This window comes from Arvicola amphibius, chromosome 3, assembly GCF_903992535.2.
Source record: "Arvicola amphibius chromosome 3, mArvAmp1.2, whole genome shotgun sequence".
Lineage (NCBI taxonomy): Eukaryota > Metazoa > Chordata > Mammalia > Rodentia > Cricetidae > Arvicola > Arvicola amphibius.
The window spans coordinates 105710481-105782569 of NC_052049.1; the positions used below are offsets into that span (position 1 = coordinate 105710481).

Sequence of the window (72089 nt, forward strand, 5' to 3'; positions counted from 1 at the left end):
TATTTTTGTTATGAAATTGATCTCTCTTGTTTATGTAATTTTTTTGTAACCTCAATTGAGAAATGATAGATTTCTTCTGTCATATTATTTCAACAACTGAGGTTTTCACTGTCTAACTTAAAGTTCATCCAGAGAATACATATTTGGAGCTGAATTTGGATTTCTAAATAATTGCCACATAGTGTCATCTCAGTAGTATCAGTGCATGTATGTTTCATAAATGGTTAACATAATCTCTACCTACTGTGAAACACTGTGTTCTACTGTGAAGCCGTTAATGTAATTCAGTGATCCCAATGCCTGTGGCTTTTTAAAGAGTAGTTGGAAGTAGACATACTGATATACTAGCTCTTCTCTTTTGACCTTCTGATATTAATTAATACATTTGGAGAGTTGTGATCTATGATCTTCAAAATAAATTCCATGTTGTAATGGTCTTCCTGTACAGAATTCTTTTGAAAGATCTTTTGTAGCTGGACGGTGGTGGCGCACGCCTTTAATCCCAGCACTCGGGAGGCAGAGGCAGGCGGATCTCTGTGAGTTCGAGGTCTACAAGAGCTAGTTCCAGGACAGGCTCTAAAAAAAAGCTACAGAGAAACCCTGTCTCGAAAAACCAAAAAAAAAAAAAAAAAAAGATCTTTTGTTTTCTAAATTTAAATTAGCTTTAATATTTGAGCAAAATTTCATATGTAAACAAGCAAACAAAAGAAACACAAACAAAAAACACCAGTGTTATATTACTTAAGACATCATGTCTATGGAAATGTGCAATAATGGGTTACTTTGTCTTTTAAAGCTATCTTTCTTCAACTTTATATATTGCAGCATGGAACTGAGTAGTACATAAAGTCCCCTAATTTATCTCAAGCTTATTTATTTATTTAGATGATATTTAAACTATTTTAGTGTCTTTTCTGTTTTTCTAGTTGGTCTTTATAAAAGGGTAGGTTATAAAACTATCTGCTGTGGGAACACATTCTGTTCCTTCAGCCAATAACCTTTAAGATAAAAGCCCACTTGGGCATGGTCTTTTGCTTTAAAAAGCAGCAGTAGCCCTGCACTTGCTCTCTTGCTTCCGGCTGCTAGACTCTGCTCTTCATCGCGCCAAGTGCTGTTGTTTAAGACAGTGATCTGTAAGTTTTTCCCTTTAAATAAATAACCCTTTTAATAATCATAATTCCAAACTGGTGTGGGATTGTTTTGTGACTTATGCCTTCATCTGACACCCAACGTTTTGTTTTAGAACCCCTTAGCTCCACTGCCTGCTACCTGCTAGGAGTGCATCTGGCTTGGCACAAGCACTCCCTCAGTCAGCTGTGGCCTGTATATAGAGCAAGCAGTTCAGTATAAAATGTCGAGCAGTGGCTTTTCTTGGTATGGATCAGCTGCAATTCTTTATATTTTCTCTTTATACACCTTGGATTGGCTTCAAGTCCCCAAGAACCCTACCGTTTGCCTCCTACCAGAGCACACTGCAGAAATCTGGGTGAGATGTGGGCTTTCCTGTTCTGAGCCAGCTGTTCCATGGCTTTCTAATGATTTGTTTGCATTTGCCTATTCCGCTGTTATAAAGACATCTGCAGAGCACACAGTCCATGATTTATCTTTCAGCATTTCTCTCTAAAATCAGATTTCAGACCAGCCATGTGAATTCACGTGCACCTACAAAACTGTGCCCCACTGGGTTAGTTTTGTAGGTAGCCGACAATACCTACTGGCAGGTAATGGTTACTGCACCTAATCCAGCTAATTAAACCTAAACATATATCATAAGTTTCTAATTTAAAAGGGCAATATGTTAGACAGCATAACCATCCAAGGTTTCAATAGCCTCTTTACTTATACCATATGAGAGGTTTTACAAGACTTCTATGATGTTCCTTCTACATCACTATTTCTGATTCTGGGTATTAGTCTTGTCCTCAATATTATTTATTAAAAATATGGTTTGACAATAGGGCTAAGAATGAGGCATTTTTAGAAATGGCATAGTCTTTTCAGACTGAAACCACACTTCTCAGGAAAGAGAGGTTTTCAATGGGCAACTGCTTTGAGCTCAGAAAAAGGCTGATTCAGTAATAACACATTTATTAAAAGTTAGGGCCATCATGAGTATACCTGGACAAATAACGACAGACAATTGTCCAGCATATGTATCTAAGAAAATGAAATGGTTTTATGCTTATTATAATATAAAGCACGTTGCAGGTATACCAAATTATCCTACAGGTCAGGCAGTTATAGAAAAGTCAAATCGTACTATAAAGGATATGCTGAACAAACAGAAAGAGATGGAAAATACCTCCAGAAATAAACTACATAATGCTTTATTAACCTTGAATTTTCTTAATGATAATGAGAAAAGAACAACAGCAGCAGAGAGGCATTGGATAATGGAAAAAACTTCTGAATTGAATCAACCAGTATATTTCTAGAATGTGTTGACCTCACAGTGAAAACCAGTAGATGGTACTATGTTGGGGAAGGTGTTTTGCTCTTGTTTCCACAAGAGAAGAAAAATTATGGATACCATCAAAATTAATAAAGATTAGCTTTGAAAAGGAGAAACTATTGAAAAAGAGAAATGATACTTATTCACGATGGTGACAATCATACAGGTGGTAAGTAAAGCTCATAAGGGTTATGGCAGGGTTCTGCTCTTATCTTTGCAGGAAAATACATATCATAAAACATTCAAGAATCCTTGGATGTTTGAATGCTTACAGAAGAAAAAAATAACTATCCACTAAGGAGCATCTAGAAAACAGAATATGGTTTATGAATCCAGGTACTGTTTAGACTTACATTTACACACACACACACACACACACACACACACACACACACACACACACACACACAGCTGGTTTTGGAGTTGGACAATGGCTCTTCTCTAAATCCAAGCTTGTTGTTAAAAGGAACATTCAGAGTTTCTGTCTCATATCAGGAGCCATCTGATGTGGGACAGAAGAAAGACTTTAGGAAAAATTTTACTATCTCCATGCCTTTTTTGTCTATATCATAATTTTTCATTGAATGTATGTTTATATAAATGGTGTTTAAGTTTTTTATGATGAAAATAGATTTTCCTACAAATCCTTTTCCTGCAGTAATCTTTGAAGTTTCCAGGAAGAATATGGGGACCCACAGCAACAACTCTACCTAGATTAGATGACATTGTGATGCAGACAGCGCTACTGTAAGACCACCTTTTTTTGGGGGGGGAACCAGCTGCTGAAATGGTGCACCTTCTCATATTCTGGCCAGAACTCCAAATGAGAACTTTGAAAAAAAAGAAAACAAAACAAAAACCTATTGACTGTTTATAAATTGTTTGCAACCATACTAGAGAGTAATTTTAGAACTTAACCACCACTTAATTTTTGCAGGATCCCATTAAGAGAACATTGCTCCCATGACAGTGAATAGCAATTCTAGAAGACAACACTCCCTATTCCAAAAAGGTTTGTCCATAGGTTTGGGAACACTGTTTAGGGGTTGTTGATTATTACTTGTACTAGATAGAGGTTTGGGGTGAAAACTATGTTTGTTTAAAAAGAAAGGGGGAGATAGTAATAATGGGTAATAGAGTGAATACTTGTGAGCTATTATTTATGGATCATTTACATTGGTATATATATATGTTCAAATTGTATCTGTTACTTTTGTGTACATTTGTATACTGAAGCAAACTTATTTTGTCACATTGTATATATGCATGTTTCTACCTGTGTTTAGGACATTTTGTACATTGCTACAACTTTTAGTATATATTTTATTTAATATTGCATTATATATTACTCCTACCTCTGATCAAAACACTTATCAATTATTTACATTTTGAGGCCACTGTCCTCATTTATTGCACATTTATTTGCAGATTATTTAATATTCTAATATGAAGTTTTAGTCTTTAAGTTATACAGGTATTGATTATTATAGGTTAATAGTTGTTCATGTTTGGTATACATATATTAAGATCAATTAGGTTCTTTAGATGTATAGAGATTGTATTTTGTCTAGATTGGGGATCTTCAACCACTTCAAGGATCTGTAGAACATGGCATTTAAATAACTTAGGTTTTTTTGTTTTTTTGGACATGAGACTTGATTGCTCTGACAGCCCAAATCTATTTCCAAGAGAATGTTGAGCAATGAAGACACTCCACTTGGAGCTTGTTTTCTTTTTAGCAAAACCGGCCTTTGGGCAAGTAACTGACAATACCTCAACCATTGACAAGTTACATGATAACCAGAAATGGATAAGTAGGACTATAAAATCTTGCCAAGATAGGATAAGACAGTTTTGAAAATTTTTCTGCCTCTGAAAATGGTCTGTCAATTACTCTAGGCCATAGCCAAAGTTGGTTGCTTCAACATTGCAAAATGAGATTTTGGGCAATTGCTCAGATAGCTAATTGTCTCTGTCATATATTGCTTGTGTTGGAAGCTACTTGATTGTACTTCCTACCTGCTCAAGTAACATTATCTCCCTTCTCAGGCCTTTGATAGCATTGAAGATTAGATAGTCATAGTTACCATCCTCTTATAACCTAGCCAAGCCATTTAGAATATAAGACTTAGACTCCTTAGGATAGAATTTTTATTAAAAAAATTTAGCATATGTTCCTTGCTTAGTATTGTTTATGCTGATTGTAATTCTAATCTTATACTTAGTATCTGTTCCTAGTGTATATTGTTTTACATTGGGTTTGGAACTCTCTTACTTAAACAAAAGGGGGAGGTGCTACAGGAGCTCCTTCTGCTCATTTAGCCAATACTATTTAAGATAGCAGCCCACTTGGACATAGTCTCTTTTTGTTTAAAAAGCAGCAGAGGCTGTGTGCTCACTCTCATGTATCCAGCTCATTCTTCCGGCTGTTAGACTCTGTTCCTGTTCATGCAGAGGGCTGTTGTCTAGGACAGTGATCTACAAGTTTTCCCCTTAAATAAATAATCCTTTTACTAATCATAATTCCAAACTGGTGTGAAATTGTTTTATGACATACATCTTCACTTTCTTATCTATCATTGAATAAATCTCTTCGAATAAGACAGATTTCAGTGATTAAAGGCATCCCTCCTTGGAGGAATTGGCCTATTAGGATCCTTCAAACCCTTGAATATACAACAGAAGCTTAAGGGGTTAATTTAATTTTTGAATTTTAAACATATTTTTTAGACATGAAGTACTAATGATTTATTTTTGCAGTTTATATAAAGGAAATGTTTAAAAAGTTAATAAAATGGATACATATTTTTGGCTAATTTTCAAAACAATTTTATTTTATTAAGCAGATAAACATAAATTATTCAGAATTTAAATTTAGAATTTAAAAAATAGTGACATCAATAATAGAAACATCTTAATTAATAAGCTATGTATGATATATATATATATGCATATATATCATTTTAATGGTCAAAATATACATTTATCAAATTTAATTTTACTGCTGAATAATCTCTTTTCTGACAGTTCATTATAATTCATGGGATCAAAATTGATATACAGAGGCTATTGAAAAAGGACCCTAGTGAATAAAGGATGAGTTATTGGAATTAAAAATATCCTCATTCATAGAATCAGCAAGGTATGGTTGTAGCTAGTGTCCAGAAATGACCATTACAGCTCAGCACTAATATAAGTTAATTTGTTCATTGGCAATGTAAACATACAGTTTTACGGAAGGAAAGTACTGGTAAATTGAGCCTTGTAGGTGTGCTCTGAAGTTGTAAAACCTGCCAGTAGTTTATCTGTGGGTCCTGATGCCTCCATAAACTGTGAAGCTATGTTAGTAACACTATGTATGATTAGCTTTGAAGGGGACTAGAGAGATGAGGAAATTTTTGGTATCTCACTCTCCCAGGGCCTTTCTCTGAATGTTTGGCAAGTCTGTGTGCAAAGTTTAACAGGAGAAAACGAAACCAAAACAGAGGATACAGATAGAGTAAAGACAGACATGTCAATCTTGTGACCTGTTTTATCAACCTAGAAAAAGCTGCAGGCTCAACTGAAAAGTTTGTGTTTTTGGGTGAAGTCTATGAACAATTACTCAAAAATCTCCATCATTGTAACTCACAAATCATGACAGTATTTACAGCAAAGCAATGTGAGGGAATATATCTTATGATGTTCACCTGCACAATAACAAAGTTTAGCAATTTCCAAGTTAAATAAAGCAAAAAAGTTAAAATCTTAATCAGAGATTTTTATAAAATGTAAAGATTTGATTCATTAAAACATTAGGAAGTCCTGAATTGTTCACATCTGTCCACGTGGAGGTATTCTGAGCTTTTTTTTCCAAAACAAACAAACAAAAACAACCCAACCCCCAGCAATTTAGATTGTAGAAAAAGTCTTAGAAGTTAAATTATGACTGTTCTCCATGCAAAAACACATTTTCACTTCAAAGAGATTGCTTATTCTGCATTGACTGCACCTCAGAGACATGTTTTCAGGTTACATGAAATACCATGCGTGCAATATTGTAATAATTTTATGGAGTCTTTTATGGTAAAAAAAAATCACAAATCAATGCACCTTTAATACTAGCAAGGTCATTAGGTAGGATTTTAGAGCAAAGTGGAAACATCTTTATTATAGTCCTCAGATGCTGTCTGCTGACATTTTTAGTAATTGAATTTGTGGAAACTAGTGGTTCGTTAGTATTTTCTAAAACTATTTTGCCTGATGGCCACAGGGATTGAAGAGTACGATGAAGGAGGGGAGATTGAAGGATAATGATCACCAAACCTTAAATGAATCATCTACATCACTCTCCCTCAACCCAATGTGCACACATCTTCTTGGAACATAGGGCAGAAGAATTGTAAGAGCAAAGGGAGTAGATATTGCCAGGGAAACAGCATTTTTTTTGCTAAGACAATGAAATCAAGCAGGCACTCTACTAATGGCATTTATCTCATTGCATATATTTGATTTTTATCTGTTAAATGCAAAGAATTTTTTTCCATGGTTTATTTTTTTATATTTAAAAATTTCCATCTCCTCCCCTCCTCCTCCCCCTTCCCTCCCCTCACTCCACCCATATCCCCCCTCGCTCCCTCTCCAGGCCAAGGAGCTATCAGGGTTCCCTACTCTATGTTAAGACCAAGGTCCTCCCAACTCCCCCCAGGTCCAGGAAGGTGATCAACCAAGCTGAGAAGGCTCCCAGAAAGCCCGTCCATGCAGAAGAATCAGAGCCCAGCGCCATTGTCCTTTGCTCCTCAGTCAGCCCCCACTGTCGGCCACATTCAGAGAGTCTGGTTTGGTCGCATGTTCCATCAGTCCCATTCCAACTGGAGTTGGTGATCTCCCATTAGTTCTGTCCCACCGTCTCCATGGGTGAACGCACCCCTCACGGTCCTGCCTTTCTTTCTCATGTTCTCTCTCCTTCTGCTCCTCACCAGGACCTTGGGAGCTCAGTTCAGTGCTCCAATGTAGGGCTCAGTCATTTTCTTCATCTCTCGCCAGGTGGAGGTTCTATGGTGATATGCAAGAAATTCAGCAGTATGGCTATAGGAACTGGCCTTTTCAGGCTCCCTCTCCTCAGTTGCCCATGGAACTAACTGGGGGCGTCTCCCTAGAACCCTGGGAACCCCTCTAGGGTCAAGTCTCTTGACAACCCTCAGATGGCTCCCTAAATTAAGATATATGCTTCCCTTCTCCCATATCCACCCTCCCTGTATCCCAAGCATCCCATTCCTCCGAGCTTCCCCCATTCTCCCCTTCATGCTTTTCTCTCCGCATCTTACCTTGGCCGCATCTCGCCCCAACCTCAAGTTCCCAATTCTTGCCTGGCGATCGTGTCTACTTCCAATATCCAGGAGGATTACTATATCTTTTTTGGGGGGGGGGGCTCACCTTCTTATTATCTTCTCAAGGATCCCAAATTATAGGCTCGATGTCCTTTAATTATGGCTAGAAAACGATTATGAACGAGTACATCCCATGTTCATCTTTTTGGGTCTGGGTTACCTCACTCAGAATAGTGTTTTCTATTTCCATCCATTTGCATGCAAAATTCAAGAAGTCATTGTTTTTTACCGCTGAGTAGTATTCTAGCATGTATATATTCACAGTTTCTTCATCCATTCTTCCACTGAAGGGCATCTAGGTTGTTTCCGGGATCTGGCTATTACAAATAATACTACTATGAACATAGTTGAGCAAATGCTTTTGTAGTATGATTGGGCATCTCTTGGGTAGATTCCCAATAGTGGAATTGCTGGGTTCTGGGTAGGTTAATCCCGAATTTCCTGAGAAAGCACCACACTGCTTTCCAAAGTGGTTGCACAAGTGTGCATTCCCACCTGCAATGGATAAGTGTACCCCTTACCCCACAACCTCTCCGGCAAAGGTTATCGTTGGTGTTTTGGATTTTAGCCAATCTGACAGGTGTAAGATGATATCTCAATGTTGTTTTGATATGCATTTCGCTGATAGCTAGGGAGGTTGAGCATGACCTTAAGTGTCTTTTTGCCATTTGAACTTCTTCTGTTGAAAATTCTCTGTTTAGTTCAGCGCCCCATTTTTTAATTGGGTTAATTAGCATTTTAAAGTCTAGTCTCTTGAGTTCCTTATATATTTTAGAGATCAGACCTTGTCAGTTGCAGGGTTGGTAAAGATCTTTTCCCAGTCAGTAGGCTGCCTTTGTGTCTTAGTGACAATGTCCTTTGCTTTACAGAAGCTGCTCAGCTTCAGGAAGTCCCATTTATTCAATGTTGCCCTTAATGTCTGTGCAGCTGGGGTTATGTGTAGGAAACGGTCTCCTGTGCCCATTTGTTGTAGAGTACTTCCCACTTTCTCCTCTATCAGGCTCAGTGTGTTCAGATTAACATTGAGGTCTTTAATCCATTTGGACTTGAGTTTTGTGCATGGTGATAGATATGGGTCTACTTTCATTCTTCTACAGGTTGACATCCAGTTATGCCAGCACCATTTGTTGAAGATGCCCTCTTTCTTCCATTGTGTACTTTTGGCTCCTTTATCAAAAATCAGGTGTTCGTAGGTTTGTGGTTTAAGACCGGGTCTTCTATACGAATCCATTGGTCAACTTCTCTGTTTTTATGCCAATACCAAGCTGTTTTCAATACTGTAGCTATGTAATAGAGTTTGAAGTCAGGGATGGTAATGCCTCCAGAAGTACTTTTATTGTATAAGACTTTTTTGGCTATCCTGGGTTTCTTGTTTTTCCATATAAAGTTGATTATTGTCTTCTCAATATCTATGAAGAATTTTGATGGGATCCTGATGGGGCTGCATTGAATCTATAGATTGCTTTTGGCAGAATTGCCATTTTTACTATGTTGATCCTCCCAATCCATGAGCAGGGGAGATCCTTCCATTTTCTGGTATCCTCTTCAATTTCTTTCTTCAAAGACTTAAAGTTCTTGTCAAATAAATCCTTCCCTTCCTTGGTTAGAGTTACTCCCAGATATCTTATGCTATTTGTGGCTATTATGAAAGGTGATACTTCTCTGATTTCCCTCTCTGCTTCCTTATCTTTTGTGTAAACGAGGGCGACTCATTTTTTGGAGTTGATCTTGTAGCCTGCCGCGTTACTAAAGGAGTTTATCAGCTTTAGGAGTTCTTTGGTGGAGTTTTTGGGGTCGCTTATGTACACTATCATATCATCTGCAAATAACGAAAGTTTAACTTCTTCCTTTCCAAATCGAATCCCCTTGATTCCCTTATGTTGTCTTATTGCTATTGCTAGAACTTCAAGCACTATATTGAAGAGATAGGGAGAGAGTGGACAACTTTGTCGTGTTCCTGAATTTAGTTGGATAGCCTTGAGTTTCTCTCCATTTAATTTGATGTTAGCTGTTGGCTAGCTGTAAATAGCTCTTATTATATTTAGGAATGACCCTTGTATCCCTAATCTCTAACAAGACCTTTATCATAAAAGGATGCTGAATTTTGTCAAATGCTTTTTCAGCATCTAATGAGATGATCATATGTTTTTTTTCCTTCAGTTTATTTATCTGATGGATTACATTGATAGATTTTTGTATGTTGAACCAGCCCTGCATCTCTGGCATGAAGTCTATTTGATTGTAGTGGATAATTTTTCTAATGTGTTCTTGGATTCGGTTTGCCAGTATTTTGTTGAGAATTTTTGCATCAATGTTCATGAGTGAGATTGGCCTGTAATTCTCTTTCTTGGTTGAGTCTTTGTGTGGTTTAGGTATCAGGGTAACTGTAGCTTCATAGAAGGAATTTGGCAGTGCCTCTTGTGTTTTTATATTATGAAATACCTTAAGGAGTATAGGTATTTGGTCTTCTTGGAAGTTCTGGTGGAATTCTGCATTGAAATTATTTGGTCTGGGCTCTTTTTGGTAGGGAGGTTTTTGATAACAGTTTCTAATTCTTTGCTACTAACAGGACTATTTAGAGCGTTTACCTGGTCCTGGTTTAACTTTGGTATATGGTACTTATCTAAAAAATGTCCATTTCTTTTACATTTTCCAATTTTGTGGCATACAGGCTTTTGTAGTAAGATCTAATGATTCTCTGAATTTCCTCTGTGTCTGAATGTCCCCCTTTTCATTTCTGACCTTATTAATTTGTGTCTTCTCTCTCTGCTGTTTGATTAGTTTGGCTAGGGGTTTGTCAATCTTGTGCATTTTCTCTAAGAACCAGCTTTTGTTTCATTGATTCTTTGGATTGTTTTCTGTGTTTCTATTTTGTTGATTTCTGCCCTCATTTTGATTATTTCCAGTATTCTACTTCTCCTAGGTGAATCTGTTTCCTTTTTTTCTAGAGCTTTCAGGTGAGCTGTTAAGTCTCCAGTGAGTGCTTTCTCCATTTTCTTTAAGTAGGCACTTAGTGCTATGAACTTTCCTCTTAGCACTGCTTTCATTGTTTCCCATAGGTTTGAGTATGTTGTATCTTTGTTTTCATTAAATTCAAGAAAGACTTTAATTTCTTTCTTTATTTCTTCCTTGACCCATGTGTGGTTCAGTAGTTGACTTCAGTTTCCATGAGTTTGTAGGCTTTCTGGGGGTAGCATTGTTGCTGAATTCTAATTTTAATCCATGGTGATCCTATAAGACACAGGTGGTTACTAATATTTTTTTGTAACTGTGGAAGTTTGCTTTGTTACCGAGTATATGGTCAATTTCAAAAAGGTCCCATGAGCCACAGAGAAGAAGGTATATTCTTTCCTATTTGGGTGGAATGTTATATAGATATCTGTTAAGTCCATTTGGTTCATTACCACCATTAAGTCTTTTAATTCTCTGTTAGGTTTCTGTCTGATTGACCTGTCCATTGGTGAGAGAGGAGTGTTGAAGTCTCCTACTATTATTGTGTCTGGTTTGACGGCTGCCTTGATTTCTAGTAATGTTTCTTTTACATAAGTGGGTGCTTTTATATTAGGGGCATAGATATTCAGGATTGAGACTTCATTCTGAAGGATTTTTCCTGTTATGAGTATAAAACGACCCTTTCTATCTCTTCTGATTGATTTTAGTTTGAAGTCAACTTTGTTAGAAATTAGTATGGCCACACCCGCTTGTTTCTTTCTTTCTTTTTTTTTTTTTTTTTTTTTTGGTTTTTCGAGACAAGGTTTCCTTGTAGTTTCTAGAGCCTGTCCTGGAACTAGCTCTTGTAGACCAGGCTGGCCTCGAACTCAGAGATCCGCCTGCCTCTGCCTCCCAAGTGCTGGGATTAAAGGCGTGCGCCACCACCGCCCGGCACACCCGCTTGTTTCTTAGGTCCGTTTGCTTGATAAATCTTTTCCCAACCCTTTACTCTAAATAGATGTCTGTCTTTGTGGTTGAGGTGTGTTTCTTGTAAACAGCAGAATGTTGGATCTTGTTTTCATATCCAATCTCTTAGCCTGTGTCTTTTTATAGGTGTATTGAGTCCGTTGATATTAAGTGATATTAATGACCAGTGGTTGTTAACTCCGATCATTTTTTTTTTTGTAGTAGAGTTTGTGTGTTTCCCTTGTTCTTGTTGTGCTGGTGAAGGGTCGCTAGATGTCTGAGTTATTGTGGGCATTGTTGGACTCCTTAGTTTGTGATTTTCCTGCTGTTACTTTCTGCAAGGCTGGATTTGTGGTTACGTATTGTTTAAATCTGTTTTTGTTTGGAATATCTTGTTTTCTCCATCGATGGTGAATGCAAGCTTTGCTGGGTATAGTAGTCTGGGCTTGCATCCATGTTCTCTTCATGCCTGTAGCACATCTATCCAAGACCTTCTGGTTTTCATGGTTTCTAGTGAGAAGTCAGGTGTAATTCTGATATGTTTCCCTTTATATGTTACTTGACCTTTCTCCTTTGCAGCTCTTAATATCTGTTCTTTATTCTGTATGTTTTGTGTTTTGATTATTATATGTCATGGGGATGTTTTCTTTTGATCCAGTCTATTTGGTGTTATTGTACCTTCATAGGAATATCCTTCTCTAGGTTGGGAAATTTTCTTCTATAATTTTGTTGAAAATATTTTCTGGGCCTTTGAGTTGTAATTCTTCTCCTTCTTCTACCCCAATTATTCTTAGGTTTGGTCTTTTCATGGTGTCCCAGATTTCCTGGATGTTTTGTGTTAAGAATTTGTTAGATTTGTTTAGTTCTTTAATCTGTGAATTTATTTCCTCTATAGTATCTTCAGAGTCCGAGATTCTTTCTTCCATCTCTTGTATTCTGTTAGTAATACTTGTATCTGAAGTTTCTGTTCATTTACTTAGAATTTCCATTTCCAGTCTTCCCTCAGATTGTATTTTCTTCATTACCTCCATTTCATTTATCAGGTCTTGTACTGTTTCCCTTACCTGTTTGATTGCTTTTTCTTGTTTTTCTTGGGTATCTTTGAGAGATTTATTTATTTCGTCTACCTTTTTGTTTGTCATCTCCATTTCTTTATGGCAGTTTTTTACCTCCTGTTTAAGGTCCTCTATTATTTTCATAAAGTACTGTTTAAGGTCGATTTCTTCTATTTCTTCTGGAGTAGGGTGTTCAATTCTTGTTGTTTCGGGATGACTGGATTCTGGTGATGTCATGTTGCCTTTCGGTTTGTTGGAGGAGTTCTTTCATTGGTGCCTGCCCATCTCTTCCTTCAAATGGAGCTAGGATAGACTTCGTGACTTGATCCAATCCTTGCTCTGACTGAATCTGGGTGGATCTCCTCAGTGCCAGAGCAGGAGCTATTCCTTGCAGCACAATCTGAAGGAGCCAGCACTCCCTTGCCTGGCTCCTCAGACTTACCTGGAGGGCAGCCTCTCACCCATCTGGGTAGGTAGCCTTGGTACAGGGTCAGGACACATGAATACAGTAGGAAAGGCCGTCCATATGGGACTCCACAGCACTGAATCAGGGATTCCTGGTAGCTGAGGGAGGCCTCTCAGATGTGTTTTCTGGTATTAAGATCCATGGTCTTTGCTCCCAGATGTGTCTTCTGGTACTAATATCCGGTGTCTTTGATCCCAGATGAGTCTTCTGGTCCTAATATCTGGTGTCTTTGCTCCCAGATGTGTCTTCTGGTCCTCCAAGATGTGTCTTCTGGTCCTAATATCCAGTGTCTTTGCTGGCCAGGGACTACTGGAGAGGGCCTACCTTGCTGCAGGCAGGCTATTGAAACAAAGAAACTCCTGCCTGCCGGTTGTACTCCCTATGCAGTCCCAGTGCCCTGATTGGGCTGAGCTGGAGATGTTATGAACCCGAAGAGGGGAGGAAGAAGGGATGGTTTTTCTGGGTGCAAGCTGGGTGGGGTCAGAAGATGGAGGCAGTAGCCAGGGTCCACAGGTCTTTGAAGAGTTGAAAATTATATATCTAATTGAAATATATCTTGTATATTTAGAAGGCCTAACTAACATGAATAAAAGTTTTATTATTATAGATGATTATTTATTCAACTTTATTTCCTAGTTATGAATTACATTTTTAAAAGAGCTGTATAAATATAATACCATAAACAAGTATAGAAATGTACATATTAAAAAATTGATATCTAATCTGTATCAATAAACCAAAGTTTATAACAATGTAAAGAATTCATTTCTATACAATATCATCTTTTAAATGAAAAAACATGTATAACCAAACACTTTGCTAAGTTAAGCATAGTTTTCTTCAAACTGCATTCTGCTGTATTTTGGGTGAACTATTTTTAGGGTTCATGAAGACCTTTCAGGACTTCTTGTTCCATCAAATCTCATTATTCTGGAAGGAACCCACAGGTCCCATCATCTGTGGAAACAAAAGCAATACCTCTTTCCAAAGTAGTATATCCTTAGACTCAAATTTTGAAGTCAAGATAACTTTAAAATAATATGTTGATTTATGTTAGTGGTCCCCAGAATCAAATATTTTCAGCAGTTAACTCATTAACAGTCAAACATCCAAAGAAAACAAAATAATACATATAACCCACACTTTCTATGCATATTCCATCTTTATGTGGCTTTTATTTCTCTCTATTACTTTTTAATATTTATTTATCTTTAATCCTTTAATATATAACTGTCTGTACTCACTTTTATAACTTTTACTGTTTCTTTAAAGATATATTATTTTTTAAAACTATCTTTCTGTAACTGCCTATACCCATTTTCTTTTTGTCTTAAGCCTACATAAATTTGAAAATATATTTTAACTCATCTAGAGGTTTGTTGTCTGAATCTGCCTTTTTTGCATATTGTAATCCTTTTTTAATCACTCCTTTAAACTGTAACACAGGCATGGTTAGGAACAGAGCAGCCATATTGGCTGTTGGTTCCACCCTACTTTGTTTCCAACATGGCAGATGTCCACTTACTGCCATCTCTGGGAGCCATGTTTACAACCCCAACTCTGGGAAGCAGTTTGTTCACACAACTACAAAGTAACTTGCAGAACACTGTCCAGAAACACCATTCAAGTGCTCAGTAGCATGAACGCTCAAAAGAACCCTCCATGTTGCAAGCTAAACTAGGAAATTATTTCTTAGAGAAGCCATGCTTATGCTCATTTCTAGAACACAGAGCCTCTCTGAAAAAATGTGGCCACAAGAATTTGTGATATGCTCCCATTTCTGTGGGTCTAGAAGTGTTTTTAGTAAACCTTTCTTAGGCTTTATGAGGATATATATTGCCCCACTTGGGTGCCAAAATGTAGGCATATCAAAGAGTTTCACAATAGCCTGGAATGGAGTATAACAAATGTGTATCTATTTGGAGGTATACTTATAGTAAGGATAGCTATCTGGAGTTCCCTGTATGCACTGGAAAATGGGAACTGACTGCAGTAGAAAAGAGGATCTTGCATGTCTTCTATCTGCTCTTCCAGTACCTGAGACCATGCCTAAAGTGGGCCGATATCTAAAAGGCTATTTCCTGAAGCATTTCCCACAACATTCTTAAATAAGTTGGCTTTGTCACAGTGTCTCCTCACCACAATAAATATAACTAAGACACTGACCTCCTTGAATAATGTATATAGAATCAAGTATCTGGATTTTCAAACTCTTTCCGTTACTTCTCCATTAGATTACCTCATCCAACTAATCTCTGCTTTCTTGTATGTGTGTCTGTGTGTCTTTCCTTTATTTAGTAACTCACTACCCCAGTCATGTTTTCAGGACACAGACATGTGGACTGTAACAGTACACTTAGACTAGTGACTCACTTGGACAATTTTGACATTGTAAACATTCATAGAGGTGATCCTTTATCCCCTGCCACTGCCATTATGAGGGGGCATGAAACACTTTTATCCTTTTCCACTCTGTTCTATTCTTAATTCAGTCTGCTGTTCTCCTTCTTGTTTTTTTTAAATAAAGAAAAACATAAACAGAACAGTTTTTCACTATATAGCCTGGATTTTCAAGCCTTCAGCTCTGCTTCTTAAATGCTAAGATGAAGGCAATGTACCTGTGGTCCTAGTCTAACATTCTTAAAACAAAGGACAGATTAGTTAAAGAGAAAAAGAAAATTTTGTCCAAGGTTTTGCATGGAAGAGGAGGTTCTGAGTACAAAAATTCAGAGTTCAAGGGAAACAGTCCAGTGTTATTGATAGCAGTGAGAGACACTGAAAAGTTTCATCTATAAATTTTATTGGACAAAAATTTAAGGTCTAATTACATAGTAAAGACCTTATGTGTCATACTCGTTCTGCCTAAGTACATGCCAGGACCCCTTCTGAACTGGAGGTCTGTTGATTCACCTTAAGATATGGAAAGTAAGACAATTTCTTCATGATCAGCTGACTCACTCATAGAGGCACAGGCTTGGGAAGAAGAGTATTTCTGTTTTATGGTTGACTTTGTGCAAAGTGATTCTATAGTCTCCAGCTTTCCTTAGGGAGGATCTTTGTTCTAATAGTCTATCTTCATAAATACAAGGCTCAGAGCAAATTATTGACAGCTGTATTAGAGAAAGGACAAGTTACCCATAAGGCCTGTTCTATTAAAATAAGATCAGGTTACTCGGCAGAAAGCTTCAAAGCCAGAAAGTTTCCAACACCTTAACTTCTGAGCCTGAACAGTACCTATGGAATATATTACACTGAATACAGAAATTTTATTGGCCATGAGCAGTGTGTAGGTTGTAAGAATGTGGTTTATAATACCAACATGCATTACTGAGCATGGCTATGAGATAATGTTTATTTTATGTTATGCAGGAGAGCAATGCAGCATATAATTACTTCCTCTGAAAGACTATTGAGGATGAGAGATCCTGGTTTACCTGTTTAAAGTTATGAAACAGGGTATGGGGATTATACATTTTTACATGTCTAGGAAAGGTTTTTTTTGCTACATTATGTGGATCATTGAATTTAATTAATACAATTATATAGTAATTGCTTTTTATTTCATAGTACTATTATTATCACTATGAGAGTGCTTAGATCAGACCAAGAGGCTTGTGAATGAAAATAAGTTTCTACCACCGAGTCATATCCAGACCCTTCTTTGAGACATATTTTATAGGTAGACACAGAAATATCAATTTGTTAATATAAATACACAAGCCCTGAAAGATTACAATTTTGGTATATAGATTCATTAGTAAGAAACAGAAAAATGTGGATTTAAATTCAAACTGTTGGAGTGCTAGAGTGCATATTACTTTTTTCTAAATGATTTGCTCAAAACTATTTTATTCGTTGTAGGTGTTTATCTACTAGTTACTGATGCAATTGCAATGCTCATAGATAATTACTCAAAATGACAATTGAGTATGTTCCTGATTTTTTTCTCTTGCTGATTTCTGCATGTCATAATGAGTAGAAATCTGAGGGGAATGACCCAATACCCTGATCGGGGAATTGGGTGTTTCTGTTGGGGAATTACCAACTAAGTAGGACTTAGAGTCTCAAAAGGGAGAGTGTTTGTATCTATGCTACATGATATAAACACAGGCTCTGTTATTTCTACCCTTAATTTAGAAACTCAGTCAACCTGGTAGATGTCATCAGGAGAGAATAACAGAGAATACTTCTCTGATGGCCATTCTTGGTTATCAGCTTGAGTATAACTGGAATTGGGTATAATCCAGAAACTGAGGATACACTTATGATCCAGATCTTGAGGCAGGAAGATGCCTTTAATCTAGATATTGAGGCTGGAAGGCATATCTTCAATCTGGGTGACAACATTTACTAGAAGCTTATATTAAGACACTTTTTTTCTCTTTTTTTGGTTTTTCGAGACAGGGTTTCTCTGCAGCTTTTTTAGAGCCTGTCCTGGAACTAGCTCTTGTAGACCAGGCTGGTCTCGAACTCACAGAGATCCGCCTGCCTCTGCCTCCTGAGTGCTGGGATTAAAGGCGTGCGCCACCACCGCCCGGCTAGGACACTTTTAAGAAGGAAGGGTTTGTTCTTCCCCTGCTTGTCCTCACCTCATCAGTACATCCATTCCTTCTTTAGGATTCTGCAGACTAGCTGAGACAAATAGCCTTGTCTGATTGAGCAGCTACTAGATTATTGTACTTTGTGCAGTCACTAAAACCTGTAAGTCATTCTAATAAATTGTTTAAATTTCACATAAATATTTATATGTTACATATAGTTTTGTAGTCATAATTTATTACATATATAATAGATAATATATGTTTATTCTGTAATTGCCTAAGTGTTGTGACAATAAAGAACACTAACTAATACAATTTGTAATATATTAACCTACAATACTAGATTATAAGAGTCTAAATTGAGAGAAATGATATATTGGATGCAAATAAGATTATTTTCTTTTGAGAAAATAAAGAGAACTTTTAAGAGAAATTCTTAAACTGAAATCGTCATATTCCTGGGTTATATATTTTTGGAGTTCTAAATCAGGTTTTTGTTGATAACTAACATCTCTTTATTATCAGAAACTTAAATTACTTAGGATATTGGAGTGAGAGGGCCTGTGTGGTATGACAGCCATGACATATTTGGGCAAAAAAAGGTTAAATCATGTTAGTTTTCATATCATTCGCTAAAACTCAAAGGTATATAAATCAAGGGTTTAGCAGACAGTGGGGTTATATTTCTCTTTTTTGTCCCTAATCTTTAGAAAAGCTTAAAGAGACAGGAGAAAGTGGTTATTTATAGATGTTAGGAGTTGTGCCAGTGTTTAATCAGAGTAAACACTCATCATGAAGAGGAAAAGGATAAACAGGGATTTCTCAGTAATGAGTAGCAATGTTCTCCTAATTCTTTTCTCAGTGTAGTCAAACAACCTTGAACTTGCAAAACTGGGTCTGGTTGTCCTTTTGTAGTCAGTGACAGAGTTTCTCATTTAATGTGACCCTTACTATTATTTCTCTAGACATGACAAAACGGTTATGAAGAATGACTCTTCAGTGACCGAATTCATTCTCGCAGGACTGACAGACCAACCTGAGCTCCAGCTACCCCTGTTCATCCTGTTTCTGGTGTACCACACAGTCACTGTGGTGGGAAACTTGAGTTTAATGAGTCTCATTTTACTAAATTCAAACCTGCAGACTCCCATGTACTTTTTTCTCTTTAACTTGTCCTTCATTGACTTATGTTATTCCTTTGTCTTTACTCCCAAAACATTAATGAGTTTTGTTTCAGAGAAAAACACCATCTCCTTTAGTGGATGCATGACTCAGCTGTTTTTCTATTGCTTTTTTGCCCACTCTGAGTGTTATGTGTTGACAGCCATGGCCTATGATCGCTATGTAGCCATCTGTCAACCCCTCTTGTACATGGTCATCATGTCTTCTAGGACATGTTCCCTGATGATGTTTGGTTCATACCTCACAGGATTTGCTGCTGCCATTGTCCACATAGTGTTTATGATCAGACTGAACTTTTGTGGTTCTAACATCATCAACCACTACCTATGTGATATCTTCCCCCTTCTCCAGCTCTCTTGCAGCAATATCTATGCCACTGAGCTTGTGAGTTCTGTTGTTGCCAGCATGGTAGTCATTGTATCTAGTGTCATCATCTTAATGTCCTATGCTTTGATTCTTTTTAATGTCACCCAGTTGTCATCAGGTAAGGGTTTGTACAAAGCCATGAGCACCTGTAGTTCTCACATAATAACTGTGGCCTTATTCTATGGATTTGGTATGCTCACACATATCAAAACATCATCTGATGAGTCTGTGGTTCAGGGGAAAGTTCTCAGTGTATTTTGTACATTTTTGCTGCCATTACTGAACCCTTTTATTTACAGTCTCAGGAATAAGGATGTCAAGCTTGCTTTAAAGAGATCTCTAAGGAGACTCACAGTGAATGAAGCACTCGGGCTGTCATAGTCCACATTCCCAATTTGCATTATTTTATTCATTTTGTTTTGTTCTCAGCTTTTTCCTCCCAATATTCTCATTTTTTCTTCTCTTCATGTTTTTATATTCTGGCAAGGTTTCCAGATTATTATTTCTTCTCATTCCTTCACAAAAATCCTTGATTATTTTACCTGGAGACAAGAAAACATTTTTAATCTGGGGTCTCATTCTGAATGTGCATCCCACTAATTTTTGTACAAGGTAGAGATACAAGGTGACATATTTTGTATTTTAATAGAACTCCATTTAGTTTTTATCTATGTACTTCTGTGACCAAGGAAAGCCAGGGAGATGAAATCTTTCTAATAGTTTACTTGTGTTGGTTTTTTTCAGAGAGAAATCTATAGAGCATATCCAATTTATGTTTTTTAAATACACTTGTGAATTGCATTCAAACAAAGAATAGTTGACTAGATTGTGGCCATGGTAAAGTTATCAGTTTTTCTAGCAGTATTTATTGTTTTTTTTAAATATGTTTCTTACTTGGATTTTGTACCTCATCATTACAAAATGACATTATGAGTTTTCCTAGAGTAATGGTCAATTTTTTTAATTATTGAAGACTTAACTAGGCTATTTTGTATTCATAATTGTTAAATATCATTAACAATGATAGTGATTTTTGTGAAAGTTTCATTTGTCATAAATACAATGGATTTTGTCACTGCAATTAACAATTGATAAAAACTACTTATATTTAATAAACACATATTAATATCCAATGTCTAAAATTATTATTCACTTTGTTATATAACAAAGATTATACTTTTAAAGAAAAGTTACTTACTTCTAGATAAAAGAAACTATAGGTGACATTATATCCCAGTTATGGAGTACTTATACAAGCTCCTGTTTGATTCTTACAACACATGTACATACACATACTCACATACATTTATGTATACATTTTAAACATATGTTCATATACATGTGATTATAGTACAAATACTTAGTAACAGGTATTTTTACTTAAATGTAAACATATAACCTTTTCTTTTGCTTATTTCTAAGAACCCCTCCCCACAAATCATGGAAATAAAAAACTCCCATACACCCAAAAGTTTTGCAATGTGTAATTTTCTTAAATAGAGGGTTAATAAAATTCTTCTTTTCTGTTCTCTATTTAAGTTGTTTTATGTTATTTAGCCAGTAACACAAATCCTTGTTTTGAACCTAAATGCATATCAAATATGAAAACATTTGGAATGAAACAATGAGAACCTTGAAGTGACAGAGAGAGCTAGATGCTGTTCAGAATGTGTATGAAAGAGGGAGAAAGCATTTGACCACATGTGCAGCCTGATACATGTAACTCTGCAGGTTTTGTGTGTGTTATGATGACCCAACCATTCCCAGTTTCATGGTAAGGAATTGTTTAGGACCTGAAAGCTGTCATGGGCCAAGACTCTTGTCATAAAGTCAGTGGCTGGAGAGATATGAAACTCTGTCCAGACATTGGCAGAGACCAGGGCTAAGTGGAAAGAAAGAGTGACACTTCACAGCTTTTATGATTGTATATTGTGGTGGATAATTATCTCAGATTACACAGCCTCAGCAATTGTCAACATCATCCAGTTGATGAATTGCTTATAGCATTGTTTCCCCATCTGATGCTTAGATACAACATTTTAAGACTTGTGTAGCTTTGAACTTGGCATGAATTTGAATTGAATATGAATTTGAATTTGGGATGAGTTCAAATGTACAAATGTATTAAGATGTGTAAACATCTTCCAAAAGTTGCTCAACATAGATTTCTACAAATCAGGAGGGAGAATTAATACTACAAAGAGATATTTAAGCTTTATGTTGATCTAAACACTGGAGTATAAAATCATTTCTTAAATAATCTGTTTAGTTGTTATCATGGATATCAGAGAAATTCAAAGCCAAAAATCAGATTGAGAAGTTTTTCTCTTTGAGGATCAACCATGTCTATACCCAATTTCAATTCTGAACTTGAGAGTTACAACAATGACTTCTTGTTTATTTCTTCTGTTGAAAGTTGTCTTTAGAAATGATTGGTTGTTTATCAGAATGATTATCAGGATGCTTAGCCATGAGATCAACAAGATATATACTTCATGGGAAAACAGTTCACTAGAGAGCATATTTTATAATATACCTACTTCATCTCTTCTTTTTTGGAATTAAATGAAACATTAGAATTTACAAGTAAAAGAGATAGTTTGTGAGAGGCAAATATTTCCAGAAAGAATCAGTTAATAACAGTTCTGCAGACTCACACAAAAGCATATCTGAATGATAAAATATGATATGATGTATACCTATTATAATCTGATTGGGCAGTTTAGATATATATTAGGTATATATTTTGTTGTGAAATTAATTGCTTTTGTTTATGTAAATTTTCTGTAGCTTCAATTGAGAAATGATAGTTTTCAATCTGATTATTTCAACAACTGCTGCTTTCACTGTCTAACTTAAAGTTCATCCAGAGAATTATATGTTCTGGAGTTGAATTTGAATTGCTAAATAATTATCATATAGTGTGTTCTTAGTACTAGCATCAAAGTGCATTAGTCTGGAATGAATCCACAGATTCCCTTCCTCTGCAAAAACAACAGCAGAACCTCTTTTCTAAAGTAGTATATCCTTAGACTCAAATTTTGATGTAAAGATAATTTTAAAATATATATGTTGTTTTAGCTTAGCAGCCTCCAGAGTCTAATATTTTTTAGAAGTTATTTATTAACTGAAAAATCATCCAAAGAAAACACAATAATACACAAAATACAGACTTTCTATGCGTGTTTTATCTTTATATGGTGTATTTTTTACTCCAGTACATTTAATATTTATTTTATTATCTTTACTTTTAATATATGACTGTATGTACTCTTTATTACTTTGACTGTTTCTTTAAAGACTTTGTTTTCTTTTTAAAAACTATTTCTTTCTATAACTGTCAATAACCATTTTCTTTTTTTCTTAAGCCTACATACATTTTAAAACACATTTTAATCCATCTAGAGGATTATTTTTGTCTGAATCTATTTTCATCACATACCTGAAATCCTTTATCGATCACTTCTTTAAACTGTTAAACAAGCATGGTAATGACCAGAGCAAACACATTGGCTGTTAACTCCACCCTGCTTCACTTTCCAGCAAGGCAGAGATCCATTTACTGACATCTCTGGGAGCCATGTTTACCAGACCAATTCTGTGAAGCAGTTAGTCCAAACTGCCACCAAGTAACTTGTATCATGTTGCCCATAAACCCCATTCAAGTTCTTAGTAGAAGGAACTCTCAAAAGAGTCCTTCAAATTGCAAGTTAAACCAGGCAGTCATTTCTTATAGAAGCTATACTTCTCCTCAACACAAGAAACAGAGCCTATCTGAAAAAAATGTGACCATCAAGAATTTGCAATTGACTTCCATTTTTGTGGGCCAGAAGTACGTTTTGTAAAGCTTTCATTGGCTTAATGTAGATGTACATTGCCCCACTTGGGCACCAAAATGTAGGTGTATCAAAGAGTTCCACAAAGCCTGGAATAGAGTATAACAATTGTTTTTTAATTCGGGGATATACTCAGAGTAAGGGTAGATAACTGGAGTCCTCTCTGCATGTTGGAAAATTGGAACTGAATCCAGCAGAATACAGGACCATGCACGGTTTTCATCTTCACTTACAGTACCTGAAGACCATGCCCCAAAAGGGACAGTATCTAAAAGGCTATTGCCTGAAGGAGCTCCCACAACATTCTTGTATAAGTTAGCTTGGTCATGGTGACTTCTCACAACAACACAATATAGCTAAGACATCTACCTCCTTGAATCAGATATATAAAATAAAGGATCTGGGTTTACAGGCTCATTCTGGTACATCTCCATTAGTGTAGATGGTCCAACCAATCTCAGCTTTTCTGTATGTGTGTCTGTGTGTCTTTCCTTTCTTTAGTAACTCACCACCCCAGTCATATTTTCAGGACACAGGCATGTGGAATGCAGCAGTACAGTTATTCTAGTGACTCGCTTGGCTTATTTTGCCATGGTAAAGATGTATACAGGTGATCCTTTATCCCCTGCCAATATGTGTGTGTGTGTGTGTGTGTGTGTATGACAGGTTTTCACTATATAACCTTGGATTTTTAATCCCTCAGCTCTGCTTCTTAAATATTAAGATGAAGACAGTATACCTGTGGTCCAAGTCTAACATTCTTCTTAAAGGACAGATTAGTTAAAGAGAAATATAGTAGCCGGGCGGTGGTGGTGCACGCCTTTAATCCCAGCACTTGGGAGGCAGAGGCAGGTGGATCTCTGTGAGTTCAAGGCCAGCCTGGTCTACAAGAGCTAGCTCCAGGACAGGCTCTAAAAAAGCTGCAGAGAAACCCTGTCTCGAAAAACCAAAAAGAAAAAAAAAAGAAAAAGAGAAATATAATAGATTAATTTTTTCAAGTGTTTTCATGAAATAGGAGCTACTAAAAAAATTCAGAGATCAAGGAAAAGAGTCCAGTGTTATTGGATTGAGAGACACTGAAAAGTTCTACTTAAATTCAATTCGACTTGCCCTCGCTGCAGCAGATCACCTGTGTGCCCCCGCCCCCCCCCCCCTCGCCATGTCAGATGCGGCCATGGACACCAGCTCTGAGAACACCACCAAGGACTTGAAGGAGAAGAAGGAAGTTGTGGAGGAGGCAGAAAATGGAGGAGATGCACCTGCCAATGGCAATGCTAATGAGGAAAATAGGGAGCAGGAGGCCGACAATGAGGTAGATGAAGAAGAGGAAAAAGGTGGGGAGGAAGAGGAGGATGAGGAAGAAGGTGACGGTGAGGAAGAGGATGGAGATGAAGATGAGGAAGCTAAGGCTCCTATGGGCAAGCGTGTATCTGAGGATGATGAGGATGATGTTGACACCAAGAAGCAGAAGACTGAGGAGGATGACTAGACAGCAAAGGAAAAGCTAAACTAAGGCCGCAGTGACCTGTTCACCTTCCACTTCCCGTCTCAGAATTTATTTTTTTTTTAATTTTTAAAAATTACAATTTTATTTACATGCACTCTCTAATCTGTACTGTGCATACCGTCTCAGAACTTAAACGTGGTCACCTTCGAGTAGAGGAGCAGGCCCCGCCCTCCCACAGCAGGCAGTGCCACCCACAGATGACATGCGCTCTTCATCAACCCACCAAAACCTCATGAATTTGCAATAGGGAGGAAAAAAACAAAACTTCCAAGGCCCTGCTTTTTTTCTTACAAATACTTTAAAAGGAAAATTTGTTTGTATTTTTTATTTACATTTTATATTTTTGTACATATTGTTAGGGGTCATCCATATTTGATGATAATGGGTGACCAGACCAGCCTTCAGAGCGTTCTCTGTCCTACTTCTGACCTCACTTGTGGTGTGATCATGTTCATTATAATCTCAAAGGAGAAAAAAAAAACCTTGTAAAAAAAACAAAAACGACAACAAAAAAAGTCTCATTCCGAGCATTCCAGTAACTTTTTTTGTGTATGTACCTAGCTGTACTATAAGTAGTTGGTTTGTATGAGATGGTTAAAAAGGCCAAAGATAAAAGGTTTCTTTTTTTCCTTTCTTTTTTGTCTATGAAGTTGCTGTTTGTTTGTTTATTTATTTATTTATTTATTTATTTATTTATTTGTCCTGTTTGATGTATGTGTGAAACAATGTCCAACAATAAACTGGAATTTTATTTTGCTGAGTTGTTCTAATAAAAGTTCTACCTATATATGTGATTGGACAAAAAGTTAAGGACAAATTACCAACTTAAAGTCCCTTTGTGTCATAATCATTCTTCCTGAGTACATGCCAAGATCCCTTCTGGAATGGAGGTCATTGATGCACCTTAAGATATGGAAAGTAAGACAATTTCTTCATAATCAGCTGACTCACTCATAGAGGCATGACATGGGAAGAAGAGTATTTTTGGTTTATCGTTAATTTTATGTGGAATGATTCCATACTCTCTAGGTTTCCTTATGGAGGATCTTTGTCATAATGGTCTATCTTCATAAATTAAAGGCCCAGAGCAATGTATTGACAGCTGTATTATAGAAAGCTCAAGTTACCTATAAGTCCTGTTCTATCATAGTAAAACCAGGTTACTTGGCAGAAAACTTCAAATCCAGGAGGGCCTTTTGTTTTCAACACATTCCTTTCTGAGCCTGAGCAGTGCCCATAGAATATATTACATTGTCTAGAGAAATTTCATTGGCCATGACCAGTGTGTAGGCGGTGATGTTGTGGTTTATAATACCAACGTGCAATACTGAGCATAGCCATGAGATGATGTTCATTTTATGTTACACAGGAGAACAGCACAGCATATACTTACTTTCTCTAAAAGACTAATGGGATGAGAAATCCTGGTTTACCAGTTTATGAAACAGGGAATGGGGATTACAGATTTTTACATGTCTAGGACAGTTTTATTTGCTATTTTATATGAATCATTAAATTTAATTAAAACAACAGTACAGTAACTCCTTTATATTGTTTCATATTACTATTATTATAGTTGTAACAGTGCTTAGATTAGATCTAGAGTCTTGTATATGCAAAATAATTTTCTACCACTGAGCCATACCAAGATCATCTGTTTTGAGACATATTTTGAGATAGACACAGAAATATGGATATGTTAATATAAATGCACAAATCCACATACATTACAATTTTGGTACAGAGTCATTGGTAAGAAATAAAAAACCTGGAATTAAACTGTCTTGACTGCATATTCCTTTTTCTTAAATGTTTTGCTCCAAAAACTTTGCTTTTTGTAGAGTGTTTATTTAATAATTGCTGAAGCAGTTGCAAGGCTTGTATATAATTATTAAAAATGACAATTGAGTATGTCCCTGGTTATTTCTCTTGTCAATTTGTGCAGAGCATAATGAGTAGAATTCTGAAGGGAACAACCCAATACTCTGCTCAGGGTACTAGGTATTCCTGTTGGGGAATTAGATATAAAACAGGACTTTGTATCTCAAAAGAAGAGTGTTTATATTCATGCTACATTATATAAACACAGGTTCTGTTATTTCTACCTTTAAGGGAGAAATGACTCACCATGAGAGGTGTCATCAGGAGAGAATAATTCTCTATGTTTCTTTGATGGCTATTCTTGGTTGTCAACTTGACTATTACAGGAATTAGATATAATCAAGAAATGGAGGATACATTCATGATCCAGATCTTGAGGCAGGAAGATGCCTTTAATCTAGATATTAAGGATGGAAAGCATACCTTTATTCTGGGTCACACCATTTACTAGAAGCCTATATAAGGACAATGTAAGAAGGTAGGATTTTTCCTTCTCTTGCTTGTTCTCACCTCATCAGCATACCCATTACTTCTTAAGGATCCTACAGACAAGCTGAGACACATAGCCTTGTCTGACAGAGCAACTACTAGATTATTGGTCTTTGTGAAGCCATAGTTGAACTACAGTCTGTAAGATATTCTAATAAATTTCATTTAAATTTCATAGAAATATTTATGTTATATATAATAGAGTATTCATAATTTGTTGTATACATACAAAATAATAGATATGCATTCCACCATTCTATAAGTTCTGTGACAATAGAAAACACTGAGTAATATAATTTCTAATATATTATCCTATACTACTATGTTATAGAGATAACTGATATACTTGATACAAATGAGATTTTTTTTGGCAAATAAAGACTATTTTTAAGAGAATTCTTTAAGTGAAATCATGTCATGTCCCTTGCATAAATATTTTAAGAGGTCTGAATCTCTTTTGTATTGAAAACTATCATATCTTCATTATCAGAAACATAAAAATCCTTAGGATATTGGAGTGAAAGGGCCTGTACAACAGCAGTCACATATTTAGTCTAAAAAACGTTAAATTTTCTTAATCTTTATAACAATCCCCAAAACTCAAAGCTATATAAGTCAAGGGTTTAGCATATAGTGATATTTCATTTTTCTGTTTGTCTCTAATTCTTAAAGAAGCTTAAAGAGACAGGAGAAAGTGGTTGTTTACAGACTTTAGGAGTTGTGCCTGAAATAAGAGTAGATGTTCACCACAAATAGGAAAAGAATAAATAGAGATTTTCCAGGAATGAGAAGCAATAATCTCTGAATGCTTTGTGCAGTGGCTTCAGACAACTTTGAACTTGTAACAACTGGTTCTATCCTTTTGTAATCAGTGACAGAGTTCATTGTTTAATGTGACCCTTGACTAATGTTTCTCCAGATGTACTGTGACAAAAATGGCTATGCAGAATGACTCTTCAGTGACTGAATTCATTCTCGCAGGACTGACAGACCAACCTGAGCTCCAGCTACCCTTGTTCATCCTGTTTCTGGTGTACCACACAACAACTGTGGTAGGAAACTTGAGTTTAATGAGTCTCATTTTCTTAAATTCAAACCTGCAGACTCCCATGTACTTTTTTCTCTTTAACTTGTCCTTCATTGACTTATGTTATTCCTTTGTCTTTACTCCCAAAACATTAATGAGTTTTGTTTCAGAGAAGAACACCATCTCCTTTAGTGGATGCATGACTCAACTGTTTTTCTTTTGCTTTTTTGTCCACTCTGAGTGCTATGTGCTGACAGCCATGGCCTATGATCGCTATGTAGCCATCTGTCAACCTCTGTTGTACATGGTCATCATGTCTCCTAGGACATGTTCCCTGATGATGTTTGGTTCATACTTCATGGGATTAGCTGGTGCCTTTGTTCACACAGTGTTTATGGTTAGGCTCAGGTTTTGTGATTCTAACATCATCAACCATTACATGTGTGATATCTTCCCCCTTCTCCAGCTCTCCTGTAGCAGCACCTATGACAGTGAGCTTGTGAGTTCTGTTGTTGTCAGCACAGTGGTCATTGCATCTAGTGTCGTCATCTTAATGTCCTATGCTTTGATTCTTTTTAATGTCACTCAGTTGTCATCAGGTAAGGGTTTGTACAAAACCATGAGCACCTGTAGTTCTCATATTATAACTGTGGCCCTATTTTATGGATTTGGTATGCTTTCACATATCAAAACATCATCTGATGAGTCTGTGGTTCAGGGGAAAATTCTCAGTGTATTTTATACATTTTTGCTGCCACTGTTGAACCCTTTTATTTACAGTCTCAGGAATAAGGATGTCAAAGTTGCTTTAAAGAGATCTCTAAGGAGACTCACATTAAATGAAGCACTGGGGCTGTCGTAGTCCACATTCCCAGTTTGAGTCTTTTTCTCCACTTTGTTTTGCTCTCACTTTCTTAACAATATTCTAATGTCTTTCTTTCATGTTTTTTTTTTTTTTTATATTCTGGCAAGGTTTCCAGTGTATTATTTCTTCTTGTTCCTTCACAAAAATTGTTTATTATTTCATCTGGAGATAAGAAAATATTTTTATCTGGGTACTTATTCTGAGTGTTGATCCAGCTTCATCTTTGTACAAGGTAGAGTCACAAGGTGACATATTTTGTATCATAAGAGAACTCTATTTCCTTTTTATCTATGTACTTCTGTGACAAGGGAGAACCAGATAGATGAATGATTTTTGATAAGTTTACTACTGTCGTTCTATTCGGAGAGAAATTTATAGAGGATTTCCAGTTTAAGTTTTTAAAATATGCTTGTGAATTGCAATCAATGAGAATGGTAAACTAAATTTTAGACACGGTAGATTTGTCAATGTTTTTAGCAATATTTATTGTTTTTCAATATTTTTCTTATTTTGGATTTTGTACCTCATCATTACAAAAATAACATTATGTGTTTTCCTGGAGTATTGATCAATTTTTATAATTATTGAAGACTAATTAGGCTCATTTGTATTCAGAATTTTTAAATATCATTAACAATGACAGTGATTTTTGTGAAAGTTTGGTTTGTCATAAATACAACATAATTTGCCACTGCATTTGAACTATTGAAAAGAACTAATTATTTTTAATAAAAACACATTAATAACATGCAATGTCTAAAGTCATTATTCACTTTTTATATAAAAATAATGATCATTTTAAAGAAAAGTCTACTTGTTTCTAGAAAATTGAAACTAATGGTGACATCATAATCCAGTACATATATAAGCTCCTATTTAATTCTTACCACACATGTACACACACATACATTTATGTATATATATTAATAATATATTCATATATATGTGATTATGGCACAAATATTGAGTAAATGGAATTTTTAAAATATATATATATATATATGTTTTTTTTCTTATATCTAGTAGCCTCCCCCACAAATCATGCCTATTCAAACAAAACTTCCATCTACCTGAAAGTTTTTGCAATATGTAATGTTCTTACACAGAGGGTTAATATAAATCTTTTTCTTTGTTTGACTTGTTTTAGGTTATACAGCTATTAATATAAGTCCTATTTTTAAACCCCATGTGTACCCAATAAGGAAATATATGGAATGAAACAAGGAGAATCTTGAATTGAAAGATTGAGCTAGAAGTTGTTCAGAATGAGTCTGAAATAGGGGGAGAAAATTTGACCTCATGTGCAGCCTGATATATGTAACTCTGATGACCAAACAGTTTCTATTTCACAACTAGGAATGTTTAAGACCTGAAAGCTGACACTTGCCAAGACTCACATCAGAAATTCAGTGGCTTGGGAGACATGTAGCTCTGCTCAGAAATTGGCAGGGCCCTTGACAAAGTGGAAAGTTAGATTGACTCTACAGTTTTTATAATTCTATGTTGTGGCAGATCATTCCCTCTAATAACACAATCTCAGCAAGTGTCAACCTCATCCAGTTGATGAATTGCTTATACCATTGTTTCCTCAAAATTGCTTAGATACAACATTTTAAGACATTTGTATGGCTTTGACTTTCGGATGGAGTTCAACTGTACAAATGTATTAAGATGTGTAAACATCTACAAACAATTGCTCAACATAGATTTCTGCAAAGCAGGAGGGATAATGAACATTACAAAAGACTATTAAGCCTTATGTTGATGTATACCTGGAATATAAAATAAACATGTCTTAGATAATCTCTTTAATTGCTATTCTTATAGTAGGTCATGGATATCAGAGAAGTTCAAAGCCAGAAAACATATTGAGAAGTTTCCCTGTTTGAGGATCAACCATGTCTGCACCCAGTTTCAATTCTGAACTTGAAATATGGAGCAATGTCTTCTTACTCATTTCTTCTGTTGAGGGTTGCCTTTAGAAATGATAGATTGTTTATAGAATGAATGCCAGCATGCTTAACCATGAGATTAAGAAAACACATACTTCATGGGAAAACATAGTTCACTAGAGAGCATATTTTATAATTTAGTACCGATTTCCTCCCTTCACTTCATAGAACTTAATGAAACACTAGAATTTACAAATGAAAGAAAGTGTGTGAGAGCAAATATTTCCAGAAAGAATCAGTTAATAACAATTCTTCAGACTCACAAAAAACATATCTGAATAATAAAATCTGATATGAAATATACCTACTACATAATATGATTGGTCACTTTAGGAATATGTTAAGGGTATTTTTGTTATGAAATTAATCTCTCTTGTTCATGGAAATTTATTGTAGTCTCAATTGAGAAACGATAGATTGCTTCAGCCTGATTATTTCAACAACTGCTGTTTTTACAGTCTAACTTAAAGTTCATCCAGAGAATTGCATATTCTGGAGTCGAATTTGGATTTCTAAATAATTTTATCACATAGTGTGACCTCAGTAGCAACAGTGTCTTTTGTTTCATGAATGGTTAGCCTAATCTTTACCTACTGTAAAACACTGTGTTCTACCGTGAAGATGTTAGTGGAATTCAGTGAAACACAATGCCTGTGGCATTTGACATAGTACACGGAAGTAGACTTGCTGATCTACTAGTTCTTCTCTTTTGACCTTCTGATATTAATTCATATTTTGGAGAGCTGTGATCTATGACCTTGGAAATTAAGCACACATTGTAATGGTCTTCCTGTTCACAATTCAATTGAAATATATTTTGCTTTCTAAATTTAATTTAGCTTTAACTTTTGACAAAATTTTAAATGTAAACAAGCAAACAAAAATACCAGTGTTAGAATCTTAAGTCATCCTGTCCATGGAAATATGTAATAATTTTGTCTATCAGAGCTATATTTTTTCATCTTTAGATATTTGCAGCATGCAACTGAGTAGCACATAAAGTCTTCTAAGTAAATAAGCATGTCTGTTTATTTAGATTGTGTTTAAACTATTTTAGTAGTCTTTTCTGTCTTTCTAGATGGTCTTTAAAAAGGGCAGATTATAAAATCATCAAGTTAAAAAAAAGGTAAAATTAAGTATTCAAACAAAAATTTTAAAGAAGAAAGAAATTTCACCACTTTAGTTTAGTTCTGAAATCACAATTGTTCATATTTCTTCTGACTTGATAAGGCATTAAATAAGGATATTAGTAAGTGTTATAAAAGTTCTTCCATTATTTACCTGAAAATAAATTTTAGTGGACTATACTTGGATATATTCATTATTATTTCAACTTTGTTATATGATTGTTAATCAAACATGTAGTGGATACTTTATTAGTGACATATGTTCAGAAATATTTTTGGTATTTGTCTATCCTTTTTACTATAATTCACAACATCTCAGTTAATATACAATATTTTGTCAGGGACTTAGTGATTTTTTTTAAGCACAGGATGTTTATATTTAAAGACTACTCATAAATCCCTTCAAATTCTTCCTCAGATGCTACATATACGTGTGACCTTTTGGAAATTTTCAAAATACCTGAAGAGTTTTTGTAACTCTACTTGCATAAATTCTTTGAGTATTCAATAAGCTACTTCTATCATTTTAGGTGACTCTGATTTCAGTAGAAATAGTAGAAAACCATGGGTATTGTCTTTTTTATTACAATTCACAACATTTCAGTCAATATACAAGATTTTTATTTTTCTTTTTTTTTTTTCGGTTTTTCGAGACAGGGTTTCCCTGTAGTTTCTAGAGCCTGTCCTGGAACTAACTCTTGTAGACCAGGCTGGCCTCGAACTCAGAGATCCGCCTGCCCCTGCCTCCCAAATGCTGGGATTAAAGGCGTGCACCACCACCACCCGGCAATATACAAGATTTTTTTAAGAACTTAGTGATTTCTTTTGAGTACACAATGCATATGTTTACAGACTACTTAAATGTACTTGAATGTTTCCTCAGATGCTACATATATGTGTGAGGTGTGGAAAATTTCACGATATTTGAATAGTTTGTGTAACTTTTCTTTCATAATTTTTGAGTATTCAGTAAGCTGGTTATACCATTTTGGGTGACTCTGACTTCAACAGAAACAGTAGATTACCATGGAAAGGCCTTGAAGGTTATATAAGTTGGTGTTCTGGCCCAAACTCTCTGTATTCTGGTCAACTCTATGTAGGATGTGTTTTCTGTATTTTCCTAGTGGTATAGACAAATAGACTTCTTCCACTGCTGTGCTTTCCCTGCAAAGATAAACCAAAATCTCATAAAATTCTGGGACCAAATAAGTCTTTTTGCCATTAAATTATCTCTGTTGTATGTTTTGCAACAACACTTATGATAAGAAAGGCAACTTACATTATCTTTATGTGCAAAACATATAAACTAATCCCACAGTCTTTTGTATTCTAAAAATTATACCCCAATTCAAATATATACCTTTTAAACCCCTTTCAATGATTTAAATGTTCATTTATTGAGTATGTATAAGATTTATTTTTAAGTATATGCAGATATATTTATATGTAAACTAGGGTCATTGAAGTCTTCATTTACATTGTTAAAAATGAAAAGGCCTAGATGTAAACTCATATTAGCTAAATGCCTGTTTCCACTCTTTATGTATCTGAGGGGTTCTCTCTCTCTCTCTCTCTCTCTCTTCTCTCTCTCTCTCATCTCTCTGTCTTTTTGTTTTCATCTATCTATATCTATCATCTATCTATCTATCTATCTATCTATCTATCATCTATCATCTATCTATCTATCTATCTATCTATCTATCTATATCTATCTATCATCTATCTATCTATCTATCTATCTATCTATCTATCTATCTATCTATCTATCATCTATCTATCATCAACTACCTTGTAGAATTTTAAACCTGTGGTCTACTGTTTATTACTCCAATCAAAGATGCTCATCATAAAGCTGAAAATGGCAAGTGAACAGTTCTCTGAATATTCATATGCAGAGATTTTCTGAACTTGAGAATTGCAAAGGGGACCAATCAAAACTCTGCCCTGGGAATTAGATGCTCCATGGTGTAAAAGTATTAACTGAATAGTATTTCAAATCTCAAAAGATCCAATCTTAGTTTTAAAGCATTTGATGTAAACATCAGCCCAGTAATATTTATCCTCCAGGGTCTCATCCTGCAGGGAGAATATCATGAAAAAGAGAATACTTTTTTCTGTACTTATAACATTTTTCTCAGAAACCTTGACATTCATATTCTCATTTGAGTGAAGCAGTGCTTTGAAGTCTCATGCAAGATTGCTTGTTTTAAATTTTGAATGAGTAGAAAGAACTTTCTACAGAAAAGTCAACATTGGGATTCTTCTAGCAACTCATACATTATCTGTATTGGTTACTGTCACATCCTTCATTACCAGTAACTTTGAATCTCCTAGAACAGTGAGAAGAAAGGTATCCAGAGCTCCCAAAGTAAGACAGTTTCCAATGGTGTGCACTGGATTTTTGTCTTGATAATTTCCCTTGAATTTCAGTTTCATAAATTATGGGTTTATTATGTTTTTATCTTAATTGTTAGTAAAGACCAAGGGGAAATGAAGAAATTATGTTCTAAGACACTTGAAGTATGTTGACATCCTTTTTGTGGATACATGTTATAAGAAGAAGAAAAGGAAATAGGTATTATTTAGGGATCACAAGAACAAGTTTTGTTCTCTGGAGGTTATGTGTTTTCTCAACTTATGCCTCTAAATCACTAAATCAAGATTTTCACTTGGAGTGAAAAAATGTATTTTGGTTAAAGGTGAATTCTTTACTTATTCTTCCAGATGCCACATGTGAATCAAATGAATATGGAAAATGACTCTTCAGTGTCAGAGTTCATTCTTATGGGCCTGACAGACCAGCCTGAGCTCCAGCTGCCGTTATTTGTTTTGTTCTTGGTGAATTACACAGCCACTGTGATGGGAAACTTGAGCTTAATGAGTCTCATATTGTTGAACTCAAACCTTCACACTCCCATGTACTATTTTATTTTCAATCTCTCCTTCATTGATTTCTGTTATTCATTTGTCTTTACCCCCAAAATGCTAATGAGTTTTCTTTTAGAGAAGAACACCATCTCATTTAGAGGATGCATGACTCAGCTGTTTTTCTTCTGCCTTTTTGTGAACTCAGAGAGTTATGTGTTGACAGCCATGGCCTATGATCGCTATGTGGCCATCTGTCAGCCACTGCTGTACAAGGTTATTATGTCTCCTGAGAAGTGTTTTGTGCTGATGTTTGGTTCTTACTTGATGGGGTTTGCTGGGGCCATGGCTCACACAGGGTGTATGCTCAGGCTCAGGTTTTGTGATTCTAACATCATCAACCACTACATGTGTGACATCTTCCCTCTCCTCCAGCTCTCCTGCAGTAGCACCTATGTCAATGAGCTTGTGAGTTTCATTGTGGTGGGTACAGTCATCTCTTTATCTAGCCTCATTATCTTAGTCTCCTATGCTTTGATCTTTTCTAGTGTCATTCAAATGTCATCAGGTAATAGTTGGTCCAAAGCCATAGGAACTTGTGGGTCTCACATCATAACTGTTAGTCTCTTTTATGGTTCTGGGCTACTTGCTTATGTCAAGCCATCATCTGCTGAAACTGTGGGCCAGGGAAAAATTTTCTCAGTCTTTTACACCTTCTTGGTGCCCGTGCTGAATCCTCTCATTTACAGCCTAAGAAACAAGGATGTCAAGCTTGCTGTGAAGAGAACGGTGAAGAGAATGACAAGCAGATCTATCTGTGGTTGTTTCTCTTAGTTTCTACTAGTTGGCTCTCTCCGTCTCAAATTTTGTCTTTTTGATTATCCATTTGTTTTTTTGTTTGTTTGTTTGTTTATTTACTTTCTTCTTTCTCATACTTCTCCAGTACCACGCCACAAATTTTCTACAGTATCATTTGTCCTTCCCTTTTATGTGATGATTCTTTTTCTGGAGGTATAGACTGATTTATTTGATTCCAAAAGAATGCCCATTTTCTATAGCACATTAAGACCTTGTTCTGTTAGCTTATTTTATGTAACAGCAGTAACTACTGCTTTTTCTTATATGTCTTTTGTATCCAAGAAATATCCATGGGCTTGTATTCTTTATATCTAACTGATATCCTTCTTGATTTTTGTAGGAACTTTGTATACTCATTTCCTTATTTGATGGGTTTATTTTCTACATATTCATTAACATAGATAAGAGGTTACATAATAGTAAAAGTTACAATAATTTTTTTCTGGTTACTATGAGAGCAGTTTCTTTTATCACCTTAATTTTCATCTTATATTTTTGGTATTTAACCAGAAATGACATAGGTAAAAATTACATGCATTAAAAATTGAGCCTTACTGAATAAATAAAATACTGTCTAATATAACACTGTTTTTCTAAATATTAATGATAAAATCTATTGAATTATTAAATTCTAGACAGTATTCTAAGAACGTTTTTCATAATATTATTTTCATTTTGAAATGAGAAAATTGAGATACAGAGAGGATTATGATTATGAGCTTGTTAAGCTGCTGAGTGACAGATTTGAGATTTGATTTTGAATATCATAAAGGCATTTTGCTACAATGCCCCTCTACTACCACATATATTATTTGGAAATAAGATTTATATTAAGAAATCATTAAGATGTTTCCATCATTTTGTAATCAAGGCTTTTATCTTCAAGGTTATAAAGTAATGCATAATTTATCTAAATGAGTGGCATTTTTAAGATTATTGGGAGTATTTATTAGATCTACATCTCTACCCCAATTTCTCAGACACCCATTATTTTGACAAAAGATTAGCAAACATGTTCTCATATGTCATATGAGGAGAATTTAATTTTTTCTTCTTGATATGTGTATTACAACTGTAATTTTTACTGTAATATTCATTCTTGGATAAAGAACAGTGTCATAAAAATGTCTAGTCCTTGTCTCTTGTTACATGGATGTTCTTATTTAAAAACATTGTTGCTTACTACTAAACAATTGAATCCCATCTGGTCTCAATTTTTATTGACACAGAGAATGCATCCTCTTGTTTATGAGTTTAATTTACAAGTCTAGAAATAATGTCTCTCACTTTACCATCCCTCCCACTTTCCCTATATATTGTTATCTTCTTCTCTACCTCATTTCTCTCATACAGAGAAAGATACTTATATAATTCCAACATTTTAAAAATAAAGTACACTATTAAAAATCTATTTGAGCTTTAATGCCAAACAAATAATAATGCAGAAGTTAATTTTATACTCATTATATATCTGACAAAGAAATAGAGGGAAATAAAAATTAATTACAAGGCAACAATGAGAATTTCTGTAGAATTATTTCAGTGATTCAAAAATGAAGGAGTCTATGAGGCTGTAAACTAGCCAAGATCTCTAGCAGAGAAGAGAACCATATATACAAGGTTTTGATGGCTAAATTTAAAAAAAAAATACACATATTCTTAAAGAACTCTCATATGAAAATGCACACTTGGTGAATTTCATAATGATATTAATTATTCCTTCTAATTAGTGACTGTTTTTCTAGAATCATGAAGTGTAGGGGTTTAGTTAAGCTTTCATGGTGAATCATATTACTATTACCATAGTGAAATGTGTAATTTAAAATGCTTGATGCTCTCACTTTTATGGAAAGAAAATGATTTGATTATAAAAGAAACAACAATATCTAACATATAACACTGTCATTGTTAATAACCAATTTTATCCATTAATAAAGTCTAAGACCCACAAAGGAGATAAAATAAATGATGTGATGTTTGCCTTACATAGCCTTATTCAAGTTACTTAGTAAAATCACCATGAGATATATCCAGTTTCCTACAAAGGATATAACTTCAAGCTTCATTTGGTTGAAAAACATTCTACTGTATATATAAACATCACCTTTATCCATTCTTTTGTTGTTGGACATCTAGGTTTCTTTCATTATTTAGCTTTTGAAAATAGTGTGTTTGTAATATATTGATTTGGAGTTTGGCATAAATAACAAATAAAGGGTAGTGCTGTGTGAGTCACTTGATAAATCTACTTCAAGTACCTTGAGAAACCTCTATGCTGATTTTTATGTTAGCAGGATGAGTTTACTTTCCCACCAACAATATACAAAGTTCCTTTCAGTCCACATCCTCCTCACTATTGTTATCTGATTTCTTGGCGGCTGCCATTTTGAATGGGGTGAGACTGATGTTCCTTGTTTATATATGTGTTTTTTTTGATGATTTTGAACATTTAAAATGTTTATTGACTATTTTTGTTTCATTAATGGACAGCTATGGGTACATTTTATTGGCCTTTTAATTGATTATTTTGTTTGGTTTTAGGTACTTAGTTTTTAAATTTTTTATATTATTTTTGTATATTCAAGATATTGATCTGAATGTATAGAATTTAAATATTTTCTTCTATTCTTTTGGCCATCTTTTTAGTCAAAAATAGCTTCTTTCTTATGCCAAAACATTTTAGACATACAAATTTCTTATCATCTTTTTTTTTGAGCTGATGGAAGCCTTTCAGGAAACCTTTGTCTATTTTGCCTATGTCTTAAACGATTTTCTCCATGATTTCTTCTAAGACTTCCAGTCTTATGTCATAGTCTTTGATTACATTGTAAATTATTTTAATACAGGAAAGAAATAGGCAGTGAAGTTCATTCTTTACACAGATGGCATCCTTTTTGGTTAGTGCCATTTGTTGAAGTGGCCTTTTTTACTCAAATGGATATCTTGGCATATCTGACACTGTTAGTGGGGCCAGGACTTGTCACTAGATATGTCTCAGGGCCTTGGGCATGACAAATTACTATTATTCTTTTAAATGGACATATTTAAAATGATTCTTAATGGATTGTTGCTATACACATAGATAAGTGTACCTACCAGCCCATGTCAGAGAAGCTTCTTCTCATATAAAATGATAATTGATATAGAGATTTTCTTTTTATTAACACGCAGAAAACAAGAGACTTTGTGGTGCTCAATAATAAACTAAACAATGATCATATCCCTTCTCTCAGGTTCAGAGATGTTCACAGATGAGAGGACAGATAGATTTCAAGAGCCTGAGGTGATATTGGATAACTTCAAGCGAAGAAGCAATGAACACTATCATTTACATTGTTGGAAAGTACTTGATATGGACTGGAGGAAAGAAACAAATAAAAAAAGAGTCAAAACAAAAGTAACCACAGAAAAGTTCTTAGGATGTTATATAGAATATATTTTAATGAATCATGTTTGGAAGGCATTGCTGGTTGGTAGAGGCTGCAGTCTGCCATAGCCTGGTAGCTTTCTCTAAGCTATGCAGTATGAAAATGTCCTTTCTTCTTTCCCCAGCAATGTTTCCTGCTCTCTACTTAGCCTTACTGAAGGATGTCCCTGGGCCTCAAGGACTGACCTTATATAAAAACTGTGTCCAAAACCAGATTAATCTTTAGCTTAACCCTTGACACAGATCCCTGCTAAGGAGACTAGGGCTAGGAGCTCTGCTATAGGAACCCCTGCCATATACAAAGCCTTTAGATAGGAGCGTGCCACTTAATGCAGACTAGGGTTTGTAGTCAGGCTCCCCAATCCTGTATATTCCTTATCCTTTGGAATAAATTTGAGCTGATTCACCAAATCTGCCTCCTAGTGGGCCATCTCTGTTCATGCCTAAGGGATGCACACTAAGGTTTCTGTTGCCCTTCTGTCTCTTTCCCCTTTTGAACTGTTGGCCTACATGTAGGCCAGGAGGGAAGAAAGACCCCACTAATCACCAAGTACTTATCAATGTGGGACCTTGTGGGATGTCTTTTCTGTTGGGCATATTTCATGTTTGCCTTGAGGAATTTTTGGTTTCTAAGTTTTGGGGAGTCTGGAATAATTTACTTACTTGCTCCGTCTCCCACCTTTTCTTCTCTTCCTACCCATTTCTGTTGCAACTCACCATACTTCTCTATTTCCAGTGCTAGTCATTTCCCCCTCTTCTCTCTGGCCACCTTAATTTTTCTGAGCACTGAATTTGTTTGAATTTTGTGTCACAAAATTTAGTGGCTCTAAATGGTAATTCAAAAGGATGAGAGTTTGATTTTGGAATTTAGGACCTTATTATAATGCACTATTATAGATTTTCCTTTGGTCTGAGCATATGCTACAGGTGTTGTAAAAGACATTGGGTATCATCAGCAAATGAGAACGACATTCAGGGTTGGAAGCTATAGTATTTTTCCCATCTAAATTTAGTAACTCTTATCTGAGATTCCTTTTGATGACCTCTAGAAGAACCTGAGGATCTACATGCCTAATGGTTGACACCTTGTCTATATTATTATCTATAAGCAAGAGCATTGGAGCTATATAAGTTTCTGCCTGTGGGACAAATATTCTTTGTATCATCCAGTACATATACCCAGAGAACTCGGAAGGTATACTAATTTATTCATTCTTCTATCTATATTTATAAAGCACCCCCTGTGTATATAAGGTTAATTGTTTTAAGTTCTTCAAAGTAGCTCTGAAGAAAATAGTCATATCATTTTGTTGTTATGGACTTAGATTAATAGGCATATGTGATATGTATGAAGAAAGGCATTACAAAGAAGAATAAAAGATTTCACCTAGTAATGGAAAGGATGGAGAATCCATAGTATAAGGGACAGGATTTGTTTGTTTGTTTATTTTTTGCTTTTCTAATGGAGAGTTCCCAAACTGGCAGGAAGAAAATGTTGGTAATACTAGAGCACAGGTGAAGTAGAAGAAGAATGGGACTAACAGCAAGCAGGATTTGGTCAGGCAGGAGATAGAAGGGCAGAGTAGAGGAGAGAGTTTGAGGAAGGATAACTAGCACTAAAGACCTTTGAGAAAATACTTCCTAAACTACTACTGCATATGCTTCCAAAAATAGTCTCATGACTAAAGTGAGTTTAAACTGAAATACCTAATCATTTGAAGATACTGCTTCTATACTACTAGACACCACAGGGTATAAAGGAAAACCTAGAACCTTGAATGAGGTACCCTTTTTTGAGTTGTTAGCCAATTGTTTCCCCCATAGATTTCCTAATTTTGAAAGCTATTACCACTGCTCTCAATTACCCCAAATTTAATAATTAGACCACATTGTAGAAGACAACATATATTCATGCCATAACAGGGAGAAATAAAGATTGTGTATATTTCGTAGCCTATTGTCAATCATTTTTTTTCATGGTTTATTTTTTTATATTTAAAAATTTCCATCTCCTCCCCTCCCCTCCACCCAAACCCCCCTCCCTCCCTCTCCACGCCAAGGAGCCATCAGGGTTCCCTACTCTATGTTAAGACCAAGGTCCTCCCAACTCCCCCCAGGTCCAGGAAGGTGATCGACCAAGCTGAGAAGGCTCCCACAGAGCCCGTCCATGCAGAAGAATCAAAGCCCAGCGCCATTGTCCTTAGCTTCTCAGTCAGCCCTCACCATCGGCCACATTCAGAGAGTCCAGTTTGGTCGCATGTTCCATCAGTCCCATTCCAGCTGGAGTTGGTGATTTCCCGTTAGTTCTGTCCCACTGTCTCCATGGGTGAATGCACCCCTCACGGTCCTGACTTTCTTTCTCATGTTCTCCCTCCTTCTGCTCTTCATTAGGACCTTGGGAGCTCAGTCTGGTGCTCCTATGTGGGGCTCAGTCATTTTCTTCATCTAACGCCAGGTGGAGGTTCTATGGTGATATGCAAGAAATTCATCAGTACAGCTATAGGAACTGGCCTTTTCGGGCTCCCTCTCCTCAGCTTCCCAAGGAACTAGCTGGGGGCATCTCCCTGGAAGCCCGGGAACTCCTCTAGAGTCAAGTCTCTTGACAACCCTCAGATGGCTCCCTTAATTAAGATATATGCTTTCCTGCTCCCATATCCACCTTTCCTGTATCCCAAGCATCCTATTCCTCTGAGCTCCCCCCATTCTCCCCTTCACGCTTTTCTCTCCCCATCTTCCCTTGGCCCCGTCTTGCCCCACCCTCAAGTTCTCAATTTTTGCCTGGCGATCGGGTCTACTTCCAATATCCAGGAGGATTACTATATGTTTTTCTTTGGGTTCACCTTCTAATTATCTTCTCAAGGATCCCGAAAAATGGCCAAAAGACACTTAAGGTCATGCTCAACCTCCTTAGCTATCAGGGAAATGCAAATCAAAACAACTTTGAGATACCATCTTACACCTGTCAGATTGGCTAAAATCAAAAACACCAATGATAACCTTTGCTGGAGAGGTTGTGCGATAAGGAGTACACTCATCCATTGCTGGTAGGAATGCAAACTTGTGCAACCACTTTGGAAAGCAGTGTGGCGCTTTCTCAGGAAATTCAGGATCAACCTACCCCAGGACCCAGTAATTCCACTCTTGGGAATTTACCCAAGAGATGCCCAATCATATTACAAAGCATTTTCTCAACTATGTTCATAGCAGCATTATTTGTAATAGCCAGATTCTGGAAACAACCTAGATGCCCTTCAGTGGAAGAATGGATGAAGAAACTGTGGAATATATACATGTTAGAATACTACTCATCGGTAAAAAAACAATGACATCTTGAATTTTGCATGCAAATGGATGGAAATAGAAAACACTATTCCGAGTGAGATAACCCAGACCCAAAAAGATGAACATGGGATGTACTCACTCATAATCGGTTTCTTGTCAATCATTTTTTTAAAACCCTTTTTCTGTGTCTATATATTTCCATTTTGCTGTACTCACCTCTTTATTTTTTGGCAAATTTTTACTTGAAAAAATATATGTAGATCAGGTCCACCTATGTACAATTCCAAATCCAAATCATCAACACAAACACATAGACCGGAAAAGTTGTGATAATTTTACTTGCATTGTAGAGTCATCATAATCTTTCATTTCCCTCAACATGATTCAATGGCAGGTGAGAACCTATTCCTTCCCTGATTAACTCTTCTCTGTATTTAGAGAGATAACAGGATACATCATTACTTGAAAGTTGTTCATGTCTTCTGTAAAAAATTGGGAGTTGAGTCAGCTATTGTCCAGCATTTATAGCACTAAAAGTCTATATATGCTATCAAAGATGAAATGCAACACTCAGTTTCACTGAGGTATGAAACATGAGGCTATAGTCATGGATAGCTAACCTGGCAAACATACTCACTAGTGGGATATTTTCTTAAGTATTGTAGGAGGACTCAACCATCAAACATTTTGGGACTAGATTTCAGACTTGCTTCATACAAAAAATTCGTTCATAACATAGTTCTTGCAGTCAACTACTGAGGCAAGGTCATAGGACATAGACCTGAGGGAAGTATTTATGACTGTTATTCTGCTTTTGATACAGTATTAAATTGCTTCTTAATGAATTTCCTTTATAAACATAGATTAGTGCATCTCTCAACTTTCATTAGAGATGCTTCCTTTAGCAGTAGATGGTGATTAACACAGGTATCTTCCTTAAGTCAACTGGTAGAGAATAAGAGACTATGAAATGATTAATCCTAAATGGGACCTCCATATCACACTCCATTCCCAAGTCTCAGAGATTATAAGGGAAGGAACAGTGGAAAGACGGTAAGAGTCAGAAGTCATAGAGGACTACATCAAAACAATGTTTTCAGAATGTGCTCAAGGACCTCAAAGTGGTTACAACAGTATGCATAAGATCTTGAAAAATTAAGCCTGATAAAAATTTTAGAAAGGAGCAGGGGGATGGTAATGAATTCTACCTCTAGTTGAGGAACTATTGACAGTGGCTGGCTACTGTGAGAATCATGGTCAGTTTCAAGGATGAACCCCCTGAGAAGTTACGTTCTCTCAAGTAGATTGCTCTACACTCATAATATAGGTAGTGATGAATGAAGTGATTGTGCTAAAGAAATTGTAAAGAAGGGATGATGTTAGGAGGAATATGGTTGGAGGATGAAGAAAAAATCAGAGGGTAAGAAATTGAAGATCAACTTCATTAAGCACAATGTATTAATATATAAAAGTTTCAAACAAAAATAACCAAAGAAAACAATAGTGTGTACTGCCAATAAGCCAATGCTATTACTATTGAACTAGTTTGCAAGCACCATGGCAACAAAGCTTGATTTCTGGGGAATTACCTGTTAATCACAGTCTTTCAATTTTTAATCAGGTCCCTAAGAGGACAAACTCATGAAACCCTCTTGGGTTCTTACCAGGTGACTTTCGGGACATCAGTTGATCTATTTACCAACCTCTGGGATACAGAAGACATTCTGGGAAAAGTCACAACTGGAAATCATGAACTGCAACTCACAACTTTTCAGAATTTGGAGAAATGAGGCTCTGGATTACCCAGTAAAAGATGAATTTCTCTCATCACCAAAAAGCCTAACTTAGAAACAGCAAAAAAAATTTCCTAGGCTATACGCCTTACAACTCATTTATGCTATGTGTACTTGTCCCCCTGTGAGAGTAGAATAGAAGAGTTACTAAGGTGACACTTGTGATTTGCCTATACACAAAGGTAAACAATGAATTGGATGCATGTTTTTTTCCTCTCATACCAACTCTGAGCAATCCTGGTTATTGTCTCTTCTCTTTGGAGAGGACCAATGAGCCTGATTTGGGAGGTGAATTGACAAGGTATAAGAACAGTGATACTTCAAAGGCAAGAATGATCATAGGTGCCCTGAATACTATTCTCAAAGAAATAGCCTTCCATTTATTAATGGTTATTTCTCTAAATGAACTCCAAATAATGTAGAATACAGAGGCCCAGAGAAGTGTGAGCTTGAATTTATCATTCAAAACTGGTTCTTAATCTCATTTTAATGAGGTAGTTTGGAGAGCCTGGAATTCCTTTTTAATATTATGAATTTTATTGTTCTCATAGATATGACCTGGAGAAGAATGGCCTTACTTAATGACTCTTCTGTGAAGGAGTTTATCCTGCTGGGCTTGACACAGCAGCCAGAGCTCCAGCTGCCTCTCTTCTTTCTCTTCTTGGGAATCTATGTGGTCTCCATGGTGGGGAACCTAGGCTTGATCTTTCTTATTGTTTTGAACCGTCACCTGCACACCCCCATGTACTACTTTCTCTTCAACCTTTCCTTCACAGATCTCTGCTACTCCTCTGTCATAATCCCCAAGATGCTGGTGAGTTTTCTGAAGCAGAACATCATCGCCTATGCAGACTGCATGACTCAGCTTTTTTTCTTCTGCTTCTTTGTTATTGATGAATGCTACATTTTGACAGCAATGGCCTATGACAGATATGCTGCCATCTGTAAACCCCTGCTTTACCAGGTCACCATGTCCTATCAGGTCTGCCATTCGCTGACAGTTGGTATATACGTGATGGGGTTTGTGGGTGCAATGGCCCACATAGTTTGCATGCTGAGACTGACTTTTTGTGATGGCAACATCATCAATCACTATGTGTGTGATATACTTCCTCTCCTGAAGCTCTCCTGCACAAGCACTACCATCAATGAGATGGTGGTTTTCATTGTTGTGGGTGTCAATGTAACAGTGCCCAGCCTGACAATCTTTATCTCTTACACCTTGATCCTTTCCAGCATTCTTGGCATTCGTTCTGCAGAGGGTAGGTCAAAAGCCTTCAGTACCTGTGGCTCCCATGTAATAGCAGTTTCTTTTTTCTTTGGAGCTGCAGCATTCATGTATCTTAAACCTTCTAGCGCATCTGTGGAAGGTGATAAAATATCTACCATATTTTATACCATTGTGGGGCCAATGCTGAATCCTTTCATCTACAGCATAAGAAATAAGGATGTCCACATTGCACTGAAAAAAACTTTGAAGAGAAGCATGCTTACATAAGTAAAATCTGTATTTGTCATGGGATAATATTAGGACATGTGACGATTACAACTAAAGGTAGAACCAGCGAAACAGCTCATCAGTAGAGCATTTGTTTACATGCATGGTCCCTGGATTTGATCCACAGTGTTGAAATCTTCAAGGGCTACAACAATTAAAATAACATAAAATCCTCAATGGTTAGAACAGCGTAGAATTAAAATTATTTAACATTATTCAAAATTAAGTTAATTATCAAGGAAATTTTAGACTAGATAGTTAAGTGTGACTTACTCATCATCCTTTTAGAATAAAGTGCATAATAATTGTATAATTTTCCAAAATCATTGTACTTTTTGTCAGTATTGAAGACTGAAGAAAACACACATTTGTGCATCCATCTACTAGTATAGTATACCCTAGAGTTAGAAATTACAAAGATTTAAGCAAAAAGCATTGTATGATACTGTACTCAGAAACAATAATCTCATGAGATCTTTTAAATGTACTTTTTTGAATATAATTGCAGCCTGTGTGTTTGGGGAATAATATCCAGGCCCTATTGCATGCTAGGCAATACTCTTCCAATGATCCATATTTACTCACAACTGTTAGATCTTTGATTAGGGTCCGTCTAGAAGATTTTATTGCTGTGCCACTTTGATAAAAATTTCAGAAGTCTTAGAGACAGTGTCTCATTTATTCAATTAGTAATCCCCTTGAAATATTTGTAGGGGAGTTCATTTCAAAAGATCCTCTGTTTCTCAGAAGGTTCCAACAAGGAAGTGAAATGCCTCTTTGACTCTGGTCTCTTCTCTTTAGCCCTAAGTCAGTTTGGGAAAGACCAGTTGGTGATTCTGCTGTAATTCTAGTGTTTGAAGACTGAAAATGGAACTATTTAGATCATTCAAGATAAAGGAAACCTATATTATATATTTGCCTCACGGACTTGAGGGCAGGTATGTGAGTATATGGACCTGTTATATCTTCACTCTGAAGAATTTGACTAAGTAAATTTACTAGTTATTGGCAAAAGAATTTTGTCTTTTACTCAAATGAGTAATCAAATAAGTGATCTTAATTTATTAGCAATCAGTTCTTTTCATTTAATAATTTCCACTTTCAGTCTTAGTGTCCTAAGTAAAATGATGCAGTTTATTGAAGTAACAAATAATTACTGAGCTTCTATCCTATGTTAGACATCAAGATATGTAGGCTTTGGTAAAACATTGAAAATACAGTCAGATCTGTTACAGAGAAAGGATCTAAATTGTAGTGCTTCCTCTGGTCCCTCTTCTAGTATCTCAGGGAATCCCAAGAAGGAGAGGGCAGAAGGATTATAGGAGTCAGAGGGAATAGAGAAGCCCAAGTAAACACAGGCCACTGAATCAACTAAGCAGGGCACATATGGGCTCACAGGCACTTCAGGGGGCAAGAACAAGAGCATATGTACCAGGTCCTCTGTGCTGTGGCTGTTAGCTTGGTGTTTTGTGGCACTACTACCTGTGAGAGAAAAATATGCCTTGACTATTTTGCCTGCTCTTGGGATGCCTTTTCTTCCATTGGTTTGCATCGTCCAGCTTTGGTATGAGGGATAACAATTTAAAATTAAAAAATATACTTGTGAAGAAAGATAAAGATGCTTGTAAGTTCTTTTTCTTCTGTTTCTTTGATGATTGTTACATTTTGACAGCCATGACCTATGCCAAAAATGCAAGGAATAAACAAAATGATCATCTCAAATATCCAAAGCATAAAGTAACCACACCCTAGGTCAAAACATCCTGATAGTAGCCACGTCCTGGATCAAATCTCCTGTCAATAACCTTAAGGAGCAAGAATAGGATTTAACTCTCTTAACTTTAGTCAAGATAGAATGAATGCACATTGGTGGACTCCTATACTAGTGGTTTTAACATGGCTGTCATTGCTAATGTCTGTGCAAGTACCTGTTCATAGCTATTGGGTTTTATGTTATTACAATTAGTTTGGGAGATTTAACTCCATGTTAATTTTCCCAAACTAACACACACATGGAGTTAACTCTGGACTATGTAAGAGTCATATAAATTCATGAAAAGCTATATTTAATTTTAAAATTGTGAGATCAATTCAAACAGTATGGAATAGAAATATACTTGTCACATATATATGTATTATCATATGAATATATATCATCATATATGAATATATATATTTATATATTTATATACTAGTTGGAATGGATGTAATAACTTCCCATGTCAGAAGAACACTAAATACTCATAGATATGCCTTGAGTTTGAAAGGATTTTATTGGTGAAATTATACCATTCTTTTATACTAATTAACTTATTTACTCATTACAGAGCAATTATGTGAAAGAAAACAAGATAACCAAAAATGATAGGTACTAGATCATGTATTTGAGACTCATGCATAAAATGCCATATATATTAAAAGCCTTATTTTGAAGAAATAATAAATTGCTGAATAATCTCAAAAATAGAAGTGTATATGTACATATAATAGAATATTTTAATAAGAATAAAGTGGAAATTCAAAGTAGATTGCAGGCAGGTGTGGGTTGACAGTCTCTCTTTCTTAGTGATATGTAACACAACATCAAGTCTTACTAATCTTGATATTGCTATCTCAGTGCAGTTCCACACTGTCTTCATTTTCTTTGTAGAATATTGATTATTATGCAAGTGTGTGTTCCTGATGAACTTTTGTTGGTGCATTATTCTTTAGGACAATACACTGTAAAAGTACTAAAACTTTAATTATGTGATTAGTTAAAAACACATTTAAGTTGATTTGCAGTGTTAAGGTGGGCCCTCAGACAATTTGACTAGTGTTATTAAGAGAAAAGAAACGGGGACTCATACGCATCCAGAATGAATGTATACATAGGAAGAGCTTAATGACAAGAAAGAAAAACTATAGCCAAATGTAAACAAAAAAGAGATCTAACACAAATAATAAAAATCCAGAGACAATTATTGTGGTTCCACCTGAAGATAAGTAAAGCAGTCAAGCCAACAGAGAACTCTTACCTCTACAAAGTCTTCAGCCTGAAAAAGGGTTAGTTCCTGTCTCATCTCACCTCATAATTCTCTCTAGTGCTAGGATTTAAGGCATGCACCACAACTACCTAGCTTCTTGGCTAAGTAGTGTGATTGCTGAGATTAAATGTGTGTGCCACCACAGCCTGTCCTGTATGGCTGACTAGTCTAACTGCTTTGCACTAATCTTCAGGCAAGCTTTATTTATTAAAACAATAATATGCCACTACATTTCACCTTTTTTTTGTCTAAGACAAAGAAGAAGGCTAAAATTAATATAAGAGAGACAGAGACCCACACTGGAGTGCAGAACTGAGCTCCAAGGCCCAAATGAGGAGCTGAAGGAGGGAAAACATGAACAAGGAAGTCAGGACCGCGAGGAGTGCGCCCACCCACTGAGACTGCAGGGCTGGTCTAAGGGGAGCTCACCAAGGCCAGCGCGACCTGGACTGAAAAAACATTGGATCAAACCGGATTTTCTGAACGTGTTGGACAATGAAGGCTGACTGAGAAGCCAAGAACAATGGCACTGGGTTTTGATCCTACTGCATGTACTGGCTTTTGGGGAGCCAAGTCTGTTTAGATGCGCACCTTCCAGGACCCAGATGGAGTGGGTTGGACCTTGGACTTCCAGCAAGGCAGGGAACCCTGACTGCTCCTTGGACTGGCAAGGGAGGGAGAGGGGAGTTAAGGGAGAGGGAGGGAAATGGGAGGTGGAAATTTTTAATAATAATAAATAAAATAAATAAATAATTAAAAAAGAAAAATATATACAATAAATACAATAGTGATATACAATATATACAGTCAATAAATACATCCACAATGTTTAGTACATTTACATTTTAATATTCAGCGAAAATACTCTATATCTATTCTATCTTGGTGATTCTAAAACTTTGTACCTAATTTACATTCTATCATAACTTGTTTTCTACATCAGGCAAACAAGAAAAATACCTATAACAATCTAGTCTTCCAACACTCTCAGAGACCGAAGACCAAGAATAAAATAATATTAACTGAGTAAGCAGAAAGTGCAAACAAGTGGCTTCCAAAAATTATGAGAAATGACAGAAACAGCTGCCTGCCTGTACAATGACCCAAAGTTGCTGTGCAGCTTTGGGACATCTATCTTCAGCCTACAGGCCTAGCATATCTGTCAGACTTTTCTTTGAATCAGGATGTTCTTAAGAGCTGTCCCTCCTTTCCCTCCTTGCCTGTCCAATGTTGGGCAGTCACTTTCTTTTGTGTCTTCCTTGTCTAATTAAGACAGCACACTGTCAGCTGTCAAGGCAAGTGCCTTATTTTTGCCACAAAGAAAGCAAACTCCATGTGGAATCTGTTCAATGCTCATTATCTTCCCTGAAGAGGATTGGTGCTGCCAGGAACAGATGTGACTCATTGTCATAAGAATGAGCCTATGGTATTGAAACATCTTAAATGTTCTGTTGATCTCCTAAGTGTTTGAAGATGACCTGCCTGTCTAAAATATATATTTATTTGACCTTGAAAACGTACCTAAGTTTAAACATAGTAGAAGAGTAATTACTAATCTGCATTTCCTTATTATCCTAAACCACAGGCAATATAATTTTCAAGGACTAGAAATTTGTATTACATTGTTAAATGAGTTGTATAGGTACAATAACTTGAACAAGAGTAGAAATGTAAGTACAGTATGTTCTAAAAACTAATCTCAAATTTGTATCAATATACAAAAATTGTATACAATATACAAAAATTCTCTTTAATGTAAAATCAACTACTAATTGTTTTGTAAAAAGTAGATTCATTATCTGACTTTTTTATCTTATATCTATATTCTTCACTTTTTCTGAGTAGTTTCAATAATCTACCCTTTTATCCTATTATATCTATATCTCCCCCCTTTTTCCTTTTCAGAACAGGTAATCTGAATCTAATCTTCTTTGTTCAAAATTCCTTCTGGTCATAACCAATAACAAACTGTAACCAATACTCCTAAACAATGACAAATATCCATAATCAATTGAACAACAAAAACCACCCAACTTACTTCTTGGGAATTTGGGAATCATATTCTTAAATTTATTTCCTGCTGCCTGTGGCAACAGCATCTTTAGGAAACTGTGAAAAGAACAATTTGGTTTAATTGTCAAGTCCTGAGAAAGAAATTTGTATAATTTTTGTCCAGTCTCTACATAATGGGAAAATGCAGGGCTTGTCTCAAATCCTAGCTAGAGTAGTCTGTTAGTCTGAATCATCTAAGCTAGCCATATCAAAATTGTTCTGAGCAGTCTGTTGTCCAAAGCTGATCTCTTTGGGTGTTTTTCAGTTTAGTGGTGTTATCATAGTCCTGAAAGAATCATTGTGGTGAGGCCCTAACCTCCTTCTGGAGATTTCAAAAGTTGCTGTTAGGTGAGTATAATGCTTCACTAAAGAAAACTGATAGAGACTCAAACCAAAATCATGTACATAAATTTAAATGAAACTTTTTTATGGAATTAGTACTCTATATGACCATTAATATGACAAAAAGTATAACATCGACATATGTACACATATATACATATACATATAAATATATGCATCTTATAAAATATATGTATTATATCAAGTGTGTATCTATATATTGATATATATGTATATATATATATATATATTAATATGTGTATGCATATATGTATGTATATTATAAATCTTACACTTTAAGAAAAGCTGGTAACTACAGGGAAACCCTGTCTCAAAAAACCAAAAATAAAAAAAGAAAAAAGAAAAGCTGGTAAAAAGTCTGATCCAGCAACCTGGTCCAGAGATGACCAGAGGCAGCGAATTCTAACAGAACAGGTACAGGCGAGTAACCACTGAGCAAGTGAGCCACAGCCAGAGACTGCTGAGAGTGTGGACATGAATCTTGGGTATTCAAGGGAGTAGATCTAAGCCAGAACCCCTGTGGTTCTTGGTGTGAGTCTAGGACCGATGAGGAACAAGGCCTGAGCCAGGTCCTCTGACTGTCTAAGCATGAGTCTGGGACCTCAGAGGGAGTATGCCTGAGCCAGAAACTCTGTGGATCCAGGTGTTGATCTGGGACATCAAAGGGAATAGGCAGGAACCTGAAGCCTCTGCAGGTCCAAGCATGAGTCTGGGACCTCTGAGGGAGTAAGCCTGAGCCAGGTACTCTGCAGTTCTGAGTACACCTGAGCTTTGGACTTCCGAGGCAGTAGACCTGAGCCAGAGACCTTTGCAGGAAAACTCCAAGCCTAGGACTTCTCTGCAGTAGGGGATTCGGACCAGGATTTACAGAAACAGGTCAAAGCAGGTAACCTAGGCCAAAGTAGGCCTGAGACAACAAACTCCAAGGGAGCAGAACAAAGCCCAGGAGTGCTGAGCTATAGCCAGTAACACAGATTAACCAACGGGGTAACTAGAACTGTGGCACTGACTATAAGATGAGGAACAACCATCTGAGCTTTGGATTCACTGGAACCTAAAAGATTAATTAACAGAATCTCATACATCCCAAACCACACCTGTAAGAGGAAAAGTTGAGTAGAAAAGGTAAGAACACACGGAACACCAAGAAGAGTAACACAACACCAGTAAAACCTAAAGACCCTACAACAACAGTACTTGAACAACCAAATAAAGATGAAGCAGAAGAAAATGACCTAAAACATAACTTAAGGAGAATGTTTGAAACTCTTAAAAAGGAAATGAGAAATTTCCTTAAAGAAATGGAGCCTATAATTCGTGATCCTAGAGAAGCTAAATAAGAAGGTGAACCCAAAGAAAAACATAGTTTTCCTCCTGGATATTGGAAGTAGACAAGATTGCCAGGCAAAAATTGGGAACTTGGGGTGGGGTGAGATGGGGGTAATGGGAGATGGGGAGAGAAAAGTGTGAAGGGGAGAATGGGGAGAGCTTGGGGGAATGGGATGGTTGTGATATAGGAAGGGTGGATATGGGAACAGGGAAGTATATATCTTAATTAAGGGAGCCATTTTAGGGTTGGCAGAGACTTGACTCTAGAGGGGTTCCCAGGTGTCCAGGGAGATGCCCCCAGCTAGTTCCTTGGGCAGCTGAGGAGAGGGAGCTGGAAATGGCCAGATCCTATAGCCATACTGATGAATATCTTGTATATCACCATAGAACCTTCATCTTGCGATGGATGGAGATGGAGATAGAGCCCCACATTGGAGCACCAGACTGAGCTCCCTAGGTCCAAATGAGGAGCAAAAGAAGGGAGATCATGAGCAAGAAAGTCAGGATCATGAGGGGTGCACTCACCCACCGAGATGGTGGGGCTGATCTAATAGGAGCTCACCAAGGCCAGCTGGACTGGGACTGAAAAAAACACGGGATAAAACCAGAATCCCTGAACATGGCAGACAATGAGAGCTGCTGAGAAGCCAAGGACAATGGCCCTGGATTTGGATCCTACTACATATACTGGCTTTGGGCGGGGGGAGGCCTAGCCTGTTTGGATGCTCACCTTCCTAGACCTGGATGGAGGGGGGAGGACCTTGGACTTCTCACAGGGCAAGGAACCCTTACTGCTCTTTGGACAGGAGAGGGAGGGGAGATGGAGTGGAAGGGGAAGGTAAATGGGAGGCCGGGAGGAGGCAGAAATTTTTAATAAAAAAATGACATATGTAAAAAAACTTAATAAATATCTGAATTTATAGTCATAAAAAAGAAATGGGAGAAAAGACAAACAAAAATTTGGAAGACATAAGCAAACCCCTTAAAGAAAACCAAGAAAAAGAAAACAAACATATGAAAGAAACTATTCAAGACTTGAAAACTGAAATAGAAACAATAAAGAAAACACAAAACAAGGGAATTATTAAAACAGAAATCATGAGAAAATGATCAGGAAACAGAAAGACAAGCATGAACAGCAGAATACAAGAGATGGAAGAGAGAATCTTAAGCGCTGAAGATACAATAGAGAAAACAGACTCAACAGTTAAAGAAAACATTAAATCTAACAAAAACTTAACCCAAAATATCCAGGAAATATAGGATACCATGAAAAGGTCAAATCAAAGAATAATAGGTATAGAAGAAGGAGAAGAAATTCAACTCAAAAGCACAGAAAATGTATTTAACAAAATAATAGTAGAAAACTTTCTCAACTTAAAAAGAGATGCACCTATGAAGAAACAAGAAGCTTACAGAATAGCAAATAGACTAGATACAATAAAAATGACCCCTCACCACATAATAATTAAAACACTGAACTTACAGAGTAAAGAAAGAATATTAAGAGCTAAATAGGAAAAAGGCCAAGTAACATACAAAATTAGACTTATCAGAATTACACCTGCCTTCTCGTTGGCAACAATGAAAGCCAGAAGTTCATGAGTGTTATACAGACATTAAGAAACCATGGGTGCCATCCCAGAATACTATACCCAGCAAAACTTTCAATCACCACAGAAGGACAAAATAAGATACTCCATGACAAAATTAGATTTAAGCAATACTTAGCCACAAATCCAGCCCGACACAAAATACTAGAAGGAAAACTCCAACCCAAGGAAGCTGGCTACACCAACAAACACACAGGCAATTAATGCTCTCATAGCAGCAAATCCCAAAGAAAGGAAAAATGCACAAATAAACATCAGCAACAATGAAAACTAAATTAACAGGAGATAGCAATCACTGGTTATTAATATCCCTTAAAATAAATGGACTCAACTCATCTATAAAAAGGTACAGGCTAAACAGATTGAATATGAAAACAGAATCTATCCTTCTTCTGCATACAAGAAACACATCTTAATCTCAAAGACAGACATTGTCTCAGAGTCCATATAGTTAGGAAAAAAATATTCCAATAAAATGGACCTAAGAAGCAAGCAGGTGTAGCTATCCTAATATCTAACAAAATAGACTTCAAGCTAAAATCAATCAAAAGAGACAAAGAAGGTCATTTCATATTAGTCACAGGAAAACTCCATCAAGAGGAAGTCTTAATACTGAACATCTATGCCCTAAATACAAGGTCACCTTCATATGTAAAAGAAATTTCTAAAGTTTAATTCATACATTAATCTCCACACACTAATAGTGGGAGATTCAACACTCCCCTCACCACTGAGTGGGTCAGTCAGACAAAAACATTAACAGAGAAATAAAGGAACTAGCAAGGGTTATGACTCATGGACTTAGACATATATAGAATATTCCATTAAAACAGAAAAGAATATACCTTCTTTTCAGCACCTCATGGAACCTTCTCAAAAATTGACCACATACTCGGTAACAAAACCAACCTCAACAAATACAAAAAAGTTGGAATAACCCAATGTACATGGGGTTAAAATCCAAGTACATTGTTTAAAATTAGAAGTCAACAACAATATTAATTCCAGAAAACCCACAAACACATGTAAATTAACAATGCTCACCCGAATCATCAATAAGTCAAGGAAGAAATAAAGGAAAAAAATTAAAGACTTCCTAAAATTCAAAGAAAATGACCATACATCATACCCACATTTATGGGACAAAATGAAAGCAGTGTTAAGAGGAAAGTTCATAGCACTAAATGCCTACATAAAGAAGCTGGAAAAAATCCCACAGTAGTGAATTAACAGAACATTTGAAAACTTTAGAACAAAAAGAAGCAAACTCAACCAAGAGAACTAGATGGCAAGAAATAGTCAAATCGAGAGCTGAAATCTACAAAATAGAAATAAAGAAAACAATACAAAGAATCAATAAGACAAAGAGTTGGTTCTTCGAGAAAATTAACAAAATAGACAAACCTTTATCCAAACTAACCAAAAAGCAGAGAGAGAATGTCCAAATTAACAAAATCAGAAATGAAAAGGGAGACATAACAGGCACAGAAGAAATACAGAGAATCATCAGTTCATATTTTGAAAACCTGTACTCCACAATATTAAAAAACTTAAAGAAAATGAACAACTTTCTGGATAAATATCACATACCAAAATTAAATCAAGACCAAAGGACTAAAATAAGGGAAAGGCAGAAGAAAAGAAGGAGGAGGAGGAGGAGGAAGAAAAGGAAGATGCATAAGAAGAGTATGAGGAGGAAGAAGGAGACGGGGAGGAAGAAGTAGAAGGAGGAAGATGAAGAAGGAGGAGGAGGAAGAACAAGCAGCAGCAGCAGGCTTATTGCAAACACACTGATCATTACAATTGTACTGGTCAGCAAGGCACACTGGAGAATGCTGATCTACCTTTGCCCTTTTGTTTCTATGCCAGGTATGAATTGTGATGAGCATCAGAAGGCAAGAATAACCTTGGTGACCTAAGTCCATGCCTCCTGTTTTTAGGTAAAGAGTTTTGTGGTCTCATTCTGGTGTCATTCTAACATTTTTTAAAAATTATTAAATTATTCAGCCTACTGATGAAATCTGAGTTCTTAGTATTATCATATCTTTCCTCATCTATCATTTATTGTGTAGAGAACACTTGAACACATCTCTTCTAATAAGATAGATTTCAGTGAGTGAAGTCATCCCATCTTGGAGGGATGGGCCTTTTACAAATGTTCATACTCTTGAAAATAAAACCAAAGACTAAGGCATTTACTTGGTTTTTAAATTTCAAATGTATTTTTAGAGCTGTTAAGTACTAATAATTTATTTATACACTTTATGCAAAGGAAACATTTAAAACATTAATTAAATGGATAAATATTCTTGTTTAATTTTGAAAAATCTGATTTTATTAAGTAGATAGACAAAATGTTCAGAATTTAAAATTTGAATTTAAGAAATAAAGTTAAATCAATGATAGTAACATCTTATCTAATATACTATTATAATATATATCACTCTAGTGGTCAAAATACACACATATCTAATTTACTTATATTGATTACCAGTCTCTTTTTCTGACAATTCATTATTCTTAACTGGATCAAACTACATATAAAAAGGCTATTAAAATAGGAGCACTGTGAATCAAGAAGAGTTACTGAAATGAAATAATATTTACTGAAAGAATCTGTCAAGCAGGATGGTGACTAGTGTCCAGAAATTATGGTCTTAACTCGGGACTAATGTAAAGTGTTAAACACAGGTTTCTTTTAGGAAGGTGATGGTGATAGAGCCTTGTATGCAGTGCGGCGAAGTCAAACCTGGTAGTTGTCAATCTGTGGGTCCTGATGTCTCCATAAACCTTGAAGCTATGTTAGTCACACATAGTATACTTAGCCTTGAGGAAAACTAGAGAGATGAGGAAATTTTTGGCATATCTCAGTCTCTTATTGATTTTCTCTGAATGTTTAACCTGTATGTGTGCAAAGTTTAACAAGAACAATCGGACCCAAAGGCAAGGGAGCAGAGTCTACTGATCCAGTGTAAGGGTAGAGATGTCGATCTTAAGTCCTGTTTTACCACCCCAGAAAAATCTGAAGATATAATTGAAGAGTGCATGCTTTTGGGAAAAGGCTATGGAAAGTTATTCAGGATGCAACCATCATCATAACCCACAAATCACCATGATATTTATGGCAAATAAAAATGAGGGAATAAATCTTACACTGTTCATCTGCATGGTCCAAATAAATGATTTGCAATTTAGCTAAAAACAAGAGAAGCTATAGGTTCATTTAAATTTAGTAGCATGTAAAAGTTAGATTCATTAAATCTTCAGGGTGTTTTAAAAGTATTTGCATCTGTCCCCTAGGGAGCATTCTGAGCTAATTTTTTAAAATTTAGTCTAGAGGCTGGGTGGTGGTGGTATATATCTTTAATTCTATCACTCTGGAGGCAGAGAGACTAGTGCATCTCTAAGATGGGACAGAAGAATTATAAAAGCCAGAGGGAGTGGACATCGCCAGGGAAACAGTATCCTTTGAATTACAACAATGAAATACAGCAAGGTGTTCTACTAATGGCCTGTATTCAGTGCAGAGACTTAATTTTATTCCGTTAAGTGCAAAGAAATTTTAATTTGTCAGAATATATGTAGTCAAAATACATTTTAATGAAATGGTCATTCTTTATAATGCGGTACTGTTCTTTAAACCCCACAGTACAGCTTTTCGTCATAGTTCTTAATATTCACCCACGGTTATTTAAATAGAGAATCAAAATGAAACAGCATAATAAATAGAACATGTATCTCAATAAAAATCAAATAGTATCTAGAATTTCAATTGGGTTAACATTAATGATATTAACTATATTTGATTCGCTGTGATTGACTGCAGAGGGTCCTAGCTGTTATAATCAAAGGACTGGGTAAGTGGAAATTTATATTCACTATCACAAATTAGAAGGTAATCATAGGAACTTTAATTTCTCCCCTTCCTATTTGGTCACCAAGGAAAATTCTAAGGGTATTCCATTCTGTAATTCTAAGGAAGTCCAAATGAACCATATAAGTCTCATGAAAATGGCATGTGCCTTATGGCCTTTCCTTATATCCTCTTGGTAAATGACTAACTAGTAGTGTGATGTCTACTGCATAGTGATTCCTGGAACACTCAGAATGCATTTTTGCATGATATCTTACTATTCTTCTGATAAAGGGATAAGATTCTGTGATTGCCACTGATTACCTTTTACATGCCCAGAGCTAGAGCCTCCTCCACGAAAGTGGAAGTGAGACACACAAAGAAGTCAGCACAGTGTTCTCTGGGGTGGGGGAAGCAGGGTGAGTTCATTAAGCCTCTAAAATCTCACTCATGTGGCTGATATAGTAAAACTGGTTTTTATACCATCAAGAACAAGACAATTTCATCTCTGCCTTACTGTTTCTATTTCTTTCATCTGAGTTTTTGCTGTGTTGGCTGCATTCTTTGTTGTCTGGTAGCAAGGCAGATTTAGCAATTTCAGGAAATCATTTGTCCTTTCCATAAACTGGTGAATGATTTAGATATAAAGGTGTTATACATAATACAAATATTGTTGGGCATTCTTTCATATTTAATGAATAATGAAATGATAAGCTAATTAATTATGATTTTCATTCACCTATAAAACAACTTTTGAAAACATCTTTCTGTCCTTTATTTATGCCTAGTCTATCTAGAATGGGGTAGAGGAGACTGCATTTAGAAACTAGTGAATGATATTTGATGAATTATAAAGTTTAAGGTATCAACTATTTCTTCTTATTTTATGAATTCTTCAATATGATATCAAAAAAGCCTGTATAAGGGACAGACTATCCTTTTGGTCTCTTCCGTAGAGGATTTTTTTCTTACTATTCATAATAAGGGAACTGAGGTGCTAGTAAAATAATGCAGACATGATGGTGACTAGAAATTAAAGGGCGTTTAAGAGACAAATCTTTTGTAAACAAATTGAGCAGATAGGTTTAGGTATCACGTAATTATTAATCTCCACTAAGGAATAGATAAATAATTTGTCACATTCAACTCTAGCATATAATTATCAGAAAAAAATGAAAGGTGAAGGGATTTTGTGGTTGAAAATTCAGATGTCACTGACAAAGGAGAACTTTCTTCATATTTTTTCACCCAGTCATACATGAGGGTTGGAAGCAGATTGTTGGCATGTTTATTAGCAAAAATTTCTTCTTTCTCTCCAGATTTTTAACAATGAGAATTCTGGCTGGAAACAGCTCATTTCATGACTGAGTTTGTTCTAGTTTGATAGACAGTTGTTAAGAGCTCCAATCTCCTCCTCTTTTTACCTGTTTCTAAGTATGTATATTGTTACAGTGGACTGTTAATTTCAAGTTTGTAATGAAATTGTGTAATTTATTTAAATGTTGGTTTATTTTTGTGGTTACTGGAGCATTTATGTGTTTCACTTCTCTCTCTCAGTTTCTCAGACCCCACAATTATGATAGATCAGCAAACATATTCTCACATTTCTTACGAGCAGAAGTGAAATCATTATCTTTTCTTCTTGATTTATGAATTATACTTGTGAATTTTTTATTATCACATTCACTTTTGTTTAGAAAAAACTGTCCTAAAATTGTCTAGTACATTTTCTTTGTTACATGTATATTCTGAATGTTAAAATGATGTTTACCTCTAATCCATCGAGCATCAGTTGGTCTTGAGGCTTAGTGACACAGTACATGCATTCTCTTGTTTATGAGTTTGATTTATAAGACTAGAAATAATATCTCTCTTTTATTTAATTCCTCCCTCCCTCCTTAAATATTGCTATCTCTTTCTCTATCTCATTCTACCATACTGAGGAAAATAGTTATGTAATTCTGACATTTAAAATCTTCATTATTAAAAATCATGATCTATGTGGGCTTTAAAGACCACATAAATAATAATGCAGAAGTTAATTTCCTACTCATTATATATCTGATGAAGAAATGGAGGAAGATAAAAATGAATTGCAACGTGACAGTGAGAATTTCTGGAGAATGATTCAAAGACAAATGAGTCTATGACAATAAGAACACAGCCAAGATTTTGTAGCAGAGAAGAGAACTTCATCTACAAGGCTCTGATGCCAAATAAAAATATACATATCCGTACAGAAGTCTCATATTAAAGTGCACAAATGGTGAGCTACAAGAAGACACTATTATTCATTGCAATTAGTGATTATTTTTTGTAGCACTGAGGTATAGGTATTTGGTTATGCTTTCATGGAGAGTCATGCCACTATTACCACAGTGAGAATGTATGTTAAGTGACCTCTTAGATGGTATGCCTTTTTTGTGTGTGTGAGACAAGTTTTCTCTATTTAACAACCCTATTGTCCTTCAACTAACTCTTATAGACAAGGCTGGCCTCGAACTCACAGAGACCTGCCTGCCTTTGTCTTCAAAGGGCTGGGATTAAAGGCATGAGTTATCACTGCCCAGCTGATGTTGTATCTTTATTTAGAAAGAAAAATGATTTGTTTACAATATAAACGAATAACAATTTGCATTATACAACACTGTCATTGGCAAATTCACAATTTTATTTGCCAATAAAAATCTAGTAGCTACAAGGAAGACAAAATTGTGATGCTTGTTTTGGTTAGACTTAGTTAATTTACATAGTAAAATTATCATGAGATATATTCAGTTTCCTATAATTGTCATAACTTCAGTCTTTATAATGGTTGAAAAGATCTATTGTATATATACATTTCATCTTTATCCCCATTCTTTGGTTATTGAACTACTAGGCTGCTTCTATTATTTAACTTTTTAAAATAATGTCTCTGTAATAGATCGACTTGGAGTTTTGGATGAATAACTAAATGTGGTAGGGCTATTTCTAGTACCTTGAGAAAATGCTATAGTGATTTTTATGTTAGTTGGATTTCCCACTAACAGTATTCTACTTTCCCACCAACAGTATTCTAATGTTTATTTCAATCGACATCATTTCAATCCTCCTCAGCATTGCTGTTATCTGTTTTCTTGGTGGCTGACATTTTGAATGGAGTGAGATGGAAGCTCATTGATTTGCATTCCTTTGAAGGTTTACGGTTTTGAACATTTTCAAGTTTTTCTGGCTATTTCTTCTTTGTTAATTGACAGATGTGTGTACATTTTATTGGCCTTTTAATTGATCATCTTGTTTGGTTTCAGGTGCTCAGTTTTTTTTACAATTTCTTATTATTTTTGTATATTCTACATGTTGATCCTAATGTACAGATACTAAATATTTTCTTATATGCTTTTGGCTGTATTTTATTCTAATAATAGTCTCTTTCTTATTCAGAAATATTTTGTGTTAAACTTTGTTAGATTTAATGTTCTCTTTGGCCTATGAGTCTATTTCCCCTGTTGTATCTTCAGCACTTTAGATTCTCTTTTCCATCTCTTGTATTCTGCTGTTTATATTTGCATGTGTGGTTCCTGATTGTTTTCCCATATTTTTTATTTTCAGAAATTTGTTGCTTTGTGTTTTCTTTATTCAAAGCCAGGAGAGCTTTGTGATTCCAACACATCATTTTTTGAGCCTGAACAGTGCCCATGGAATATATTATTTTGACTAAAGAAATTTTCTTGTCCATGTCCATTGTGTAGGTTGTGAGGTTGTAGGTTATAATACCAACATAAAATTCTGAGCAAGGCTATGAGATAGTATTCATTTTATGTTACATAGGAGAGCAAAACAGCATTTAATTAATTCCTCCTAATGTCTATTGAGGATGAGAAATCCTGGTTTACCTGTTTAAAGATATAAACCAGGAATAGCGATTAGACATTTTATATGTGTAGGATAGTTTATATGCTACAATACATGAATCATTAAATTTAATTGAAATACCAATAGAGTAACTCCTTTATCTTGTTTCATATTACTATTATTATCATAGATACAGTGTGGTGATTAGACTATTACCTAGAAGCTTGTCTATAAAAATAAGTTTCTACTACTGAGCCATATTCAGACCCTCTTTTTTGAGACATATTATATAGATAGCAACAGAAATATGAATATGTGGATATAAATGCACAAGACCAGATAAATTACAATTTTGACATATAGGTTAATTAGCAAGAAACCAAACAATCTGGATTTAAACTCACACTGTCTTGAGTACATATTCCTTTTTTTTTTTTTAAAGTTTTGCTTCTATGCATTAGAGCAACGGACTAAGCTCTTAAGGTCCGGTTGAAAAGCAGAAGGAGGGAGAATATGAGCAAGAATGTCTGGACTGCAAGGGGTTGGTCCACCCACTGAGACAGTGTGCCTTTTCTAATGGGAGCTCACCAAATCCAGCTGGACAGGGACTGAATGAGCATGCAATCAAAACGGATTCTCTGAATGTGTCTGACAATGGGGGCTGACTGAGAAGCCATTGATAAAGGCACTGGGACTTGTTTCTACTGCATGTACTGGTTTTTGGGGACCCTAGTCTATTTGGATGCAAAGCTTCCTAGGCCAGGATGTAGTGTGGAGGGCCTTGGACTTCCCACAGGGCAGGATTCCCTGCCCTCTCTTAAGGAGGAAGGGAGAGGAAGGAGGAGGAGTGGGGGAGTGGGATGGGAATGGTAGGAGGGGAGGAAGTATAAATTTCTGAATGGAAAAATAAATTTAAAAAGTTTTGCTCTAAAATTTTTAATTTTGTAGATTGTTTATTAATACTTAATGATGCAATTGCAGGGCTTGTAGATAATTACTAGAAATGACAAGTGAGTATGTCCCTGTTTTTTTTCTCTTGATGAGTTGCGCAGAATTCTGAAGGGAACAACCCAATACCCTGCTCAGGGAACTAGGTATTCCATTGGGGAATTACAAACTAAGCAGGACCTTGAGTCTCAAAAGAGAGAGTGTTTATATCCATGTTACATGATATAAACACAGGTTCTGTTATTTCTACCCTTAAAGAAACTCACTCAACCTGGGACCCTCTCTAGAAGCCTATATAAAGACAATGTAAGAAGGAAAGATGTTTACTTCTCCTGCTTGTACTCACCTCATCAGCACACATATCCTTTCTTCAGGATCCTGCAGACTAGGTGAGACATATAGCCTTGTCTGACTGAGCAACTAATAGATTATAGTACTTTGAGAAGATATGGTTGAACTACAGTCTGTAAGTAATTCCAATGAAATGCACTTAAATTTCATAGAAATATTTACATGTTATATATAATAGAGCATTCATAATTTGTTATATATATAATAGATAATATATACTTATTTCATCATTCCATAAGTTCTGTGAAAATGGAGAACCCTGACTAATATTATTTCTAATATATCATCCTATAATACTAGGTTATAAGAGTCTCAATTGAGAGAAATGATATATTGGATGCAAATGAGATTATTTTCCTTTGATCAAATAAAGAGAACATTTAAGAGAAATTTTTAAATTGAAATCATGTCGTATCCCTGGCATAGATATTTTAGTAGGTCTGAGCCAGTTTTCTATTGATAATTAACATCTCTTTATTGTCAGAAAATTAACCTCCTTAGAATATTTGAGTGAAAGGGCCTGTGTGGTACAACAGCAGTCACATATTCAGGCAAAAGTAAGAAAAATTATCTTTATCTTCATAACATCCCCTAAAACTTAAATCTATATAAATAATGGGTTAAGGAGATAGTAATGTTTTCTTTCTATTTATGTCCCTGATCCTAAAAGAAGCTTAAAGAGACAGGAAAAGGAGGTTGTTTAAAGACTTAGGAGCTGGGCTAGTGTTTAATCAGAGTAGATGCTAATCATGTGTAGGAAAAGAATAAACAGATTTCTCAGAATGATTAGCAATGTTCTCTGAATGTTTCGCTTAGTTCCTTCAGACAACCTTGAACTTGTAACAACTGGCTCTAGCTGTTCTTTTGTAGTCAGTGACAGAGTTCATTGTTTAATATGACCCTTTACTAATGTTTCCTCAGATCTACTGTGACAAAAATGGCTATGAAGAATGACTCTTCAGTGACCGAATTCATTCTCACAGGACTGACAGACCAACCTGAGCTCCAGCTACCCCTGTTTATCCTGTTTCTGGTATACCACACAGTCACTGTGGTGGGAAACTTGAGTTTAATGAGTCTCATTTTCCTAAATTCAGACCTGCAGACCCCCATGTACTTTTTTCTCTTTAACTTGTCCTTCATTGACTTATGTTATTCCTTTGTCTTTACTCCCAAAACACTAATGAGCTTTGTTTCAGAGAAGAACACCATCTCCTTTAGAGGATGCATGACTCAGCTGTTTTTCTTCTGCTTTTTTGCCAACTCTGAGTGCTATGTGCTGACAGCTATGGCCTATGATCGCTATGTAGCCATTTGTCAACCCCTCTTGTACATGGTCATCATGTCTCCTAGGACATGTTTCCTGATGATGCTTGGTTCATACTTCATGGGGCTTAGCTGGTGCCATTGTCCATACAGGGTTTATGATCAGGCTACACTTTTGTAATTCTAACATCATCAACCACTACCTCTGTGACATCTTCCCCCTTCTCCAGCTTTCCTGTAGCAGCACCTATGCCAATGAGCTTGTTAGTACTGTTGTTGTCAGCACAGTGGTCATTGAATCTAGTGTTATTATCTTAATGTCCTATGCTTTGATTCTTTTTAATATCATCCAGTTGTCATCAGGTAAGGGTTTGTATAAAGCCATGAGCACCTGTAGTTCTCACATAATAACTGTTGCCCTGTTCTATGGGTTTGGTATGCTTACACATATCAAAACATTATCTGATAAATCTGTGGATCAGGGGAAAATTCTCAGTGTATTTTCCACATTTTTGCTACCATTGTTGAACCCTTTTATATACAGTCTCAGGAATAAGGATGTGAAGCTTGCTCTAAAGAGAACTCTGAGGAGACTCACAGTGAGTCAAGCACCTGAGCTGTCATAGTCCATGTCTCTAATTTGGGTGTTTTTCTCCACTTCATTTTCTTATTAACTTCTTTTCAATATTCTCTTTTTTTTCTCTTCATCTTTCTTCTTATATTCTCCTAAGTCTTTACTTTCTTCTTTTTCTACAAAAATTTTTGATATTCTTGTCTGGGGATAAGAAAATATTTTTGATCTTGGGCATCATCCTGATTGTGGAACCAGTAACATCTTTGTACAAGGTAGAGAAACAAGATGACATGTTTCGAATCTTGAGACAAGTTTACCTACTATTTATATACTTTTATAATCAAGGAAATCCAGGGAGTTGAATGTTTTCTATTAAATTTACTTGTGTTATTCTTTCAGAGAGAAATTTTAGGGTTTTTCCAATTTAAGGTTTTAAAAAACACTTGTGATTTCTAATAAATGAGAGAATGAATGACAAAAATTGTTGCCATGGTAAAGTTGTCAAAGTTTCTAGCAGGATTTATTGTTGTTCAAGATTTTTATGTTTTGGATTTTGCACCTCATCATTGTAAAAGTTCATTATGTATTTTCTTGGATAAATGGTCAATTTTTATTTTTATTGAGGGTTGAATAGAATAATTTTGTATTCAGACTTTTTAAGTTGACTAATAATGACAGTATTTTTTTTTTTTTGTAAAAGGATGTTTTGTCTTAAATAAAATAGAATTTGTTACTGCATTCAAACTATTGATACAGACTGATGACTTTTGGTAACCGCACTATAACGACATGGAATGTCTAAAATTGTTATTCCCTTTGTTATATAATAAGGATTATATTTTCAAAGAAACATCTACTTACTTCTAGAAAAGAAACCATAGGTGATGTTACAACCCAGTGATGGATTGTTAGTATATGCTCCTGTTTGATTCTTGCCACAAATGTCCAAACATATACTAGCATACATTCATGTATATATCTTAAACATATGTTTATATACATGTGTTTATGGTCCAAATATCGAACAACTGGAATTTTTATTTAAATGTGTAAATGTATACTTTTAATTTTGCTTTTCATAAGAATGTTTCCCCACAACTCATGCCAAACCAAGCAAATACATAATCTACCTGCATGTCTGTGTTTTTTATAACATTCTTAAATATAGTGTTAATGTAATTCTGTTCTGTTCTCTGTATTTGACTTTTTTAGGTTGCATAATTAGTAATGCAAATCCTAGCCTTTAAGTCATTGCACATCTACTAAAGAAACAGAAAGAAGGAAAGGCAGAGAGTTATTAGGTAACAGAGAGAGCTGGTGAGTTGTTCAGAATGAGTCTGAGATAGAGGATCTGGTGACCACATGGGCACCTTGATACCTGTGTCTCTGAAGAGTTTGAGTGTGTTATCAGGACCCAATATTTCCCAGAGCTAAGACAAGGAATTGTTTGGGACTTGAAAACTGACACTGGCCAAGACTCACATCATAAAGACAGTGGCTGGGGAGACATGAAGTTCTGCGCAGAAATTGGCTGAGTCCTGGGTTTGGTGGGAAACAAGCTTGACTATTTGCAGCTTTTATGAGTCTGTGTTGAGGAGGATTAGTCCTTCAAATCACTCAATCTTGACAATTGTCAAGCTCAGTGAGTTGAATTTCTGATTCCATTGTTTCCCTCACATGATGCTAGGAGACAACATTTTAGACTTTTGTATAGCTCCATCTTTGCGTTGGAGTTCAGCTGTATAGATCTATTAAGATGCACAAACATCTACCAACAGTTGCTCAAAGTAGACTGCTGAAATGCAGGAGGGAAGATGAACACTCCAAACATCATTAAGTCATATGTTTCATATGCTGATCCATACATTGGAATGGGACTTTCATACCCTATCCCTCCCCTCAGGCTCAGGGATTTTCATGGAAGCAGATGAAGAAAGCTTGTAAGAACCTGTGGTGGTGGATAATTCATAAAACAAAGGGTATGTCCTCATACAATAGGATAGTTGCATTTATAAAGCCACAGCAACTGTGACAACATGCATATGTCCTTTCAGTCTCAAGCCACACAAATTCCATCATGGAGGGAAAAAGGTGTGGACAAAAGACTAGTACTACCTGAGGAACTATTGACATTTAATAGTTTGTGGAGTGTGAACCAGTTTTCCTGAATGCTGTGGCCCCTGTTATTTCATCCACACTCTTGGCTAGGGCCAAAACTTAAGAGTAATTAGAAAACATAATAAGGACAGGATGGCTTTATCCTAAGCAAAAACAAACAACAAAAACCCTACAAGTTGGGTGCACAAAGAGGCAAGAATAGATATGGAAAGCATAAAGTGAGGGGTATGAGTATAATCAACATTCATATATAAAATTCTCATATAATTTATTAAGCATTATTAAAATATAGTGCTTGTAGCTCAATAGATTTATTTTGGTGTCTTGTATGACAAATAGGTCCATGTAGGTCACACTGACCTATATGCCAGTACAATACTAATTTTTTTTTTTTTGGTTTTTCGAGACAGGGTTTCCCTGTAGTTTCTAGAGCCTGTCCTGGAACTAGCTCTTGTAGACCAGGCTGGCCTCGAACTCAGAGATCCGCCTGCCTCTGCCTCCCGAGTGCTGGGATTAAAGGTGTGCACCACCACTGCCCGGCTACAATACTAATTTTTATTACTATAGGCGAGTAGTACAACTTGAACTAAAGGAATGATAACACCTGTAGTGCTATTCTTTTTGCTCACTATTACTTGACTTTCTAAGTGTCTTTACTGCTTCCAAATAGGATTTAAAATTGTTTTTCTATTTCTGTGAAAAAAATGATGTTTTTATACCTTGACCTCGTCTCCTCTCTATTGGTTTAATTATTTTATTAAGTTCTATTGAATGATTTTTTTTGGTTATGCAAAACAGAAGCTTTTAACTCTAAGGGAATAAAACAACCATGTATTCTGAACCAGAGTGACTCTGGCCCATGACAATGGACTCATGTTGTCTGGGTTTATATATTTTCAATGGACACAAAATGGAGTAGAGCACAAGTATATGCTCAAACATGGAAGGGGTGAATCTCACATGGGTCCACCCGCAACCAGTGAAGTGTAGGCAACTGAAGAATACTTGGAGGAACTTAAATTGGCTTCCTCATGATAACCAATTAGTTACGAAGCTTTTTATTTTTTCGTTTTTGGAGGTGAGCATGAATATGGAAATGCAGCCTCCCACAAAGGCATAATGTGGACAGTTCTCGAGTGAAGTTTGATACTTTGCAAGGAAGTAACTCCTAACTAAGTGATCATTCTTCAACTTCCGGGTAAGATCATGTATAGAACACTGGGGAATCACAGCAGTTACACTGGCAGAATTCAAATCTGTTAAGGAGATTTTTTTTTTTTTGCATAGAGTATTTTTCTTTTCAGTTTTTGTGTAATTTTTGAAGGTAGGTGATCTTTTACCTAACTGGGTTGGGAACAAATCTGTATTTCTTTGGTATAAAATGTTTTGTGCTTTTTTTTTTAATCTGGAATACAAAAGAAAGTATAAAATGTAATCTTTTTCAAAGATCCTCATTTGGTTGTTGTAATTAAAGCTTATTTTTGTCAATTTAGACAACTCTTCCGAGTTAGAACTATGATATATCATAAATGTCATTTATAAATCAGAATGGATGCAAGGACACTGCTCCTTATAGGAAGACTCCCGATTTGATGCAAAAATTCCCCAAATTCGTAATCCCACAAGGTATACTATAGAAAAGCTTTCTGTCCCTTCATTAGCCTGCCTGCAGCAGCCTGACAAAGGTCAGCGAGCTGCTTGGCCTGCAAGGAGACCTGACACTCTGCCAGAGGATCCATCATTCATTGGGGTGAGTGAGTGCCTGAACCATGGCAGCTGCCTGGAGAGGGACCACCGACATTCTCCAACTCCCCCCCCCCCACACACACACACTTCCTGCTCTTCCTGCAGGGGTTATTCTCCCCAGATACTGCCTCTCTCTTCCTGTCCCTTCCCAGCTTGCACCCAGAAACGCCCCCCCCTCCGCCTCATACTCCCGTCTTTGGGGCCACAAAATCCCACAGCTCAGCCTGTTTGGGAGCCGGGGACCTGGAATTGAGTGCACCCAGGCCTGTGGGAGGTCCCGTTTCAATAGTCTGCCTGCAACAAGGTAGGCCCTTTGTCAGTAAGCCACTTGGCCAGCAAGGAGACCTGACTGTCTACCAGAAGATCCATCATTCAATGGGGTGAGTGAATTTAATTCATTGGGGTGAATTGAACTTCTAAAAGAAGAACCAAAGGGGATTATTCAGAGGAAGAAATGGGCAGGTGCCAATGCAAGAATTCCTCCAACAATTTGAAAAACAACATGAAAACACCAGAACCCAGCGAACTTATAACAGGAGGACTCGAACACACTAATCAAGAAGAAGTAGAAAAAATTGACTTTATGAAGGTAATAGAGTCCCTTAAACAGGAGGTGAAAAACTCCCTTAAGGAAATGGACGAAAAGAATAACAAAAAGTTTGAAGAATTGAGTAAATCCGTAAATGATATCCTAGGAAACCAAGAAAAAACAATCAAACAGATAATGGAAACAGTGCAAGACTTAAAAACTGAAATGGAGGCAAGGAAGAAAACACAACCTGAGGGCCAGCTGGATATGGAAAATCTATGTAAACGAACAGAGACTACAGAAACAAGCATAACCAACAGAATACAAGAGATAGAAGAAAGAATCTCAGATTCTGAAGATACCATAGAGAAAATAAACGCACTGATCAAAGAAAACAGCAAATCCAACAAATTCTCATCACAAAACATTCAAGAAATCTGGGACACAATAAAAAGACCAAACCTAAGAATAATAGGTGTAGAAGAAGGAGAAGAATTACAGCTCAGCGGTCCAGAAAATATATTTAATAAAATTATAGAAGAAAACTTCCCAAACCTAAAGAAAGATATTCCTATTAAGGTTCAAGAAGCTTACAAAACACCAAATAGACTGGATCAAAAAAAAAATCCCCTCGTCATATTATAATCAAAACACAAAACATACAGAATAAAGAAAGAATATTAAGAGCTGCAAAGGAAAAAGGTCAAGTAACATATAAAGGTAAACCTATCAGACTAACACCTGACTTCTCTATGGAAACCATGAAAGCCAGAAGGTCCTGGATAGATGTTTTGCAGAAACTAAGAGACCATGGATGCAAGCCCAGATTACTATACCCAGCCAAGCTTTCATTCACTATAAATGGAGAAAACAAAATATTCCAGGATAAAACCAAATTTAAACAATACATAGCCACAAATCCAGCCTTACAGAAAGTAATAGAAGGAAATTCACAAACAAAGGAGTCCAGCATTGCCCAAAATAACTCAGCCATCTAGTGACCCTTCACCAGCACATCTCAAAGAAAGGAAACACACAATCTCTACTACCAAATAAAAGATGACAACCGAAGTTACCATCCACTGGTCATTTATATCACTTAATATCAATGGACTCAATTCACCTATAAAAAGGCACAGGCTAAGAGATTAGATATGAAAACAGGATCCAACATTCTACTTGAATATCTTGCATATCACCATAGAACCTTCACCTGGCATTGGATGGAGAAAATGACAGAGCCCCACATAGGAGCACCGGACTGAGCTCCCAAGGTCCTGATGAGGAGCAAAAGAAGGGAGATCATGTGCAAGGAAGTCAGGACCGTGAGGAGTGCATTTACCCATTGAGACAGTGGGACAGATCTAAGGGGAGACCACCAAGTCTAGTTGGAATGGGACTGATGGAACAGGGGACCAAACCAGACTCTCTGAATGTGGCTGACGGTGGAGGAGGACTGAGAAACCAAGGACAATGGCAATGAGAATGAACTCTACAGCATGGATGGGTCACTATGAGCCTTGTCAGTTTGGTTGCTCACCTTCCTGGACTTAGGGGGAGGTGGGAGGACCTTGGACTTAACATAGTGAAGGGAACCCTGATGGCTCTTTGTCTCGGAGAGGGGTGGAGTGGGGGTATGGGTGGAAGGGAGGGGAGGGGAGGGGGAGGAGGAGGGGAGGAGATGGAAAGTTTTAATAAAAAAATGAGAAAAAAATAAATAAAAAAGAAAAAAAAAGAAAAGCTTTCTGTCAGGTTATAGGTTCACTTTGGAATTTGCTCTCCGAGGTAGCATTCTTAAATAAATTTTTGTTATTTTAACTGTCATAGAGAAAAAAAAAACTTGACTATCTATTTTCATGTGCACATCCAGGAATTGAAACTTCTGTAAAAAGTTCTGCTTGTTGAATTTCTATTAGAACCATACATGCCATGGATCAATGTCTTGATAATTTAATTGTTTTCTAGACTCTTTTTTTTTTATGTTGTCATTGTTTTTTTTTTTTTCCTCATGGTTTATTTTTTTTTATATTTAAAAATTTCCATCTCCTTCCCTCCTCCTCCCCCTTCCCTCCCCTCCTCCTCCCCCTTCCCTCCCCTCCTTCTCCCCCTTCCCTCCCCTCCCCTCCACCCATACCTCCCCTCCCTCCCTCTCAAGGCCAAGGAGCCATCAGGGTTCCCCACTCTATGCTAAGACCAAGGTCCTCCCAACTGCCCCCAGGTCCAGGAAGGTGATCGACCAAGCTGAGAAGGCTCCCACAGAGCCCGTCCATGCAGAAGAATCAGAGCCCAGCGCCATTGTCCTTTGCTTCTCAGTCAGCCCCCGCTGTTGGCCACATTCAGAGAGACGGGTTTGGTCGCATGATCCATCAGTCCCATTCCAACTGGAGTTGGTGATCTCCCATTAGTTCTGTCCCACCGTCTCCATGAGTGAACGCACCCTTCACGTTCCTGACTTTCTCCCTCATGTTCTCGCTCCTTCTGCTCCTCATCAGGACCTTGGGAGCTCAGTCCAGTGCTCCAATGTGGGGCTCAGTCACCTTCCCCATCTGTCGCCAGCTGGAGGTTCCCTCACGGTCCTGACTTTCTTTCTCATGTTCTCCCTCCTTCTGCTCCTCATCAGGACCTTGGGAGCTCAGTCCGGTGCTCCAATGTGGGGCTCTGTCATTTTCTTCATCTATCGTCAGGTGGAGGTTCTATGGTGATATGCAAGAAATTCGTCAGTATGGCTATAGGAACTGGCCTTTTCAGGCTC

The 72089-nt window shown here is 36.2% G+C and overlaps 5 protein-coding genes and 1 pseudogene across 5 annotated transcripts; all 6 read left to right on the forward strand.

Moving 5' to 3' along the window:
• The first annotated feature begins 17155 nt into the window (after positions 1–17155).
• Positions 17156–19709, forward strand: LOC119809319 (olfactory receptor 143-like). Its single transcript, XM_042054705.1, has 2 exons — positions 17156–17166; positions 18746–19709. The coding sequence occupies exons 1-2, from the start codon at positions 17156–17158 to the stop codon at positions 19707–19709; spliced, it is 975 nt and encodes a 324-aa protein (XP_041910639.1).
• A 4614-nt stretch (positions 19710–24323) lies between these two features.
• Positions 24324–24653, forward strand: LOC119810793 (prothymosin alpha-like). Its single transcript, XM_038324449.1, has one exon. It carries the CDS (start codon positions 24324–24326, stop codon positions 24651–24653), a length of 330 nt encoding a protein of 109 aa, XP_038180377.1.
• Positions 24654–27970: 3317 nt separating this feature from the next.
• On the forward strand, positions 27971–28930 carry LOC119809320 (olfactory receptor 143-like). The gene has a single exon (XM_038322168.1). The coding sequence runs from the start codon at positions 27977–27979 to the stop codon at positions 28928–28930; it is 954 nt and encodes a 317-aa protein (XP_038178096.1). The 5' UTR covers positions 27971–27976.
• A 5800-nt stretch (positions 28931–34730) lies between these two features.
• On the forward strand, positions 34731–35711 carry LOC119809321 (olfactory receptor 143-like). The gene has a single exon (XM_038322169.1). It carries the CDS (start codon positions 34737–34739, stop codon positions 35709–35711), a length of 975 nt encoding a protein of 324 aa, XP_038178097.1. The 5' UTR covers positions 34731–34736.
• A 9079-nt stretch (positions 35712–44790) lies between these two features.
• LOC119809947 (olfactory receptor 145-like) lies at positions 44791–45735 on the forward strand. Its single transcript, XM_038323182.1, has one exon. The coding sequence runs from the start codon at positions 44791–44793 to the stop codon at positions 45733–45735; it is 945 nt and encodes a 314-aa protein (XP_038179110.1).
• Positions 45736–64035: 18300 nt separating this feature from the next.
• On the forward strand, positions 64036–64996 carry LOC119809322 (annotated as a pseudogene).
• The last annotated feature ends 7093 nt before the right edge of the window (positions 64997–72089 follow it).

Bases quoted from the DNA above. Each gene is read 5' to 3' on its own strand.
- LOC119810793 (XM_038324449.1), top strand. From the start codon at position 24,324: ATGTCAGATGCGGCCATGGACACCAGCTCTGAGAACACCACCAAGGAC.
- LOC119809320 (XM_038322168.1), top strand. From the start codon at position 27,977: ATGGCTATGCAGAATGACTCTTCAGTGACTGAATTCATTCTCGCAGGA.
- LOC119809321 (XM_038322169.1), top strand. From the start codon at position 34,737: ATGCCACATGTGAATCAAATGAATATGGAAAATGACTCTTCAGTGTCA.
- LOC119809947 (XM_038323182.1), top strand. From the start codon at position 44,791: ATGACCTGGAGAAGAATGGCCTTACTTAATGACTCTTCTGTGAAGGAG.